The sequence below is a fragment of the Capsicum annuum genome, chromosome 3 (assembly GCF_002878395.1).
Source record: "Capsicum annuum cultivar UCD-10X-F1 chromosome 3, UCD10Xv1.1, whole genome shotgun sequence".
NCBI lineage: Eukaryota > Viridiplantae > Streptophyta > Magnoliopsida > Solanales > Solanaceae > Capsicum > Capsicum annuum.
The window spans coordinates 18,684,891-18,751,703 of NC_061113.1; the positions used below are offsets into that span (position 1 = coordinate 18,684,891).

Below are 66,813 nucleotides of genomic sequence, written 5' to 3' on the forward strand. Positions count from 1 at the left end.
AGAGTGAAGCTAGTACATACCCAGAATAACATCAAAATCTACCATGTCTAACTCTATCAGATCAGCAAATATAACTCTATGAAGAATAGAAACAGGACATTTTTTGTACACTTTTCGGGCAACAATGGACTCACCCACAGGGGTAGAAACTAGGATGGGCTCAGAGACAATATCAGGACTCACTTTAAAATTTATAGCAACCAGAGGTGTCACATATGAAAAACTGGACCCAGGGTCCAACAACGCATAAACATCAAACTGAAACACACAAAGCACACCAGTAACAACATCGGGGGAGTCCTCCTACTCCTAATAGGAAGGCAAAGTATAGAATCTGTTCTGGTGTTGACCGCCAGCAGTGCTGGAAGAAGCACCATGAGTAGGAGTTGGATGAACTACAGAAGTTGGAGCACTAGCAGTCTGAGCCTGGGGGCAAACATCATAGTTCCCCTGTCTGGTATGAGGACAATCTCTAAAATTGTGGCCCTCCTGGACACATCCATAGCATCTCTTCTAACCCCATAAACACTTACCCCGTGATCCCTACCACACCTGGTGCATGGTGGACGGTTAGGTCAGTTACTCACAGTATTTTGAGATTCGGACATAGAAGACCTGTTTCTCTATTCTTGCCTACCTCTAAGTGCTAGAGCACTAGCTGACGATGGTGCTGACATAGATGATCAGTTCTAAAACTACGGGCGATTCCATCCTTATGTCTGTTCTGACCATAAGTAGGTTGCTCGGATCTGGCTCTCTTATTCCCCCTTACTCTATCCCTCTTTTTTATCTTATCTAATTTGATCTGTTGGGTATGGGTCATCAGTTTGGAAATATTCATCTCACTATTAAGCATAGCTGATCTACACTCCTTAACCACATAGCTTGACACCCCAGTCAAGAACTTAGCCATACTGGCTCGGTTGTTAGCTATCAGATTTGGGGCATATTTTGCTAACTGATTGAACTTCAAGTAATACTCCTTAACAGTCATGGAGTCTTTATGTAAGTTCATAAACTCTTCTACTTTTGCCTCTCTCAACTCTAGCGGAAAGTATTTATCCAGGAAAGCATCCTGGAACTTCTGCCAAGTCATAGGAGCAGCACCCTTTACTCTACCCTTTCTCCATGCAACTACCCAGTCATACGCAAGGTCTTTCAATTTGTAGGGTGCTAACTCAACACTCTTCTCCTCAGAAATGTGCATTACCTGTGTGATCTTCCTTATCTCCTCCAGATACAACCGTGGATCCTCACCTACCTTGGACCCATAAAACTCTGGCGGATTCATCCGCATAAAGTCATGGATTCTTTCGAAAGCTAAGTCACCTCCCTATTGTTATGGAGCTGGGGCTTGGTTGGCCTGAACGTTGACGGTAACAGCTTGGGCAAGCGCTTGAAAGGTTGCCCTGAACTCAGCGTGGATACATTCTCATTCAGGGGATCAGCAGGCTGAGGTTGCTGACCCGCACTATTTCTTCTAGCTCGGTGAGGAGGCATATTCTAAAAGAAAAGCACAAATTGATAGCTAAAAGGGAACAAATATAAGCACGATAGACTTCTGAAAGAATGAAATGACCCCCCTTTTGTTTTCTAAAATGTCTCGTAGCCTCTTGCTTATAGATGTGGCATGCTACACACCGATGATCAAGACTCTACTTAACGCGGCTTGTCAGACTCCCTAGGACTCCAATAACCTTAGGCTCTGATACTAAGTTTGTAACGCCCCGAAAATAGGCCCCGAGGCGTCACACGGTGCTTAAGGCTACAAGTAGCCCTAAGCTAACCCTTTAGCTATTTTTCTACCATTCAACACTTATAATCAAAGTCATCATAATCAAAACATCTAAACATCCTTCATAATATCATACTGCAATAAAAATGAAATATGGAAACTAACAAAATACGACATCTCTGACAAATCTGATCAATCTATCCATCTAGTCTGACAAACCTCTACTAAACTGTATATCCATGAGCCATTGGGACAAATCCCAACTGACCGGAACTCGAGAAATAAAATGAACGACTCAAAGTAAATAAGGAAATCTGAATAGCTAGTCCTCGGACCATAAGGACTCACCACTGCATAGGATGTAGATCAACGTGCTGGGATAATCACGGTCAAACCTGTGAATGAGCACCTGAACCTACATTATAGGGAAAATGTAGCCCACATGCGAACATGTGGGTCAGTACCATGGAATATGTACCGAGTACATGGAGGTGCATGAAATAAACATACTTATATGCATATATATATATATATATATATATTTAACTGTCATGTCATAAGTTTTCTTTCCAAATCATGCAGGACATTTGTAAATGGCTCATAAAGCTTGAAAGAAATCTAAAATCTAAAATCATACACAATGAATGGTAAAACATGCCAATTTGGATATCATGAGCAATTACACTTAATCCAAATATCAAGATTCTTTTCTTATTCTCTCCTCAAGCAATCTTAGTGAAATCTGGAATATTGAATACATCATAAATCAGCATTTCAAATCTATTTTAAATCAGTAAAATCAATCTAAGAATAAGGGATGACACTTTGGGAGGTTCTTCTAACCGACATGTACACCATGTGAGCACCCATGATGTCCCACGACTTGCCCCCGTAAGGTTAGGGTTGTCCTACCCTTGCCATCGGTATAGAACAATCTCATCTCAGTGATCACTATCTCAATTTTCCACATATAGTGAAAGTCAATGTCTCAACCTACGGTGGTACATAGTTCTGGGGTATGAAACTGTAGTAACATACCCAACTCGGTGCTAAATACTACTCCCAATACTATGCTCAAAAATCTCAAGAAAAATCTACTTGAAGGGTAATCTCATATTTCTTAAGTTAAATAAATGATAAAATCCGTAACTCATTGCATAAAGTGGATTTTAACTCTGTTGTGACCAAAAGGTCAAATCTTTTCATACTTCATCAAAAATAGTCTAAACATGGGTGCATGTAGCACATAAATTCTCAAAACAACAATCTCAATGTGGGTTAATGACCCTTATAGCGATACTTAATCAAAACATTTCAACATTTATGTTTTATATCACAAGCATGCATAATTTATAAGGAAATCTGAAAATTTTCAGCCTTTAATCATAACAATAATCTCAAACTCATGGAATTTATTTTCTAAACATTCAAAATAATCATAGTATCTTGAACAACAACATAGGATAAGATTTATCACTTCAAATTCATGATAAAACATGTAAAAATCATGTATCTTTGTAAAATAATGCAAACTTTGGACACAAGAACGAAAGGGTGTTCTTGTTCATAACCCCACATACCTTTATGGTAACGGATTCATTGAAAGATTGGACCCTCAATGTTGAGTTGTTTTTCTCCTTTAGTCCTCTTGGATGATGAACTTAGACTGATAATAGGGTTATGATGTGTTTAGAATCTATTAAATTCGTAAGGTTAAGTTTAGGGATGTGTAAGGAGTGCCAAAAGATTTAATTTCCCTCAAAATAACCCAAAAACGGAGTGTTTAAGTTACTTGAAACCATAAGATATGCACCGCATATGATATCGCATATATTTACATAGGCGTCGCATATGATATCGCATATATTTACATAGGTGCCGCATATGATATCGCCTATATTTACATAGGCGCCACATATGCTATCACATATGCTTTCCAGTGGCCATGTGCGATTGGTTAGGCGACGCACTCTACTTCGCAAAGCCATAACTCCTAGCTCGGGTGTCGGATTTTGGTAAAATTGGTATCGTTGAAAAGCTAATTTGATTCTCTATAATTTTGTGGGTAGAAATATGAATAAATACCACATATTTATCAAGTTATACTCATTCAAAGATGACCCTTGCGAATTCAAACACTAAAACTTGATGGATTTCGAAACTCTTAGCTTGTACTACCTTAAGTGACTCATATAACCACACTTAACACATCATAAGCTCTCTTATAACTAGGGTACTCTTGGTAATTTAGGTGCCCAAATATGGCTTACAAAATTGGGGTTTTCACAAATACAAACAACGGTTCATTTTCTAGCTTAGGAAAGTGTGGGGCATTACATCTACGTGGTTATTTCTTGCCAAATATTTTGCATTACTTATCATATACAAAAACTAACACATCTACCTTTGAGTTGTTTTACTTTACAGATAATAGAAACTACTCCGTGTTGATACAGAACATCCCTACTTCACCCAGTCAAAAGCGCATAAAATCTTATCCTCTGACCATTATTTAATAATGACTAGAAATGATGAAGAAAACACATTGACCATCAGGGACAATGTAATAGCGGAACAGAGTGAGATGATTATGGAACTCGCAAGAAAATCAGAAATGCTTAAGGAGAAAATAAATTGCACTCGAGATTTGGCTAACCTAGCCATCACCGTCAATGCCCCCGCTCCAGGAGGACACAGGACTCCACTCCAAATTTCTCCCCTCAGTATACCTATTCTCGGGAATCAGCCAAATAACATATTGTCCATCTCCGCTCCTCAATTTGTCCAAAACACCAATAGGGAAAATAACCCAGATGCCTAGCATCCACAAAATCCATCTCTAACCCTACAAAATCCATCTCCGAATCCATTCCCAAATCCCCAGAACATATTTTCAAATCGAGAAAATTCATTCCCAAATCCACAAGATTCACTCCCAAACCCGCAAAATCCATCAAATATATTCCTGAATCCACCAAATTCGTTTCCAAATTCGCAAAATTCTTCTCCAATTCCATCAAACCACTCTCAAATTCCATAAAATCTTTCTAATTTTCATAACATCTGCCTCACCTACCAACCCATTTCATTTCATCCGCAAAATCAAGCCTCCCTTCCAAATTCTCGCCATGCCATTATATCCCCTGATATCTATAATCCCATTCCTAATCCCGAGATGGACCATTACAAGGAGAAGGAGAAAGAGTGGAGGACCAAGCAAGAAATGAAGTTGCTAGCTATGAATGAAGAGATCATGAGGATCAAAAAATCTCATGGAGTAAGGGACCACGACGGTTTAGGGTATGATAATTTATGTGTTCACCCAGGAATAGATCTACTAGAAGGGTATAAGGTCCCTAAATTTGAAATGTTCGATGGCACCTAAAATCCAATGGCCCATCTGAGAAGGTATTATGATCAAATGGTGGGGGTAGGGAAAAATAAGGCATTATTGATGCGTCTATTCAGTTGAAGTTTAGGTGGTGAAGCCTTAGTGGTTTATGTCTCAGGAACTGAAAAGATGGGCTGGTTGGAAAGCATTGGCCAAGGATTTCCTTGACAGGTTCGCATTTAACATTGAGATAGTTCCTGATCGATGCTCACTAGATTGGATCAAACAGAAGAGTAATGAGTGTTTTTGAGACTACGCCTTTCATTGGAGAAAAGAGGCTGCTAAAGTACAACCTCCCATGTTAGAAAAGAAATGGTATTGGTTTTCTCTCACGCAGGAAGGAGAATTTTATACCAGGATAGTATCCATGGTCCGAGCAACTTTCACAGATTTAGTAAAGATGGGGAATCATTAGAGGAAGGCATCCGAACAGGAAAAATTGCCAAAACCCCAACATTATCTGAATCTTCTGCATTCCTAAAGAAGAAAAGAGAGGATGCGACTACAGTCTCTACTAATTCTGCTGATAAGTTAAAAAGGAAATTCAAGCCTAGGAATATTCTTTCCTCATCATCGTCATCAAGTTTTCAGCCTGTATTCTATGCTCAAACCCAATGTCAAGCCCCAATTCTAAATATTTTACCCCAGTTCCAAGTTCCACAGCCAAATTATCAGCCTCATACTCAACCTACTTTTCCAAATAACCAAATAAACGTCCAAACGTCTCCAAATTATCATCAAGTACCTCCTCCTGTAAATCAAAACCATTGTAACCCTCCACGTCCAAACTTTGAAAAGAAACCTCCCCGAAACTTCATGCCGCTAGCTGAAAGTCGTACCCAGCTCTTTGGAAGATTAATGACAGCTAGTTATTTGCAATCAATCCAGCCAAAGCCTATCAATCCCAACTCTCAGTTTTATCATCCTGATCAAAATTATGTCTATTATTCAGGAGCAGCAGGGCACAGTACCGAAGATTGTATTAACTTGAAATATAAGATCCAAGATTTGATCGATCAGAAGGTCATCACACTTCAGTCGCCGACACAAAATGTTAATAATAATCCATTGCCTAAGCATGGGGGACCTATAGTTAACATGATTGAAATAAAGGGTGAATGGACGTCTAGCAAGGCCATCACTAAGGTAAATTCAAAAGGACTCAAAGGAACAGAAGAGGTGGAGAAGATAGAGAATGTTGTGGCCACCTTAAGTAAGGATTTGGAATGAATTATTGAGTCTGTTATGGTCCCATAAAAAGCATTTAAGCATGGAATAGAGTACCATCCAAGAAAAGAAGATGAGATCGAACATAATTCAAAGGAAAGTCCGTCTAAACCATCGCCACTCCTGCACCAATCATTTCTCATACATGAGATGTCAAATGATGATGGTCTTGGGGATAGGATAGGAAATCTGTTCGAGGAATGCAATATTGTACCAGAAGATTTTTCAAAACCCAGTGGGGTAAAGAAGGTTGTACTAGGAGAGGCTTTCCAAAATTGGACTTCCACTCCGCTCCTAATTCGTCGCCCGTCGTAGTAGATGGAAGGAAAATTACTAATAGTTTTTAAAATTGGTGATGATCCGGAGGAGACCCCGTGATCCACCCTTTTATGTCTCAAATTTTCATTTTGTATTTTACAACTTTCAAAAAGGCATGGGCCAATATTTGTGTGGGTCATAAGCCATAGTTTATATTTATTTTCCAAAAGACCTCCCTTTATTTAAGAAGTTATTTTTTAAAATATGATTATCTACCATGGTTTATTTTGGTTGCAATAATTTAAAAACCTACCAATGTCATGTTATGTTAAGGGTTAGACAAACAATGCAAAGGAAATAATGATGAACAGAAAAGGTGATGAGGAGCGGTTAGTATTAGATATAGAGGAATGTGAAAATCAAAAGAAGCCCAACCTGGAGGAGCCCTAATACTACCTGAGATGGATGGTCAAGAGTGGACCAAACCAATCAATTCTGATGCGGTAAAGATATATCATGCTTTAAAGATGTTATAGTTTTTGTTTCTTGGCTTATTTGTAATCGCCTTTATAATAGTATCAATTTTATGATGTGTAATCGCCTAGAACTCTTTCCCTTTATGTACGAACTACGTTTGACCTGAATTCCTGAGAAAGGGATACGTAGACGGCCTATGTCGGCTTCGGTCAATCCCTTAGGAAAATTTATCCTTTCCCTCTATGTATGAACTATATGATGACCTGAATTCTCAAGAATGAGATACGTAGGTGGCCTATGTTGGCTTCGGTCAACCCATTAGATTTTCTATATATATATCCTTAGCATAGTCTTGAACTATGCTTGACCTGATTCCTGTTTCAACAGGATACGTAGGGGCCCACCAATGGCTCGGTCATATAACCCCAGAAAATGAAAATTGGGGTAGAATTTTTGAAAAGAAATCTCAAAAATTCATAAGAGAAGATCAACATCCAACAAAGAGGATAAAGATCAGCAAAGACTTCAGATCCACTCGAGATGATATCATCTCAGACTACTCTAAATTGGGGCAGAAATTTTGAGGGAGGCCTCAAAATTTCTACCAAATACTGGAATATATTTCAAATTCCCCAGCACTAGAGGTCAAAGGTGAGATTTGAGAATCACCACCTATGATAAAGTCTAGGAAGACTGAATCTCCGTCTTTGATAAGACTTTCAGTAGAGAGCCTCGACAATGCTGAATCCCTAGCTATCCTTCGTCAAACGTTGGACATTATCAAAATCAAGAGAAAGACGATTGTTGAGCTAGCACATGACATGACTGGTAGAGATTTTCCAAAGTTTTACAGGAGTTCTCGAAACTACTTTCTAAAAATTAAAGAGTACTTTTAAAAATCTATATAAATTTTTTACTTAGTGATTGCCTAGACAGCAATTAGGATGGGGAGTCAGGAGTGGAAGTCCCAACATGACGAAGTATTTGAAAGATGGTGAGGGTAAATCAAGGATCGAAGGAGGTCAACATGGAGTAGTTTCATTCAAACTAATCATTTTTGTGGATGCAGGGATCGATACACAAAAATGAGCATTTCTTTTGAAAAATCCCCAAGCAAGTCAAGAGCCATGACAGAGCATATAATGCTTAGTAACGGTACTTTTGGTAGCCCAAAAACGGGCTTAAAACCCATTTATCGATGACCTTTTGAATTGTCCATCTCATTTATTGAGATCATGGAAGACAAAAAAAAGTGTCTTGCCTTCTTTACAAGTATTGTATTTAGAATTTTTCTAAAAAATGGTCGCTAGCAAAAGCGATTTTACATTGACTAATCGTCTACCTTGAGTACAGGTGCATAAAGAAAGCAATACGCTGACAAATGAATCCAGGTAAAACTATTTTTAAGCTACCAGAAGGACCATTTATATCATTGTCGAGAAGGCCATTGCATGTCATTGCTAAGAGGTCCATTGCATATCATTGCCAAGAGGGCCATTGCATATCATTACCGAGAGGGCCATTGCATATCATTGCTGAGAGGGCCACTGCATATAATTTCCAAGAGGGCCATTTCATATCATTACCAAAAGGGCTATTACATGTCATTGCCAAGAGAGTTATTGCATATCATTGCCAAGAGGGCCACTACATGTCATTTCCAAGAGGGTCATTGCATGTCATTGCCGAGAGGGTCATTGCATGTCATTGTCGAGAGGGTCATTGCATATCATTGCCGAGAGGGCCATTGCATATCATTGTCAAGAGGGCCATTGCATATCATTTCCAAGAGAGCCATTGCATATCATTGCTAAGAGGGCCATTGCATAGCATTTCCAAGAAGGTCATTTCATATCACTGCCAAGAGGGCCATTTCATATCACTGCCAAGAGAGTTATTGCATATCATTGCAAAGAGGGCCATTGCATATCATTGCCAAATAAAAATACTGGCATCGATGATATCATCATCATTTAATATTTATTGATGCGCTAGACAGAAATGCTGGCGTCGAGGATATCATCATCATTTAATATCTGTTGACATGCTAGAGAGAAATGCTGGCATCGAGGATATCATCATCATTCAATATCTATTGACACGCTAGATAAAAATGTTGGCATCGAGGATATCATCATCATTCAATATCTGTTGACACGCTAGACAGAAACGCTGGCGTCGAGGATATCATCAGCATTCAATATCTGTTAACGCACTAGATAGAAACGCTGGTGTCGAGGATATCATCAGTATTTAATATCTGTTGACATGCAAGACATAAATGCTAGCATCAAGGATATCATCAGCATTTAATATCTGTTGACACATAAGACATAAATGTTGGCATCGAGGATATCATCAGCATTTAATATCTGTTGACACGTGAGACATAAAGTTGGCATTAAGGATATCTCATCCTTTTATGAATCAACATCTAAATGAATCAAGAGCACACGATTTGAAGGGACGCCTTCAAGCTGGTGTCTAAAGACAGATGATATATGGGATTTCCTAGAAATTGACAATTTGAGGGTTATCTATAAGTCATATTATTTGAAATAGGATAGTGTGCAAGATCACCTATGAGTTGATAGCCTATAGGTCATCCATAAGGCACAACGACATCCTAACCGGATAGTGTGCAAGATCACCCAAAAATTGATAGTCTAAAGGCTATTCATAAGTTGCAACTAAATTCTTATTGGAGAATATGCGAGATTATCAAATTGATACGTCCAAGGGTTCTCTATAAGCTACGTCATATCTAAGATCAATTATTATGTGCAGGATTACCCAAGGACTAACAATTTGAGAGATATCTATAAGTCATATTGTATCCAAGGTCGGATGATGTGCAGGAAAACCTAAAAGCTAGTGATTGAAAGGATATTTGTAAGTCATCTCTGATCCAAGGTCAGATATTGTGCAGGATTACCTAAAATCTAGCAATTCAAAGGATATCTGTAAGTCGCCTTGTATCCAACATCAAATAATGCGCAAGATTATTCAAAGATTGACAATTTAAGGAAAATTTATAAATCGATCATCGGCTATAATCAGAAAGATTATCATTCCACATACAACAAGTTATATAGGTAACCAAAAGGGTTTCCACTCCAGCACAAGATTACACGGTTGTAGGGACCGTTCTACATAAAGTATCGCCGATGTCCAAAAGGGCCACCCCACTTTGAAGACATATTCAACAGACAAATGTCATAATTATACAACAACCAAGAGGGTTGTTGTGTTTTTTGTTGCTAGTTATTTCATTCCAAACAGGTACATAAAGAGATGACTCCGCTTTTCAGGCCACAACTCACATGGAGATATAGTAAAAGGCTATATACCTCTTTCATGAATTATGTTTAGCACTAACAATTTTGTTTGAGATATTGCCGAGAGTATCAAAGAGGATGAAAATCTCAAATCAAACCCACAGGTGCGGACGACTCCAAAAAGGACGCAGCACAACATGAAACTCTTTCTTAGCAGCAAAACGGGACATAGTCTAGAGAGGGACATCAAACTCTTTGGACGCGAGCTAAAAGATGATCGTCACCACCATCCAACCACACCCCCGTTAGAAGGCATATGGGTATTTCAGGATATTCTGGTTTCATCTATACCTTCGGGATATTTCTAAACTCATGCTGAGGGTAACCTTCTCTTTCTTTCAAATTCGGGTGGCAACACACTTAGAGTTTTGAAAATTATGTCCAGGTAAGTTCTTGCCTATGGATGTGAAGGATCCCACATTCATGGTTAAGAGGTTACAAGCCTCTTTTCCGCAACTCGATCAACTTGTCACTTATTCTAATCCAAAGATGGTCTAAAATAAAATACTATCTTGTCTACCAATCGAGTCGAACTACAAGCAGTCTGATTCCCTGAGTCCTGGGGATATGTAGGCTGGGATCTATGTAGAAAACTCGACTGCATTCCAACCTCCCTCAAATCCCTTTATTCCCCAGCTTCTCAGTTTAACCAATAATTCTAAAAAAACTTGATAGTGGGTGAATTTTCTTGAAAATCGTGCTTAAAATCACACTTTATGAACTACAAGTGGCCTGAATTCTCATGTAACCTGAGATATGTAGAAAACCTAATACCGAGGTCCGGCCATGACCCTGTGAAGCTCGTGTAAAAGCCAACCCCTTTCACAATCGAAATTGTGGTCGGACAAAAATTAGGAACGTCAACCTCCCTTCACCCAGGGTTACGTACATCCACCCTACCCAAAGGGAGGGGGCAGTTGTTGACACCTAATTTTTGCCCTCCATGACTAAATGTAATCCTAAGTTTCTTCAATTTTTAATAAAATCAAAATATTTATTCCATCCGAATAACATTTTGAAAAGTATATTTGTATGTGATTTTGTCACTTTAAGTAGCAATTACATATTGTCGTGATCAATTATGCGATATTATATAATTTGATTACTTAAATGTTTATTCTATGGAATATCGGATTTTTAATTAAAGATTATTTTGAAAATAGATTTAATAATTAAAATCTTGATTTGAAAATGATCTACTTCAAAAATAGTTTATTTGGAGAAATATTTATTTGATTTTATTGAATCAAAGAAGCTCGGGGTTAAACTAGTTACTAAATACGTTTCAAATCTTGATTCAATTTATTAAATTAGAGTCAATTGAAGTTGATTTGACTACGATTGCAACACAATTGGCTGATTAATCTTCAATTAGGTCAAAATTTAAACACAATTGACCAAATCCTATCAATAGGCTATTTGATAAATAGTCCAAACCTATTCAACCATAACTTTAATCAGCCCAAAATTTACCCAATTTAAACCATTTCCCCTTTAATTTCAGTTGGCCCAGCAAATAATAACTTATACAGCTCCAGCGACCCAGCATCACTGGCCCAATATAGATTTCATGACTCGGCCCAAACCCCTTGTTGAACCCTTTTCTGCTCCTTTATTAGTAAAACAGCAATAATATCGCGACAATCCCAAAGATAACTCCATCAATTTCACGACTCGACCCATCATCCTTAACCCAAAATCGATTTAGATACCAGTAACATCGTCCATGGAAAATAACCGACTCAAATCCAGCTCCAACCCATCATTTGACGCTAACCCAATTCTATTTGAGTTGACCCTGACCCATATGGACTCGCAAAGAAAATCTGAGAAGCTTCTAGAATAGGTTCGGGTGTCTCATCCAACGTCCAACTCCGTGAATCTTGGGATAATGGTACGAATTGGTACCTATTTGGGTGAATTCCATTAGTTGGAAAGAGCATTCTATTTCTCCAATTTCCATTGGACAACCCACATCAAAGTCGTTGGAGATAATCCAAAATTGGGTACGTTTTATTGATGAAATCTAAGCGGTAGAAGGATTCGAATTTGATTTCAACAAATATCTCATTTTCTAAAGTCCCTAAAATACCCCTACTCATCTTCTATATAAAAGGCCTTTCATTCTTTGTTTTGGGAGAGGAAAATTTTTGGGTATGGAAAAAGGGGAAAAAAGTCTTGGGTTCGAACAATTTGAGAGGAAAGACAAGAAAGAGAGAAGGAAGAAAGAAAAAGAAAGAAAATTCTTGAGAAAATGCAGTCTTGAATAGAAATTTTGTTCTTATTCATCAGCTAAATTAGAGTTTCGGGTGACGGTGAAGAAGTTTTCGGTGGTTAGGATTCTAAACAGAGCTCGTCGTCCTGTTTTGTTGCTCCCAAATAGGTAATATCCCATTCCGTTTAAGTTCGATATGTGTTCTGCTTCATCTCACCATTTTGTAGATATAATGATATTTGCAATAATCTTCTGTGCTGGGAATTAGCTGCTGTAGAGGCCTTATAGGCCATAGGTTCTAGTGAAAGTTGTGTTGTGTAATACCTCGAAAAATCCAAAGCAATATTAGAGCCATGTACAAAGCTCATGCATAGTACATCATGGTTATTTTATAGTTTTATGAGTAGGTTAGATGTATATTAAGGCTTCAAATAACTCCCAGCTATCAGACGAATCAAAACATTCATTACCGATTGAATTCTTGAGAAGGATATTGGTATAGTCAACTTCAAACGAGCATATATCTCATTATACCTAGAATTTTTTAGTTCATAACCTATCAACACATAGATAATTTAATTATCTTTCCAACAATACCAGTTTTGCCTAAATCCGATATCGGAGCAAAAGTTATTCCTATTTTATTCCAGCATGTCAGGCTGGAAACAGTGTGACAACATTCGTGATAGCTTACCATATTTGTGACACCCTATCACGAAGGTCGTCAGCCTTAGGCAGAAACCATCTCCTAAGTGACAACATTTATGATATCTTACCACATTTGTGATACCCTATCATGAAGGTCATCAGCCTTAGGCAGAAACCAGCTCCTAAGTGACGACATTCGTGGTAGCTTACCACATTTGTGATGCCCTATCATGAAGGTCGCCAGCCTTAGGCAGAAACCAGCTCCTAAGTGATGACATTCATGGTAGTTTACCACATTTGTGATGCCCTGTCACAAAGGTCATCAGCCTTAGGCAGAAATCAGCTCCTAAGTGACGACATTCGTGACAGCTTACCACATTTGTGACGCCCTATCACGAAGGTCGCCAGCTATGATTTTTCAGCAACTAGAAATTTATTTCATAAGGGTATTTTGGTCATTTCCTTCACCTTCCACGACTTATAACCCTAAAGAGGCGTAATTTTTCTCATTTTTTCGTCAGTTAAGCATCTCAAAAACCCTTTCTTACGCTCTTAACCACAATATTAGGGTTTTCATCAAACTCATCTCTCAAAAGAAAGATTCAAGCCTTTTTCCAAGATAATTGAGAATTAAGTTTCCCAAATCCAAGAACTCTCCAGCAAATCATCAAGATTTCCTTTCTAAGGTATGCGTAGTGTTCATCTATGAATCCAATCCGTTCATAGAGCTCAAGAACCATGTTTTAAATATTATTTTGTAAACTTTTTGTGGTGATATGAGTATGTACATGTTGACGATTGTTGTTTAAGTTTCAATGTGATATCTAAAGGTGTTTTCATGGAATATATATGTTTGTTAATTAAAAACCATGAACTTTAGGTGGTTTAATATGGTACAAGTATGAAATTCACCTATGCCTTAAAGAATGCATGCAAGGTGTTTGAAAAAATGCTTAGGATGCTAGAAATTCATATTTGTATGGTTCTATGATGTCTAAATCTCAAGTCCATGTTAGCTATATACTTCAATATGAATCCTATGCTTTTCATATGTTGCTATTGTGGTGGTATGAATCATGTAAGATAATGGAGATATATAATATGTACACGAAATATATCCATGCATTCCCTAAAATGTTTAAGATATTGAATAACTATATGAAATATAATATCCCCTACTTCTGATATTATGAATTGTGGACTCAAATTTTGTGATCAAGTCATATCATGTGTGTCAGTTTCCTTCTATCGAGTCCTGGGGGTATTCGTACCCGAAAAACATAGCTTTGTGCCTAGAGCCATGTCATGTTTTCATGATAATCTCAATCAAGCTATAATCTATAGAACTCAGTCAGTCATGTGACTCAGGAAACCTCAAAAATCTCATGATCTCAGTTAACTCTCAGATAATAGTACTACTCTATCAGTCAACGGAAGTTAGTTAATCTGTCCATGTACAGTTAGTTGAATCATGTTTAGTCTCTTCAGATAGGAGTAGAAGTTAGCTCCAAGTGAACCCAAGTATGGGGGCTCACCTACCAGTTTAGGGTGTGATTCTTAGCAGTCATCCTTGTGTTCCAGAACTACGTAGCCAGCGTAGGTTGAGACATCCTAGCCTATCAGATTAGGATTGATGAGGTGGCTTAACCTATCAGGTTAGGGTTCCTACCATTCTCCTTTCGAATACCTGCCAGCTAAAGGTCACCAACAACTATCCTTACCAGTGGCGCGGTATTGACACTCCTCCAATCGGGGCAGAGATTGGACCCCAACTTAGCTATATGTGTTATTGAGGCATGTCAGTTAAACAACTACCTCCCACAGTTTCAGAATCAGTCTCAGTAAAAGAACTCAGATAGGTCTTTAGATTTTAGTATATCAGGGTTGTCAGATGAGTTAGACTCAGTTACAGTACGAAACTCAGATAGTTCCATCAAATTCAGAATTGTCAAATATAGTCGCTCATGTTATCAGAATTTCAGTATCAGTCATATTAGCCATCAGTAAACCATGTATTAGCATACAGGACTAGCTATCATGCATCCATAATTTCAGTTACTATGTATGCATGTTTGTACTCTTACGTTCATGTCAATCAGACAGTTAGCATTGTTCATGCATGTAAACCCTGTTTATATTTAGCCTACCTCACTCGTATACTCAGTACATTCCCTCGTACTGATGCAATTATGCTATGGTGCTTTCTTTTCATGTTACACCATAGGTTCAGAGACACGAGCTCTAGATCAGCAGTAGCAGTAGCATTTCCTGTCGCAGAGATTCAGTGAGTTCTCTTCATTCAAGAATAATACGATTTGATTTATTCATTATTATTTTAGCCAGTTATCAGTTTACGGAGTTAGTTGGAGACATGTTCCTTCAACTCTTTATTCAGACAGCACTTAAAGGCTTTCAGATTTAGTATTCCCACTTATGTCCAGATTTGATTCAGTTTTCAATTGTTTTGGGTATTTTTTACCCATATGGATGTTATGTTTTGATAGATTCTTTATTCAGTTGAACCTTATGACCTACATATTCATATTTTTTTCATTATTATGTTATATATTGCAGTGTATAGGTATAGATATCAGTCATGGGTTAGCTTGTGATCCTTTAGGGTCATAAGCACCGTGTAGCATTCTGGTTCAAAAAAATTGGGGCATTACAAACTTGGTATCAGAGCCTAAGGTTCAATAGAGTCTTAGGAAGTCTGAAAGCTGCATCTAGTAGAGTCTTGTACATGGGTGTATTGTGCGCCACATTTATGTACAGGAGGCTATGAGAAGTTTTAGGAACAGTCCCTTTCTTCAGTATTCATGTCATGCTAGTAAGCATAATTTCAAGTCAATCTCTCAGTCTAATCCACGTTAGCAGATTTAGTCAAGTTAGAGATAATTGATTTTGATGTCATTCTCAGCATGGATTGGCTTCATTCCTGCTATGCCACAGTCGACTATAGAAATAGGATAGTTTAGTTTTAGTTCTCGAATGATCCTGTCCTAGAGTGGAAGGGTAGCACTTCGGCTTTCAGGGGTCAGCTTGTTTCCTATCTTTGTGCAAGGAAAATAATTTCTAAGGGGTGTGTGTATTATCTCGTGCATGTTAAGGATTTCAGTTTTGAATCTCTCAGTCTCGAATCAGTCCCAGTGGTTAATGAATATTCAGACGTCTTTCCTGAAGATCTTCCAGGCATTTCTCCCAAAAGAGAAATAGACTTCGGCATAGACCTTCTCCCGGATACTCAGCCTATTTCTATTCCGCCATACAGTATGGCACCATCAGAACTCAAGGAACTGAAAGATTAGTTGAAGGATCTCTTAGATAAGGGATTCATCAGGCCCAGTGTATCCTCATGGGGTGCGCCAGTCTTATTCATGCGCAAGAAAGACAGTTCTCTCAGAATGTGTATTGATTACCGTCAGCTAAACAAAGTCGCGGTCAAGAACAGGTATCCGTTGCCTAGAATAGACGAATTGTTTGACCAACTTTAGGGTGCCAGTTATTTCTCCAAGATAGACCTCAGATCAGGCTATCATCAACTCAGAGTTAGAGAATATGACATTTCGAAGACAGTTTTTCATACTCGGTATGGTCACTTTGAATTTCTAGTTATGTCCTTTGGTCTTACCGATGCCCCTACAGCTTTCATGGACTTGATGAACCGGGTGTTCAGGAATTACTTGGATACATTCGTCATAGTCTTCATAGATGATATTCTGGTCTATTCTCGCACAGAGCGTGATCATTCAGACCATCTCATAATTGTTCTTCAGACTCTCAGGGATCACCAGTTGTTCTCCAAGTTCAGTAAGTGAAAATTTTGGCTAAGATCAGTAGCATTCCTTGGCCACATTGTTTTTAGTGATGGTATTAGAGTAGATCCTCAGAAAACCAAAGCGGTAAGAAACTGGCCTCGCCCTGTCTCTCCATCAGATATCAGGAGTTTCTTGGGTTTGGCTAGCTATTACCAATGGTTTGTCGAGGAATTTTATTCTATTGCATCTCCTATGTCCAGATTAACTCAGAAGAAGGTCAAGTTTCAGTGGTCAGAACCTTGTGAGAAGAGTTTTCAGGAGTTGAAGACTCGACTCACCTCAGCTCCAGTTTTAGCACTTCCCGACGGTTTCGATGGATTCGTAGTATATTGTGATGCATCTAGAGTAGGTTTAGGTTGTGTCCTCATAAAGCATGGCAGAGTCATAGCCTACGCCTCCAGACAGTTAAAGCCCCATGAGAAGAATTATCCTAATTATGACGTTGAGTTAGCAACAGTTGTCTTTGCCTTAAAGATTTGGAGGCATTATCTATACAGTGTTCATGTAGATGTCTTCACAGATCATAAGAGCCTTCAGTATGTCTTTTCCCAGAAAGATCTCAATCGTCGTCAAACAAGGTGGTTAGAGATCTTGAAGGATTATGACATGAGTGTCCTTTATCATCCTGGCAAGGCCAATGTATTCGCTAATCGACTTTTAATTATTAAAAATCCATGCCATAATATGTCCTCAATCGGTTAGGTATTGGGTTCCCCGTATCCTTTTCCTTCGTTATATTGATCCCATGTTAGTTACTTTAATTCTTCTACCTTGATTGCACCTATTATGTGAGATGATATGTGTATCCTATCATTCCCAATTATTTTTCGATTATTTGTTAGGACCCCTGTTTCTTTACTTATGTAGTGAATATGTACAAATTTCCTTCATGTTTTCTTGCCTCTTTAGTTGATCATGTATTGATATGTTCTTTATTTTCTTTCTTTGCATGAATCTACCTTGGTGTCCTAAATGGACTCTTTCCCTTTGCATTCCTTAATGGGCCCAAGAGGCCCACCTCGTTGAACTATGCCCAAGAGAAGTTCCAAAAGTCCATCGTTTGGCATATGGATATGAGAAGACGGGAGGAAAGGAAACGGATTAAAGTCCTACATTGGGAGCGGCTAAGAAATTCAAAGTCTCATTTTTTAAGCATTGTCGTCTTTGTTTATTTTGTTTATTTATTTATTCATTCATTTGGGCCTCGAAGTCAAAGTTGTAAATTTAATACAAGTGGAGCGAGATTCGAGCCAAACGCTCGAAAACTAGATTAGGACAGGTGAAAATGGGTCAAAAACCCAACTAGATTAGGACAGGGTCGACGGTTTGGGTTTAGAAGCCTAAATCACTACTTCTTCCCTTTCCTCTTTCCCTTTTGCTTACTTGTTTTACGTACTTTGCGAACCCAGTTAAATCCTTAGTCAAGTCGCTAAAAAACTAGTTTTGCATAAACACCAAAATATTTCCAAAATCGATTTTCTTTTCAAAAAATTAATCACTTTTCGACAAAATTAATCTTTTTCGAAGTTAATCAAAAGACGATTTTCAAACAGTCCGGATAACCGCAAGTTAGTAGATGTTTTAGGTGCCTAACACCTTCCTAAAACGTTAATAGGAACCACTTACTTGGAATCTTCAAAACTTAAATGATTTTTCTTTTTTGAATCGTTTGAAGTAACTTTCTAAAGGCTTCTTAATTCCTTTTCAAAATTAAGTGGCGACTCTTTCAAAAGCCAAAATTTCTCCACAAAACAATCATGTGTAGGCATGCAATCCGATCCCACGTGAAATGTAAGATAGGATGTGCAGGCGTGCAACTCGATCCCAAATCAACAATAAAATTAAACAAAGCATTTCATATCATAAGCCAGATCAGATATCAATTTTACAATAAACTCAACTTATCAAGTGGAAGTACTCTCATTAACTAGTACTCCCAGCAATTCATTTACCATAGAAAATCAGCCCATCGTACTAGCAAATAGGAAAAAATTATTCAAAACACACAATTGACTTATTTTAACCCTTCAAATAACATCGGTACCCGCATAGATGCTCGTCACTTCACCTATACGGAATCCCATTCTCTACTACTTCCATTATACATAACTAACACATAAGCACTTTGAAAAGGAGTTTAAGAAAATCTCAACTTGCCTCAAACTGAGTCCAAGCGTTAATTAATAAACTTTTCCTTATGTAAAGCTTCCGAATTGTTAGAATCTATTCAAATACAATCTCCATAAGATTACAAACTAGCCCGTTGAATTTCAGCTAAATCGGGTCATTATTCAATCCTTAAATCAAGAATTTTTGCTTTGAAAACCCTAAATTAAAACTTAGATTTATCACAACCAAAACTGACCAGAATCAGGTAATCTAAAGCTAAGGAAGCAATGAAAAACAACAATTGCAATACTACCTTTTACATGTACAGGAAGCCATACTATCTATTAAAATTGTATGAAAAATTACGAGAATCCAAGTCTAAACATGCAACATAACAGTGCGTACCAAAAAACAATTTCTTAGAAACTTGATGTGCTAGCTTTGTGTTAGCACATTTAAGGCTTTTAACTCGAAATAATTGTAAGGTCTTAAGTAACTATTATTGTTTTTTATTATATTTCATGTGATATTGCAGGAAAGTCGAGATATATGAAAACTTATGATTATTACGTCAAGAAGGACAATTTTTTATTAAAGTAGATATGAAGATTTAAGTTGACAACTTGTCCGATAAGTCGTCAACTAGTTGATAGGTCGTCAACTGATGTCGTCACATGTAGGCAGAATGTAGATGCTGTAGAAGAGTTGTTGATGACTTGTCTAATAAGTCGCTAACTAGCTGATAGGTCGTCACTGGAAGTCGTCAGCTGTAGGCAGTGAGAAAGGATTGGACAAAGCAGTTGACGACTTTCCTGATAAGCCGTCACAGGAGGTCGTCAGCTATGAGGCGGAAAGCCTGGAGTTTGAAATTCAAATCCGAAAAGTTATTGAGTATTTATGGAAAAATCTAAGGTTTTCATAGGTATCTTGAACTAATTCACAAGCCACAGTTTTTATATTTTGGTCTCTTAAGTTTGGTTTTCAATTTGTTTTCGAATTATTGTTGTGGTGTTGGGGTCCTTGTTTTAACTTGAAGGAGAACAATCTTCAACTTCATTTTCTGTAAGTTAATTGCTTGAGTTATGGAATTAATATATGCTATCTCTTTCTATTTCATGAGGAACTAATTCCCACAACTGGAGTTGTGGGATCTATGGGTGATGCTTTATTAATTCAATAGTTGGCTAAGATTTGATTAACTGTGGGATTCATCTTGATAATTCTATTGTATTACATGTTTTCTATTGGTTGCAAACAATAGAACCTACTTTGTGTTGCTTTGCTCGAACTGAGAAATCAACTAAAAGTAGTGAATTATCAACGAGGATTTGAGAAGGTTAATTTCTATCTAATGATTAATGTTGTAATAAGATTAGTCAACTCAAGATGAAATCAGCTTGAATATAAGGTTTTCCTAAGTTTGAAAGAATTGAGAAATCTAGATTCTAAGTAGGTTGAAAGACACTTGAATGAATCATCGATAATGATAATCTGTTGTTTTCCCGCATGTCATAAGAATCTAGCGTTTCAACTATCGTTTAATAAGTGCCAATACTTATAGTAAACACAACTCTAGTTTTATTACTTCATTGATTTAAAATATTGAAACACTGACTTTGAGTTGCTGAAACAAAATGAACAGTATTGATCGTTTGATTAAAAAAAAAAAATTAACGGAAACTCCTAGCTATTAGTCGACTAAAACACAAATAGTCTTGATTAACACTATATTCCTTGTGGGATTCGACCCCAACCTAGTTGGGTTATATATTTGACGACGACCGCTTACTCTCTCATAAGAGAGGTGTAATTTGGGCGTATCAAAACTATGTGAAAAATTAGCCTAACTCCATTCTATCATTGGTTCCTAATTATCATCACTATACAATAATTGTCAATCATTACTTCACAATCATTACTTTAGTACAACACACTAAAGTGTCCACGTAGGCACACGTGTGTGCCACGTATGTGCCACATAGGTACTAAGGGGGTGAAAATTTCACTTTTAATTAATTCAGGGGTAATAGGACCCCCTTGAAGTTAAGGTGTGTCACAGCTCTTTCGAGTATAGTTCTGGGAGGTAATTGGGTATTTTCTCTTATATATATAAAATTTTGGTTTTGAACCATTAATTTTATTGAGACACCCCGTGATAGTAGAGGCGGACCCAGATTCAAATGGGTTCATATGAACCCACTTCGTCAGAAAAATACATTATATATATATATATATAATCAGCTTTTGTTAAAAGATACAAATGTATTACAAATTTGAAAGCAGCGTTTAGCCTAGTGACAATGTGGTTCTATTTGTTAATCCTAGCGTTTTTCTTTTTGGACGTTTAGTCCTTTGTCCACGACTAAATTTTAATGGATAGCAATCCTCAATTCTTTTTTTCCAAATCAAAGGGTCAATAAGCCAATTTTGTTTTGTTATAATTAAAAAAACTATACAAGTAATCCACAACCCCATTATTCCCCTCAAATTCGAGAACTTGATGCCTTATGTGGAAAAAAAAAATTTAATATTATCTTGTATATAAGTATTATGAATAAGTTTCGAGAATAAAAACTCGTATATATAATTATAATAATATGTTTTAGTTAATTAAACTTTGTTTTGTTTTCTTCTTAGTGATTTTACTTTTTATATATTGAATTCACTTGTTAAAAATTTTAGGTCCGCCATTACTGCTGATAAATACTTACTAATCATCACTTTATCGCATTACCAAATATTACCTAAATTCACATCTAATTCTAAAAACGTCAGAAAGATTGCACAAGTTATCATTATCTCATTACCCTTAATCACTCTCACGTTACTAGTAGAAGTAATTAATTAGACGATGAAGTAGGAATTCAATCCTCATAATTTAACTCTTACCTGAAGCTTAACCAGAGATATCTTTAAGACCTCAATGAATGGTATCGGTAATTGTTGTGCCCTCTTTCTCCAAACTTTCTGATGTTAAATTAATAAATGTGATAATCCTTCCCACTTAAATTTACCTAATTTTGAATAGATCCTCGAAATTTGTTCAAAACCTCGAGAAAACAAATCAAATATTTATATTGACTGAAAAGGACGACATTTCGGACATACTGAAAATATTAAGACACTAATCCGAGGTCATCTCGATCAAAGGTTGATCATGTTCGGACTTAACTTTAGTAAAACTCAAGAACAGAATTAATGACTTAAATCACCTTCGAACACCACAACAATCGACACTACCCGTCCCATAAGTCATAAATCACGTTTAAATACTACGGGAAGGGTTAAAATAAGACAAATTTATAAAATAATTTGCAGGATCGTTTCACCATCATACTACTTCAATTCCTTCTTCGTCGCTATCCACTACCATTATCATTATCGATTTTTTTCTTCTTCACCACCTCTAATTTCTTCTTGTTCGTCATCCACCACTAACAAACCATCATCAAATATCTACACAGTTACTTGTCCTTCAAATCTTTCCCTTCTCTTTTGGTTCTATTGGTGGGTTTTTTCTTCTTACTAGAGTTTTATAGAGTAGGAGAAATTAGATTAATTTATCACCACTAAGTTGTTGAAAGTTGTAAATTTATCCCTAATATGATAGTTATTTTTAATTTTAATGCTAAATTATGAGATTTTAATAGAAAAAGAAGAAGAAAGTAGGGGTGGGCACGGTATATACCGAATTACCATACCGAATAGAAAATTTTGATATCATGGTTTTGATATTATGGTATTGGTATGGTATATGACATACGTTTTAAATTTTTTTGGTATATGATATGGTATTCGCTATTTATAAATGACATACCAAATACCATACTGAAGAGAGAGAGAGAGAGAATGTGTGTGTGTATATTATACAACTTAGTATTAGTATAAAAATGTTAACACATTGAAACTTTGATTACTCTATCTTCATTGCAATGTCTTTTTTTGTGTAATTGACTATCAAAAGGAGTTGTTTGTACTTCTTTTTAAATATTTCTATATGTGTAATATGTAATTACGATATAATTGAGATGCGCTTTTGAAAAGTCAAAGTAATAATACTCAATTATATGAGTATATACTGTTGAAGTTGAACAAACTATGATTACCGATTACCATACAGCAAAATACCGAAATTGACCATCAAATACCGAACCATATTGAAGTAATATGGTATGGTAATTGTAGAGTATTTTTAAAAATCGAATACCAAAATTACTGTACCGAAATTTCAAATATTGTATTATACCATACCATGCACACCCCTAGAAGAAAGGGACTAAAAAGACAGAGAAATGAAATACTATATTGAGTTTGCCAAAAAAAAAATCTCGATAAAGAACAACCGAATTGTATTTTTCTGAGGAAATATCGGTTCCTCATCAAAAAAGTAATGTTTTGTTAATTTGCAATTTGTTGATTATATTTAACTTGTATCGATTTCTTTTAATAAAGTGGGTATAATTTTTTTCAAGATATGATATGAGGGTTTGTAATGATATATATAAGGAAAAACAGTTCAAACTAAACCCAAATTTTATTGAAATTTGATGTAACACGTCTGAACTTTACAAGTAGTGTATTATAGTGACATTTATAAACTAATAAATAAATAAAATATGATAATAAATAAATAAATAAGTTTAGTACAAATAAATATTAATAAAATACGCTAATAACTAGTCTAGGAGGTCATAGAAATTCCACAAAGTTCTGAAGGAAACCTACAAAGTTCAGCGGTGTTACAACAAATTCATCAAATATTAAATATATTTCAGATTATTTTTTCGATTTGTAATGATATTGAGAGATAGGGACTGAGAGACAAATTAAGTTTTCTCTAAAGATATGTTGAATTCGTAATTTATGGTGGAAACGATGTTATTGGGTATTATTAGAAAAAGGGAAAGGGAAGTGATGAAGACGGAGATAGAAAAGAATTTTAAAAAAAACATGTGAAAATAATAAAATAAAAGAAATAAATTACAATAAATGCGCCTATTTTATTTATTATTATTTTCTATGACATGCCAGCTTGTAGGGTGAAAATAAATTCACTCTTAATCAATATTTAAGTTTGTCTTCGACTTTTCGACTATAATTTAAGATAATTTTGTTTTAAAACATGTGTAAGAGGAACATCATGGACATTAAAAAAGAGAACTTTGGGTACCATTTTTGTAATTAGAATTCGAAGATGATCATCATCAATGAAATCACTTTGCAAGTCCTATTCTATTTCATTACGAAATAAAGTTTTGTTTCATGAAGTGACTATTTATTTTAAAAAAAAATTCTTGTGTTATTCACATCACAAGAAAAAAGAGTGGTTTCTTCTTGCAAATCTCCTAATAATTTCAGATAAGCACCCATTGGAAGTTTAACTTAAAATCTTAATTTCTTTCTATTCGGGTTATACAACTTAATTCGATTTAGCCACAGATCTTTGTGATATGTTAGTAGTAATATTTATGGCAAGATATATTTTATTTATCAATTTAAAATCCGTCACAATTTATAATCAAAGCCAAATAGTTATGAAGTCCTTAAAACTTTATGATAAAATAATTTGATTCCCCTTTAAAGTTTAAACGATGATATTTGAAATATGCTATCCCATGGCAAACCTCACACTATTTAACATCTATGATACGTGTGTTTACTTATTCAATTTTATGATAGTCACACTCAAAATTGAAAGGCGTAAATACGAACTTATCCTAAATTAAAGTAATTTCCATGGATAGTCATCCATATTTTTACAATTGCCTACAAATATCACTTTTGTTTCTTTTAGGGCAAGAATATCATCTAACTATCCCCATTTTCCTCAAAAAAATACTTGACACTTCAACAACATTTCTTCTCCTCTAGTTTGCATGACATGCCATTAAAATTTCTTTTTTATATATAAGATATAAGAAATAGATCTATTTAACTTATCAAATTTATTTAACTAAAATTTGGTCTTATTTATTTTTAAAAAATAAAAATTACACATGATATATTTATTATTGAAGAACAATTTAATTATATACTTTAAATTTTATATTTATTTTATCTTTCTTACAAAAATAAAATATATAAATTGTATTTAGTCTTGATTCGATATGAGAAAAATTATATCACATAATAAAAATATTAAATAATGACACAAATTAAAGGAAAATAGTTTCTCTGGTAATTCAATGCACATTACTCATCAATGAAGTAGTTGATGTGTCTAAGTGTATACATAAAATTAAAGGATTGAATTATTTTATTTGGTACTTTTCAAAAAATTTTAAATTTATTTATTTCATCACTTAATAATATTTTTAAAACTCAAGGTATTTATATGAATTGACACTAATTTAATATTTTTTTAATTTATTTCATATACTAAAGATTCTTAAAATGTAAAAGAAATGAAAATGATGGCTCTCAGATTTTCGAATACGTATTAAATGTACTATTTTGAAGAAATGAAAAATTATTTAGTCATGAAACAAATTAATTTTTTTAAAACATGATCTAATATTACAAATGAATCTTTAAAATAGTACCCACCAAATATCGCTTGCTTTTTGTGGGTTTAGTACGGGGAAAGAATATAAATTGGTATTTATTTATATAATAAGATAAAATATAGTATAATAAAAACAAAAAATAAAATGAAAAAATGAAATAAAAATAAAAAATTTCTATTTTGTAAAGTGTTTGCCTTTGTTAATTTTGCGGATTTACTTGATTTGTTTATGAAATTTACTTGGGGAAAATCTGCAAGAAAAATTTATTTTTTATTATCTTTTTATGAAAAAGGTCTTGCTTAAAATTTTGCAAGTGATCTACATACGAATTAAATTTTTCAGGTGATAATTACCTTTAAGATTTTTCTATTAAATTTTGCTTGACAAAAAAAAAAATTAAGATTTTCTCCTTCAAATTTTGTTTTATAGAAAAATTTGTAGGTTTTCCATAAAATTAGTTTGGTTGAAAAACTTGTAGAGCATTAGATTACCAGTAAATTCTTTTACAAATTCTTCAAAAAAAAAAAATATTACGTCATTTAGATTTTTCTTGTAGTTTATAAGAAGTGGGTTTGAATAAATGGACTTGAAGAATTAAATAGGTTTATAATTAAGAAAATAAAAGATTTTAACAACATATCATGTCAAGTAGGAGAGAATAAGGTTTTTAAGGTGTCGAGTAATTTTTTGAGGAAAATAGAAATAGTTAGATGATATTCTTATCATAAAAAAAAATAAAACTGATATTTATAGACAATTGTCAAAATATGGATGGAAATTACTCCCTAAATTAATGGGCACATCTATATATTGTGGATTGTAAAAATCATTGATGTGGAATTGGACTTGTTTATCACTTGACAAAAGGCCATGTGGAATATTATCTTCCTCTTATCTTTAACAAACGTCTTATTCAAATTGAAATAGAAAGAATCTGTGGACCATCATGTATACATTACACCACTTTACAGCAAGGGCAGATTTAAGCTTAAATTATGCAAAAATTTAATATTTTTATATATTTTCTAGAATTGATTTGATATTATTATCTGTTGTCATTCGTGCTCTTAAAAGACTAGAATGCATAAGTGGTGCATCATGTTCTAAAAATCCTAAATACCGTCTGCAGTTAATTTTACAGCACAAAGATTCATCACTGCAGCTGCTACTGATTACAGTGAAGAACATTCATGAATGTGCAGAGAGGAATTGGGGAAAGTAGAGAGAGAATTTTTGGAGAAGATATTTTCTCATTGTAAGCACATTCCTTCAACTTAATTGACTCCTTCTACCAGCTCAGCACATCTAGCTAAGCATTACTAACAACTAACTAATTTCTAACTGCTTCCTTATTCCATTACTCCCCCTCAAGCTAGAGTTTGCGTACACATCCAACACTCCTAGCTTGTCCATTAGGAGATGATGTTGTGCTATCCCTAAGCCTTTTGTAAGTAAGTCTGCCAACTGCTCCCTTGTGTTGATATACTCTGCATGAATCAAACCACTTTTTATTTTCTCTTTTACAAAATGACAATCTATTTCAATGTGGTTAGTCCTCTCAGGAAATATAGGATTAGCACTGATTTGAATTGCTGCCTTGCTATCACAATACAATTTGATAGGCGTGTCAATGCAAACATTTAATTCCTTTAACAATCCGGTCAACCATACAAGCTCAGATACTTCAGCTGCCATGCTTCTATATTCAGATATAAGTGATTTCTCCAGCTTTACCACATATCCAATTACTGATCTTCTAGTATTTGGGCAGGAAGCCCAATCCGAGTCACAAAAGGCTTGAAGTTGTGTACTAGGTTCACTGCTCAGCAATAAACCCTGTCCTGGACCTCTTTTGATGTATCTTACTACTCTCAATGCTGCTTCCCAGTGTGAAAGTTTTGGTTTTTGCATAAATTGTGATAGTAGTTGGACTGCAATGCTTATGTCAGGCCTTGTGGTTGTTAAGTACAACAATCTTCCAATTAACCTCTGATAAGCACCAATGTCCTTGAACATAGCATCCTCAGTGTTACCGATGTATTCAGTATATTCAGCTGTAGTAAGTTTTATGTTCGCTTCTAAAGGTGTGGCAACTGCCTTGGCACCACTTAGGCCTATATCTGATATAAGCTCAAGTGCATATTTCCTCTGAGTAAGTAGTATTCCTGATCTTGATCTCAATACTTCAATCCCTAGAAAATATTTAAGATCACCAAGATCCTTCATGTTGAAGTTGTTATGCAGTGCACCTTTGACTTCTTCAACCAATTTGTTGCTATTTCCTGTAATAAGTAGGTCATCTACATATATCAGAACTATTGCAATCTCAACTCCATGCCTTTTGATGAATAAAGAGTGATCATGAGCACTCTGTGTATAATAACCTGTCTTCAATAAAGCCTCAATCAATTTGAGGTTCCATTGTCTCGAGACTTGCTTGAGTCCATATAAGACTTGAGTAACTTGCATACCTTGTTCTTGCCCTGTCTCTGAAAACCTTGAGGCAACTCCATATAGACTTCTTCTGATAGGTCTCCTTGCAAGAAGGCGTTATGAACATCCATTTGAAATAAAGGCCAATTATGAGAAGCTGCAACTCCAATTACTGCTCTGATAGTTATCATTTTTGCCACAGGAGAAAAAGTCTCATGATAATCTAACCCCTCCTGTTCATTGTATCCTTTTGCTACCAGTCGAGCCTTATATCTTTCAACCTCACCAGTTGATTTATATTTCACTTTATAGACCCATTTAGAACCAATAGCTTGCTTCCCAACTGGCAAATCTACTATAGCTCAAGTCTTGTTTTCTTCCAAAGCCTGAACCTCAGCCTTCATGGAATCTATCCATTCAGGACACGAAGAAGCTTCTTTAAAGGTGGTAGGTTCTACAATAGATGAGACAGCAGAAACATAAGCTTAGCAGGAACTACTAACGTTGGAATAGGACAGGTAATATTCAATAGGATAGAAACATGCAGCAGTTGTTCTTCTAGTCAACATGTAGTCTTTATGCCACAAAGGTGGTTTGGAAACTCTGCTAGTTCTTCTAGAGTTAGACAGAGTAGCAGCAGTCAGCTCCTGCACCTCAGCATCAGGTGGAGTTTCAGTTGTTTCACCACTAGTGTCGGGCAAATTTGCACCATCTGTGGGGCCATTGAGCTGTGCAGCAGGTGGTGTTGCACTTTTTGAATCTTTCTCTGTATCTAAAGATAGGTGTATATCAGTTGACCCAACTGGATTATCAGTAGGGTATATATGATTTTCAACCCCTACATCCTTAGCCGAGAAGTCCTGAACCTGATCAGAATTCTCTACTGATAAACAACAGATTATTAGCCAAGTTCAATAACCTGTAACCCTTTTGAATATCAGAATATCCCATCAGAACTGCTTTCTTTGCTCTAGGTGCAAATTTGTCAAGTCTAGGCAACACTGAGGCAAAATACAAGCAACCAAAAACTCTTAAGTGAGACAGATTTGTTTCCTTACCATAGAGCATTTCATGTGGTGATTTCCCTTGCAACACCACACTAGGTACTTTATTTATCAAGTAGGTCGCAGTCTTCACACATAGACCCTAGTACTTGATAGGTACTCCACTTTGAAATCTGAAAGATCTAGCTGTATTCATTATATGTCTGTGCTTTCGTTCTACCACCCCATTTTGCTGAGGGGTGTAGGCACAAGAAATCTGATGAACAATGCCAAGAGAAGAAAATAAAGTGTTGCATTTCAAATTAAAAAATTCACTACCATTATCTGATCTCAAAACTTGCACCTTCACACCAAACTGAGTGTTGACCTTAGTGAGAAAATCTTTTAGGATGAGATATACCTTAGTCTTACATTTAATGAGACAAGTCCAAGTAAATCGACTATAGTCATCTACCAATGTAACAAAATATTGCTTTTTGTCACAGGTAGGTGTCCTATATGGACCCCAGACATCTACATGCATAAGCTAAAAACAATGTTTAGATTTGCTAGTGCTATCAAGAAAAACAAGCCTACTCTGTTTAGCCACATGACAGGTCTGACAATAGTTGTGTTCTTTTGGATTTATCAGATCTCTTAGTGTTGCAATGTGTTCCATGACCTTCAGTGGTGGATATCCTATCAGTGGTGGATGTCCTGTTATGCCATAAGCAGAGACGGATCCAGGATTTAAAGTTTGTGGGTTCCCTATGATAGACAAAAATAAAATCAAATAGTAACTAGAGGGATTTGAACTCACAACCTAGAGGTTAACAAAACTTTTACAAGTCCCCCTACTCCACTAAGCCAACAATACACTTTGTTTATAAGTTCCCAACTTATACTAGATCCGCACAAAAGTTACTAGGTTCCTGGGAACCCCCACCCGGGACCCTAGATCTGCCCCTATCCATAAGTCTGTTTTATTAGCACCTCTTATTGCTGCACCAACCACTGCATTTATTGCGTCTTTCAGAAAGTATAAACCACAGCTTTCTCTACCAATCCCAATCACCTTGCCACTGTAAAGACCCTGCAGCACACAGAAATTAGGAAAAAAGCTGACACTGCATGACAAATCCTTAGTAAGTCTTGCAACTGATAGAAGATTGAATTTGAATTTCGGTACATGTAACGCATTTTTTACTGTCAAGCTCCCTAATATAACTGCATCACCAATGGTTTTCACTTCAGCTTTCTTTCCTGTTGGCATTGTACTGTGTTGGACCCCTTCAATTGTTTAAAGACATCTAACTAGTCTTTACAGGAAGTGATATGGTGAGTTGCTCCAAAATCGATGATCCATTCTTGTGGACAAGGTACATTCATAAGGGAAACATTACCTGTCATGTTAGCCTTACACTCAGCTAATCCCTTGTCGTGCCACAAATTCTGTATTTGATTTATCTCATCGTTACTGAGCTCAAAATCATCTTGTACCTTCTTGTTCATAGTTGCATTGTTGGCATATGGTCGAAAATTTCCTGTTCCTGCATGATTATGATTACCTGATCTAGAATTACCAGCTCCATTATGAGAATATCCGGAATTATAGGACCCTGATTATGCAGGCTTCTTTTTGCTCTTAAAATCAATTGGGTATCCTACCAACCTATAGCAATCAACTGTGAGATGATTTTTGTATCCGCAGATTTCATAAGGTGCTCCAGTTAGTGATTTCTTTCCTCCTTTGAAATTATGTCCTTTTCCTGTCAACATTGTAATTAGTTCCTTACTGGCTTCTGAAGCGCCTAACATCCGTTAACTCTCTTCTTGTACAACAATGGCATAAGCTCGGCTCACAGTTGGTGCCTCTGCTTTAAGAAGTATATCGCTCCTCACATGACTAAAGGTTTGGTTTAATCCCATTAAGAACATCAATAACCTTTGTTGATGTAGATGATCAGTATAGGACTTAGCCTCAACACAGTCACATGCAGGAAAAGGAACTAAAACATCAAATTTATCCCATAGGTTTCTCATTTTTTAGTAATACTCAGTCACAGAATTTGTACCTTGCTTCAACCCTGCTACTTCTGTCCATAACTGATAAACTCGAGTGAGATTTGGTTTGTCAAACCTCTCTTTGAAATCCTCCCATACTCGCTTTGCATTTGAGGCATAGACAATTGTGGTCAGCAAATTGGATGCTACTGTGCTGCTTATCCACGACAACACCACTGCGTTACATCTTTCCTATTGTGCGGCCAATTCACCTTTGTACGAGCTCTTCAAGCAGGTCCCATCAACAAAACCTAGTTTGTTCTTCACTAGTAGTGCTAGCGTCATTGATCTACTCCAGAGTCCATAATTTTCTGGACCTGTAAGTTTAATCACAATTAAAGCCACACCAGGTGACAGAAACTTGTAGATACAAAGGATGATTGTGGCCAAGAGTTGCAACTGTTAATTCTGGTGTTGATTCTACCATTGATGAGCCTTTCAATCAAACAAACTTCGAGAATTTAGCTGTGCGGAAGACGATCTAATGTAGAGATCGCTGCTCTGATACCATGATAATCTTTGTATTATGACTGAATCATTGATTCACTGATTAGAGTGATGAACATTCATGAATGTGCAGAGAGGAATTGGGGAAAGTAGAGAGAGAATTTTTGGAGAAGATATTTTCTTATTGTATGCATATAGCAGTAGTACATTCCTTTATATAGAGGAACAACTTAACTGACTCCTTCTACAGCTGTATGACAGCTCAGCACATCTAGCTAAGCACTACTAACAACTAACTAATTTCCAACTGCTTCCTCATTCCATTAATTATCATCAGACACTAGTGAATATTGATCTTAGAGTAACTGAGAAAGTTGTTGTGATGTGACCAGGAGATCAGGGGTCCAAGCCGTAGAAATAATCCATTGAAGAAATGTATGGTGAGGCTGCGTATAATAGACCATTGTGGTCTGGCTCTCCCTTGGATCCTGCGCATAGCGAGAGCTTTAGTGCACCGGCTTGCCTTTTTTAGTACTATGGAAGAAAAAAGAGAAAATTTTCATTTGTTTTAGGGTGTCTCCAATGTATCCTAAGTTGTTTTACATGATCGTAAGCTAAAATATGTCTTGGCAACTATCAGTATTTCTATATTAATTGGTCTTTTGTTGTGTTCCAGTTTCGCAATTTTTCAGTTTGCTCAGCAATGGAACATGCTGAAGCCAGCCCTTTCAAAAGATCCCCTCTTGGTTTGGATGAAACCTCCGAGGAAGAATACTCGTCTCTGTCTACTCTACTCCAACAATTTGCCAGCATCCCTACCATTGACAAGGCATGGACTTTCAAATCTACCAGTGGTATGATTGTTACTATCCAATCTCCGTTATGTATACAATGATGAAAAATGGTAATACGTGACTCTGACGAGGAAAAGTTTCATTTTTTATTATAGTGAAAGATTGTTTTTCCACTCTGACTTAAGAAGAATCTTGGTTCTTTCAAACCTGCTGAATGTCCCTCTTTTGCTTTTTGCTGCACAAAGGTTCGCAGTGTATGTTCTCAATCAGCCAGCCAAATCTATTTGCCAACAAGAACAGGAGATACATATTATCTAGTTATATATCGAAGGGAAGTACAAATGGTGTAAGTTTTCAATGGGCTGCTTTCCCTATTGAGATGCCTGGTGGATCTATAATGGTTCCATCATCTTCAGGTTCAAAGCTTCTTGTTGTTAGAAATCCTGAAAAAGATTCTCCAACCAAATTCGAGATTTGGGGTCCATCTCAAGTCGAAAAGGAATTCCATGTCTCGCCTTCTGTCCATGGCTCTGTATATTCAGATGGATGGTACCATATCTTATCTACTAACAGTGTGTTTGGTATGACGGAAAGTGTTTTTATAAATGACAAGTGGTTTTCTTACCTCTTTTATTTGGTAGTTGAGTAGAAAATAATGTCCCAAAAGCATTTGTATCTAATCCAAGCAAACACTATGGGAGTTGTGGTTAGGAGGTAGGTGTGAGGGTGGTGGGGTGGGGTTGGAAGTGAGAGCGAGAGTGGAGTGTTTTGGAGGGTGGGGAGGATCTAAGGCAAATCCAGAATTTTAATTCTATGGGTTCATGGCTCGCATTCCTTTCAACAACTGAATCCATCACCTTATTTAGGTTCATAGTTCAATACTTTTAACAATCTCAATGTGTATTATACAGATAAATCCAGTTCTAGACGAAAAGTTATGAGTTCAAATGAAGCCACTCCGAAAGGGCTAGATCCTCCCCTAGGGAAGGAGATAATTAACGTGTAATGCCATTTATAGAACTTGTTTTCCCTACTTTCATAAGGAAAGTCATTTTCCAAAAATCTTGATCAACCTAACATGTGAAAAATATTTTCTTCCATACCAAACACACCTTAAAGGTTTCTGATTTTTCACTTCACCAACATATGATGTTCGTTAGCATTTGACAATGCAGGTTTGAGGGAATTTCATGGAATGATGATGAAACCTTTATTGCATACGTTGCTGAGGAGCCGGCTCCCTCTAAACCTGTGTTTACGAATTCTGGCTACAAGAAAGGGAACTCTTCAGATAAGGAATGTGGTAGCTGGAAAGGTCAAGGGGATTGGGAAGAGGACTGGGGCGAAACCTATCCTGGAAAAAGAGAACCTGCAATTTTCGTTATCAATGTTAACAGGTAAGATAACGTGTATTGTTTGCTTTTATCAGTCGAAAGGGTAATAATTTGATTTCTTGTGCAGTGGAGAAGTACATCCTGTTGAAGGAATAAAGAGGCTTAGTGTTGGACAAGTTGTGTGGGCTCCAACTTCTAAAGGCCTGCAGCAATATCTGGTTTTTGTGGGGTGGCCATCAGATACTAGAAAGTTCGGCATTAAGTATTGCTATAACCGTCCGTGTGCTTTGTATGCTGTTAGAGCTCCGTTTTCAAAATCAGAAGATCATCAATCTGAGTATGTAACTTGATAGCTTCTCCAAAGGGGACTATGCTAGGGGAGAATTTCTATATTTTTTGTTTATTCCCTGTCATTGTTTTAATGGAATTTTTTCAATTTCAGAACTAATGCAATTGAAGAAGCATCTCCAGTTAAGCTGACACAAAGAATAAGTAGTGCATTCTTTCCTCGTTTCAGGTATATCTAATTATATGGATGCTAGAAAGATGGGACATGTATACGAATAACAACAAGAACAAACAATTAAAAAAAAAAAACAACGTAATCCCACAAGTGGGGGATCTGGGGAGGGTAAGCTGTACACAGCCTTCCCCGTACCTTTATGGGATAGAGAGGCTGTTGCAGATTGATCCTTGGCTACTCCCCTCCGTTACCCGGGCTTGAGACCAGCAATGTAGATGAATAAGGCATTCTTTAATTTGTGGAAGCATGTTGCTATTTATTTTCATATCGCTCTTAGTTGATAATTATTGGGAATCAACTATAGCATTATAAGAATCTGTCATTATCTTATTTAATTTTTTAAGTTAGTTTGTTGGGAAAAGTTAAAACTAGTTGTTACGTTTACTGAATTTTCCAGCCCAGATGGGAAGGCCCTGGTGTTTCTGTCTGCAAAAAGTTCTGTAGACTCTTGGGTGCATTCTGCAACTCAATCACTTCATAGAATTGATTGGTCCATAGATAGAAAACCAAGTCCAGATGCTGACATTGTTGATGTGGTTCGCTCTATTTCTCTGTTCTTCTCACTTGTATCAGTACTTTGAAGCTAGTGAATAATCATTTGTTGTAACTATTTTTCATTCACGTGTTCTCACACTTACGTGACAGGTTCCTGTTGTGATGTGTCCAGAAGATGGATGCTTCCCTGGCCTTTATAGTGTCAATTTTCTTAGTAAACCTTGGCTTTCGGATGGATATACCATGATTGTATCTTCTGTCTGGGGCAGCACTGAAGTAATACTTTCAGTGAACGTGTTGAGGTAACTAAGTATAAGGTGACCCAAATTTTGACCGACATTATGGTGTCATGACATTCCTTAAATTTTCTTTTGACTAATGATTGCGTGTTAATTGATAGTGGAAAGGTGTCACGCATTAGCCCTGGAAACTCGAGCTTCTCTTGGAGCTTGCTTGCGCTAGATGGTGATAACATCATTGCTTGTAAGACTTTAAACTTTTTGTAGACGGGTACCTATGTTGCAGAAATTGTCTATTTTTGTGTCCTTCATTTACTTGCTTATTCGGATCAATACACGTTTAATAAATCTGGTATTTCTCTCTGGTAAAGTCTGTAGCAGTCCCTCTGATATTCCAGAAATCAAGTACAGCAGCATTGTTGGAACGTCATCTGCAGAGGTGTTAGCAAGTTGGCAAGATATCACGAGCCCCATATATAGATGCTCTGAAAAGGTTCATCTCATTGTTCACTCATTTACAAAATGTTTTATTTAGAATGTTCTGCTCAACGCATACTTACGAGAATGACATTTCTATTATTCATATACATCTGCAATGATCCCAGGTGACTTCTCTACTGTCATCCCGCCAATCTAGTAGTATCAAAATTCCGATCAAGGATATCTCTGAGAACCTTACCGCAGGTACTAATTTATCAGTCGGACTAGAGACTTGCTTCTACCTCTGAATATTGGTGTTTCAACTGTTGAGGAGGTAGGAAATGAAATGAAAAAACCTGTGTGATTCGCTAATCGTACTATATGCTATAGGTTTACAATCTCAATTCTTTTTAGGTGCCAGCAAACCTTATGAGGCTATCTTCGTGTCTTCCAAGTGTAAGAGCCATGATCTGTGTGATCCGCTAATTGTAGTCCTTCATGGGGGTCCTCACTTCATTACATTGTCAAGCTTCTCGAAATCCTTAGCTTTCCTTTGTTCAATTGGTTATAGCTTGTTGATTGTTAATTATAGGTGAGAAAATTTCATGCCTCTGTACTTGTAAAGCATGTTCAAATTTATATACGTACAGCTAATGAAATACTAGTAATGCATGTGAGATAGCTATATGAATACTATAAGTTGCATACATCCATTGCAAGTTTGTCTTTGGTCATACATCTTCTTTTCTTCAATATAAGATGGCATCCATAAAATAGGTAAACATCCCCTCTCTCCAAACAACTTGTCAAATGCAGATTCTGATGAAATGTCTAATATTCCTCAAGGCATTGAAGAAAATTGATGTTTAATATAATTTTTAGATCAAAATGTTACGCTCAACCGGTTTTCTTGGTTTTAATATCAAGGAAATGTAATAGAGATAGTTGGTAATCTCAGAATTTACCTGTTTAATCCAATGTCAAAGTTCACATTTTTGCGATTTATTCAGTAGAAAACTATCTCTAAAGAATCTAATTTTAGATGTTTTTAAAGCTGTTGATTTTAAGAAAACTGAAGTTAGCAACATCAAGATTTTAGTTACACGTTTGAAAACAAGTAAAAGGAAACAAATTATACTAATTAAAAATCAAATGCTTAGGAACAACATCACTGGAATGTGTCTTCTTATTTGCCTCGACCTGTAAGAATGAGACTTCTACATTATTGGCAATCCAAGCCGGAAAAATGCATATATGAATTTGTTACTGTTCTCGAAATATTTCCTTTTCTATCCTTTGTTTTTGGCTAAGCAGCAGTTAATAACTTGATTAAGTGCCTTCTTTATCTTACCTTATCTTAGAGGCTCCTTGGGTTTCGGTGAGGAAGCACTGCAATCTCTTCCGGGCAAAATTGGATCACAGGTACTGCTCCATAGTACTCTTCCTTTTGTTCGCGTGAAAGATTGCTGATCAAGGATTTGAAATCTCAAATGTTCTTACGTGTTTGTAACTTATCATATGTCTTTCATGTGTAGGATGTTAATGATGTGCTAGCTGCTATAGATCATGTCATAGATATGGGTCTTGCAGATCCATCTAAAATAAATGTGCTTGGTGGTTCCCATGGTGGATTCCTGACAACACACTTGATTGGCCAGGTCTGCTAGTTTTACAAATCTTTATGTTTCTACTACTGATCCATTTACATTTGTGAAACTTCTGGTCCTTACCAGCCGTAAGATATGACACTTGAGCCTAACTCAATCCCAAAAGTTAGGTCAAGAGGGGAAGAATGCCCAAATCCATATAAACAGACCCTCAGTCCGTTCCCTAACCAATGTGGAACACCCCTTCACCGCCAGGCGCAATTTGAGCATGGACCAGAAGCCCAAACAGGGATGTACTTGACTCTGATACCATGTAATATATAACACTAGGGTCTAACTTTACCTCAAAAGCTATCCCACGAGGGAAAAATTGCCCAAATCTATATAAACAGACCCTCGGTCCATTACCAACCAATATAGAACTTTAGCCCACTCTAACATCAGCATTGTTCTATGTACATTTGTTGCTTTATATAGGGAATCTGGACAAGCTTGTGTGTCTGAACGACTACAGATTGACAGTTCTGCTACTATTACTTCAGGCACCCGATAAGTTTGCTGCTGCAGCTACTAGGAACCCTGTCTGCAGCCTTCCGTTGATGGTTGGAACAACTGATATCCCTGATTGGTGCTATGCAGAGATGTTTGGACATCTGGGAAAATCAATGTTTACTGAAGCTCCTTCATCTGAACACCTTGCCGTCTTTCACAGCAAATCACCTATATCACACATTTCCAAGGTCTGGTGTAATCAACAAAATCTGGATTTGACAAAAGCTTTCTATTTTACGCAATTATATATCAAATCGTAAAGAAAAGTTGAAGTATTAAGTTTTTCTAGATTTCAACAATCATTGGTAACAGTCGTCCAAGAAGTAAATCATCTCCCTATGGATGTATTTTCTGGATCCTATTTTTCTGAGTGCATTTGCTACATCCGTTTCATCTAATATCGCAGGTCAAAACTCCTATACTCTTCTTGCTAGGTGCCAAGGACCTCCGTGCACCAATATGTACAGGCTTGCAAGTAAGATTTAATATAAATCTTCTGCTTGTTTCTTTTACCCATCACACGGGTCTATATTCGTAATTATGTTACATGGATCATTCATTCGCCTTATACGTATTCGCGTTGAATGGGTGTGTCATGGGCATGGGTTCTATGCAGAAACATAAATAACTGAATTTTGTATAATATATGAGTTAGAAGCTGACCATTTAAGTTGTTTGTAAATGTTGTTTCTTTTGATGCACGCAGTATGCTCGTGCATTGAAGGAGAAAGGAACTGAGGTCAAGGTGCTGCTGTTTCCGGAGGACAATCATGCAATTGACAGGTCCTGGACCAATTTATGTGCATCGTTGGTGGTCTCGAGTTTCAGCATGTTTGTTTGTTCTCACTTCCAAATGAAAACTTGGTCTTTTTTGCCTTTGCAGGCCACAGTCTGATTTCGAAAGCTTTCTTAATATTGGAGTGTGGTTCAAGAAGCACTTCAAATAGACATATATGATTCATTCCTTTGCAAGAAGATGAAGAACAACGATTATACTCCTTCGATTCATGTTCAAGCTCTCATCTCAGTTGAAGATATGAACATTTTACATATGTCACCTAAGGAAATTGGTTATACGTACATACTTGACCTTTGCAATGACAGGCCTATGTCAAACTAAAATGTATGTAAAATAAACAGTTCCTCTGTTGTGCAGTTCAATAAATCATCAAAAGGAGTCCATCTTTAAATTTTCTTGTTCATTTATGGGAGAATTTTTTGTATAGCAACTTCTTCCAAAAGTATTTGTCATATGCAAGGACAAATGTGGTAAATTTCCTATGTGCAATGAGCAGCTAATAGACAAGAATTGAAAGTTTTCAGTATACTAATATGTTTCAAGGTAATATCTCCATTTTCTATTTGGCTTATTTACAAAGGTAAATTTACTTTTTTTTCTCCAGAAAAGATATGATTTGTCATTTAAAAGGCGAGTCTTGGAGCAACGGTAAAGTTGTCTCCGTGTGACTTATAGGTCACGAGTCCAAGCTATAGAATCAACCCCTGATGCTTGTATCGGGGTAAGTTGTTTTGCATCATACCCCTTAAGTATTGATAGTGTTAACTCTTGCCACTAGATTTTTTATTTTTTGTTTTTTTGGTTGATTCACAAGAATATTCAACAACTAATGGTAAATAACGTATGTAAGTTGGAATTATTAGAAAATAAATAATACTCCTTTCTAAAAGATTAATTAGTAGTGCCTTTTTCTTTATAATTTGTTCCTAAAACGAATAACTATTACTACTAAAATTTTCTCAATTTTTCTTCTTTTTACACTACAACGAGGTGAAAGTTTATCGTCCATGTTAATGAAGAATGATAATTTACTTAATTTTAGGATTTGACAGATACTCCTCCATCTATCCCAAATAATAAATTGTTACTTTCTTTGCTTTCCTATCTAAAAGCTATGCAGTATTAACTAAAATTTTTAGAATTTATTTTTTCCCATTTTCATTACGGAAAATTTTAACTCAAAAAGTGCAAGTTGTATAGTTTCATAACATGTGAATGTTTGTTTTTCAAGGAATAATTAATCTAAGATGGGTACCGAAGAGATTACGATAGAGGAAGTAGTTTAATGTCAAGATACTATTTTTATTAATAATTTATTGAATTGAGATTTACTATTTCCATAATTTAGCTAAAAAATTATCCTAAGTTCTGACACATGAAGCACCATAAAAATTGTGTGGAGTGGTACGAGCTCCTCAATTCTTAATTACAAATTTCAAATTTGAGTCGTTGATATGAAGTTGTTTTTGTTATAAAAAGTTTTATCACCTAAGGAACTTTTTAGTGTGAATTCAAAGTAAGTCGAGCCCAATATAAATACTAGAGACTCAAAGAAATTTTTTATATATATATACATACATATATGTATATATAAAAGAAGGAATCATGAGGCACTCTGAGAGGAAAATGAATAAAGAAAATTTAGTTACAGATGTTCTTGGCAAGTGGAACATGAACTGGCAAAAGTGATCATTTTTGCTGTTCATCCTTTTTTTTTTTTTTCTCCATTTCATTACAATTCTCCTCAAGCTATTATCAGATAGACCCTTTTGCCCTCTCTATGTAAGCTTTCTTGATTTATCTTTAGCTACATGTGTGAATGTGAATATCATATATAGTGAATTGTATTTTATATGTCTTTATCATTGAATTTTCTTTACCATATTTGAATGCTCTTTCTTTAAGTTATGTTAGCCAAGATTTAATTTTTATGTTCAGAATGAAGTGAGTAATCCTAAAATATTACAGTTATAATGATATTAAAGGAGGAAGGTTGAAGAAATTTGATTATTTTTCTTTGTTTAGAGTAGGAATCAAGATTGATGAGAGGAGTGATGGAATTGGGATGCTACATATAAGGTGTAGGATCTCTTAATGGTGTGAATCCTTTTGGAGAAATCGTGGGGCCGCAGTTCAAAACGGACAATATCACACCATGTAATAGTGTCTTTGGGCTGGTTGAGCCCAATCTCCCCCTCGAACTAAGATCCACGTGGCTTATCATCATGATCCACGGGTCAATTTACGAGATTCACTGTACTGTGTGCTACCCATATCGTCTAAGTATTTATGGCAATCGAAGCCCGTAACTATTTCTTGTGTGTATCTCCAAGCTCGTAGGGGTAAACGAACCGAGCAGCACACGCATCACTCCATATCCCCATACTCATCTCACCGAACCTAGGGCTTTGATACTAGTTGTTGGACACTCGTACTGATATTGTCCGCTTTGGGCTAATCCTGCACGGTTTTTTCCAAAAGGCCTCATACCATTAAGAGATGCTACAGCTTATATGTAGTTTCCTAGTTTCTTCAGCTATCAATGTGAGACTTTGATTCTCACACCCAAATCAAATTGTTCTTAATTTTTTATTTTTTCCCCAAGATTAAGTTTAAGTCTGTTCAATTGTTACTCCCGTATCAATATGTTGTCTGGTTTTGACTTGACACGGAGTTTAAGAAAGTAAAGAAACTTTTGAATCTTCTAGTCTTAAATTAGAACTACGTAGAATGTACCAAAATGTTCTTTGATCGCGTGGTCTTAAACATGTTACTTGGAAGTTGAAATTAAAGAATTGTCACAATAAGAAAGAGACATTCTTTTTTGAAATGTAAATAAAAAGGACGACAAAAAAAAATTGAAACAGAGGGCGTATATATTAGGCACATCAATTTGAGAATCTAAACTCATAAGGTCAACCTAATTCTAACTGCAACTTGCCAGGAATTCAGGTTTTATACAACTTCATTTTTTCCCAGCTTCTTTGTTTGTTCGTCTATGAGGTTATGCTTATCTCGAGTTATATTTGTTTTTATTCAAAAGGCTGTCTTTCAAGCTTAGACATGTTTCAGAAATCTTGTAAGTACAATCTACTAGGAATTGAAATGCTCTTAGTTGTCTCAAATTTTTGGTGGTACAACAATCAAAATGTTACTTATATCACCCATTCATGTTCCATTTACCGAACATGATACAACAACCAACAACAACAAACCCAGTATATTCCTACAAAGTGCGGTCTAGGAAGGGTAAAATGTACGCAGTCCATACCGCTACCTCTAAAGAAATAGAGAGGCTATTTTCGATAGACTCCCGGCTTAAGATAAAGAATAGTAAACAAGAGCGTAATGAGACATGAAGCAGGATGGATGGCATAACATACGTAAGGAATAAGAAATAATGAAATAGAAATCAGAGCAATACGAAATAAGAGAAATAAGCGCAATATGAAATAAGAAATAAGACGTATGAAATAGGACACCCACCTAGTAATAATATACACTCACAGACCAAACACACCCACCACACTCAAACTCTCCTGACTACTCCTACCTATGGACACAGTCCTAGGATTACCAATATAGCTATACAAGAGCTCTTCTAACTACTTGCTACAACCCACACACTCATCCTAGCCTTCTACCCTTATCCGTGACCTCCATACCTTCCTATCTAGGGTCATGTCCTCTGGAAGGCTGAAGCTGCTCCTGTGCTCCATGTCATGTCTAATCACTTCCCTCCAGTATTTCTTTGGCCTACCTCTCCTCCTCCTGAAGCCATCTAAAGCTAGCCTCTCACACCTACAAACTGGGGCATCCGTACCCCTCCTCATCACATGCCCAAACCATCTCAGTCTTCCTTCCCACATCTTGTCCTCCACCGAAGCCACTCCCACTTTCTCCCGAATAATCTCATTCTTAACTCTATCCCCTCTAGTAAGTGCACACATCCAACCCAACATTCTCATTTCCGCCACCTTTACTTTTTGAATGTGCGAGTTCTTGACTGGCCAACACTTAGCTCCATACAACATGGCTGGATGGACTGCCACTCTGTAGAATTTGTCTTTAAGCTTAAGGGGCATCTTCTTATCACACAACATTTCCGAGGCGAGCCTCCACTTCATTCATCCGACCTGCTCCAATATGATTAGAGACATTCTCCTCAATCTCGCTATTCCCCTGAATCATAGACCCAAGATACTTAAAACTATCCCTCTTACAAACATCCTAGGAATCCAACCTCACTACCATATCGTTCTCCTGCCTCAAGTCACTAAACGTGTATTCCATATACTCTGTCTTGGACCTACTCAACTTGAATCCCTTAAATTCAAGGATTTGCCTCCAAACCTCTAATTTTTCATTCATCCCCCCTCCTCCCCCCCCCTTCCGCCCGCCCCGCGTCTCATCAATCAGCACTACATTATCTGCAAACAACATACACCAAGGCACCTCCCCTTGAATATTCCGCGTCAACACATCCATCACCAACGCAAACAGGAACGGACTAAGATTAAACCCTGATGCAACCCTGTCTCGATCAAAAAATGCTCTGAGTCCCCTCCCGTTATTCTCACCCGAGTTTTCCCTCCATCGTACATGTTCTTAATAGCTCTGATGTACACTACCAGGACCCCTCTCACCTCTAAGCATCTCCAAAGAATCTCCCTAGGGACTTTGTCATTCGCCTTCTCCAAATCGATGAACACCATGTGCAAATCTCTTTTTCTTTCCCTACACTGCTTCACCAATCTCCTCACCAGGTGGTTTACCTCTGTCGTCGAGCGACCAGACATAAAACCAAACTAATTCTCCGAAATGGACACGACCCTCCTTAATCTCCGCTCAACCACCCTCTCCCAAATCCTCATAGTATGACTCAACAGCTTAATACCCCTATAGTTGGTCCAACTCTGAATATCACCCTTGTTTTTATATAACGGAATCATCGTACTCCACCTCCAACCCTCAGGCATTCTCGCCGTCTTAAAAATGTCGTAAAATAAATCAGTCAACCACCTTAAACCTGCCCCACCTATAAACTTCCAAAAATCCATCGGAATCTCATCAGGCCCCGTCGCCCTACCCATCCGCATCCTATGAATAGCCTCTCTGACCTCCTTAACCTTAAAACGTCTACAATAACTGAAATCACGACTCTCCTTTGAGTGCTCCAGCTCTTCTAAATCAATGCCTCTGTCCCCCTCCTCATTCAAAAGCTTATGAAAATACTCTTGTCATCTCTTCTTAATGTGAACGTCCTTCACCAAAAATCTACCATCCTCCCCCTTAATGAACTTCACTTGATTGAGGTCGCGACCCTTCTGCTCCCTAGCCTTAGCAATCCTATACAACCTCTTTTCCCCGCTTTTCTCCTCTAACCCCGCATACAAGCTCTCAAACGTTGTTGTCTTAGCAACCGTAACTGCTAGCTTAGCCTCTTTCCTTGCTACTTTGTAAACTTTTCTATTCACCCGTTTCTCCTCTGTATCTTTACTCTCAATCAACTTAATATACGTCCCCTTCTTTATCTCCACTTTCTTCTTAAATTCTTCATTCATCACCATTCCTCCTTATGTCGTCTTGCCCGACCCCTCGAAACACCCAACACTTCTCTGGCATTCTCCGTGATGCAACTGGCAGCCCTATCCCACATAACATCCACGTCCCCCCTACACTTCCACACCCCTAAACCCGTCACTTTCTCCTCTATCTCCAGTGCACTACTTGGCGTTAAGCCACCCCATTTAATTCTAGGCCAACCCTCCCCGCCCTTCTCTTTTTGCTCTTCTTGATAATTAAGTCCTTCACCGGAAGCCTGTTCTAGGTCAAAAGATGCTCACTCGGAATCACTTTACAGTCCTTACATAAAACCCTATCCCCTTCCTAATCAGCAGAAAGTCAATCTGACTCTTGGCTTTCGCGCTTTGGAAGGTAATCAGGTGATCCTCCTTCTTCGAAAAGCTTGAATTCACCACCACCAACCCAAAGGCCCTCGCAAAATCCAATAGAGCAGCTTCCTCATCATTTCTATCACCGAAACCGAAACCTCCATGCACATCGTCAAATCCTCCCGGCAAAACCCCAATGTTCCCATTGAAGTCCCCTGCTATGACAATCTTCTCAAAATTAGACACGCTTCTCACCACCTCGTCCAAAGTATCTCAAAACCTCGCTTTAACCTCCTCTTCCAAGCCCACCTGCGGCACATAAACACTACACACAAGCAATGTAAACCCCCCAATGACCAACTTAATCGTCATCAGCCTATCACTGACCCTCTTAACCTCCACCACCTGCCCTCTAAGCTCCTCATCCATTAAGATTCCCACTCCATTTCGATGCCTATCACTCATTGAGTACCACAGCTTATACCCATCCACATCCCTAGCCTTAGACCCTACCCACTTAGTCTCCTGAACACACGCAATATTAATCCTCCTCTTCTTAAGAATCTTCACCAGCTCTACGGACTTACCCTGAAGGGTCCCTATGTTCCAAGACCCTATCCTCAACCTATCTTCTCTCACCTCTTACCTCTCGTCTCTCGCCTCTCGCCTACCTCTACCACCCCTCACCGCCCAGCCCTAACACCCAACCTAGACTCCACACCCACCCCTTCCCTTCCCTCTTCACCCCCACCCAAAATAGCCCCCAACCTCAACCCCCTTAGACATGACCCTATTCCACCATCAACCCCTACAGCCACCACTTAAAAACCGAAATAAAGCCCCAAACCGACAAACAAACAAACAAACAAAGCAACAATAGGAAAACAGTAAAACAGAAAAGCAGTAGGGAAACAGCCGGCACGCACATTTACCGAACATGATATTGATAAAAAATAGAAGCAATAATTTTGCATGAAATTTATGTCAGAATTTCATGTCATCAAACGTGCTTGTCACTATCTCTTTTTAAGGGCAAGATAAGTTAGTGAACAATACACAGATACAACTGATAATGGATGACTATATCTTGTTGTTATATCGAGAAAATTACTAGTAGTACTTTATTATAGTTCTTGCTATTTTAATTCTGCTTAATCGCAATTGAAAACTTTGTCAGTTTGCTAGTAAATGGAAAATTATGGAGCAAGCCCTTCCAAAGATACTCCTGTTGGTTTAGATGTAATTTCAGAGAAAGAATACTTTTCTCAATCTGCATTACTCAAAGAGTTCACTGAAATCCCCGTAATTGAGAAGGCATGGACTTTTAAATCTGACAGTGGTATTGCTACTTTGATTCTCTGTAGATCTTTTAACGAATAAATATGCATATTTATCATAGCACTTCTTTTCTATCAAGTTTTTATTTCTTACATACATCATAATTTGTGGTGTTGTTTTGGTTGCTTTGCATCGTTAGGAGGTTCACAGGTCTTGTTCTCAATTAGTCAACCTAATCTCCTAGAGAACAAGAAGAGGAGATATGCATTATTTAGTCACATTTCTAAAGAAAGAGGTGATTCTGTACAATTTTATTGGGTTGCTTTCCCTATTGAGATGGGGACAACATCTTTGATGGTTCCCTCTCCGTCGGGTTCAAAGCTCCTTGTTGTTCGGAATGCTGAAAATGATTGCCCTACTTGTTTTGAGATTTGGAATTCATCTCAGGTGGAAAGGGAATTTCATATTCCTTCATCTATCCACGGATCTGTATATTCCGATGGATGGTAACTTAATTTACTACTCAAAAAGCACTACTTTTATTTTCTTATGATGTTCTCTTTTCATTGTGGATACTTGCTACAACCTGCTATATCCTGTAACCACTAACCAGTTTAATGCTACAAGTTAGTAACATTTTTAGGAGTTAATAGTTGTCATTTATATCAGTTGTTTGGTCTCAGGTTTGAGGGGATCTCCTGGAATTCTGATGAAACTTTGATTGCTTATATTGCTGAGGAGCCTATTTCTGCAAAACCAACATTTACATATTTTGGCTACAAGAAAGGGAATTGTCCAGACAAAGACTTTAATAGCTGGAAAGGTGAAAAGGATTGGGAAGAGGGTTGGGGTGAAGCATATGCTGGGAAAAGGCTACCTAAGCCTTTTGTCATCAACATTAACAGGTTAATGTCTCTGATGTCTTCTTAAGTAGTTCTGAAAAACTTTATCATGTAAATTTGACATGGTAGCCGTTTCATGCAAATTTGTGCAGTGGAGAGATCTGTGCTGTAAATGGCATAGAAAAGTCACTAAGTGTTGGGCAAGTTATTTGGACTCCATCAACGAAGGACTCGTTACAATATCTAGTTTTTGCTGGGTGGCCATCAGGGATGAGGAAGTTTGGTATCAAATATTGCACTAATAGGCCTTGTTCTTTGTATGCTGTTAGAGCTCCTTGTTTTAGGTACGAATCACATCAATCTGAGTAAGTTGCTTGCTTTAAAGAAGCCTTTCCTTTTCCAAATATTTTGACAGCATGCTCACATTATACTATTCACTTCTATTGCCGCTAACCAGCTAAGTGTTAATTGATATATTGTCTTTGATATTCTTGCTATTTGATTCTTTTCTTATCAACAAGGATGCAGACCTATCGACGGTTATGCTGACAGAAAGCATAAGTAGTGCATTTTTCCCTCGTTTTAGGTGTGTTTGCTTGTTAGAATTACTGGCTCTCAACAACCGTTTTAACATTTACATTATTCTAAAAATTAGCAGCAAACATCTTGTATGGTCGGATCAAATTTCTCTCATATTTCAATATTCGGTGGTATAAATAACTTTATCAAAGTATAAAATAAAATTTAACAATCCATTCTTATTTTTCTTAATATTTAGCTCAGATGGAAAATTCCTGGTGTTTTTATCTTCAAAAAGTGTTGTAGATTTGGAGCACATAATGCAACAAATTCACTTCATAGAATTAATTGGTCTGTTGAAGTAGAACCACATTCGCATAACGAAATTGTTGATGTGGTATTATTCTCTACTTTTCTCACTAACTTATATGACTGTTTGAGCCTTGTAAAAGACTTAGTCACTTACAACTCTTATTTTGCTATAATCAGTACTCTTGAGTAAAGTAATAAAGTTTCTCGAGGAGTTAACTTGTTTTGGTGATTACTATCCCTGTTAAATTTCTAGGATGCATAACACCTGGCTTTGTTGTTCTTGTACTATAAAGTTGCATTACCATGGTTGATGTCTTCTGTACTTAACCTTTTTTGGTTATGAAGGTTGATGCCGTTTTCCTCTTAGTCGCCGTTAGATAGAGGTTTAACTTAATTCCCGTGGTCAAAGTGTGTTCTTTGTCTTAAATTGAACGCATTGATCGCATAATGATTTCACCATTTCTGTTTTTGGAGTTATCCTTAAATTTATCGTCTCATTTGATCATGCTGATTTAATTAGTAGGTTCAATGACCTCTGTAGGTTCCCTTTGTGATGTGGGCTGAAGATGGAAACTTCCCTGGGTTATACTGTTCAAATATTCTTTGTAACCCGTGGCTTTCTGATGGGCGCACCATGATTTTATCATCTGCCTGGGGTAGCACCTTAGTTATACTAACCGTGGATGTCTTGAGGTAAAGCATGGAAGCCATTCTATCTCCATTGTATTCAAATGTTATGCATCTTCTTCTGCAATCAACCACATGCTCATTTACTTTTAGTGGAGATGTATTACGAATTAGCCCAAGCACATCAGAGTTTTCATGGGATGTCCTTACTCTGGACGGTGACAATATAATTGCAGGTTAGAGTCAATGTTGACATTTTTCTTACAAAAACAACTATGCCTCAATCCCTAAAAAAGTTCTGGTCTACTCTTATTGACCATGTTGCTCCATTTACGCTGGAACTTTTACTTGTAAAAAAAAAAAGAGTCGGAGTTGACACCTAAAATCTTCTGTTTGATATGTTTGAAAATGTATTGCCTAATCAAAAACCAAGAAGAGTCCTCTGATGCTGTATTTCATTAAAGTATGTAGCAGTCCAGTTGATGTTCCTGAAATCAAGTATGGTTATCTTGTCAATGCCTCCGATAACACTAAATGGAATTGGCTAGATATCTCAAGCCCCATAACCAAGTGCTCTGAAAAGGTAAATATAAAGACTTTTAGGATGGACACAATGAATAAAAACTAGCCCCTTCCTAATATTTTTCTGCGATTCTTCAAAGGTGAGGTCTTTGCTGTCATCCAAGGAGTTTTGTATAATGTCGATCCCTGTTAAAGATGTCTCTGATAATCTCACAAAAGGTATGGCTTAGAGTAGTCAATGCGTAAATGCATAATATTTAGCAGAAAGAAAATGGCATCACGACACTTTCTTTCTTTTTGATTATGTATTCTAATTAATAAACTGAGAAACTAAAGATGAGTCAACAGATGTAACATTTATTTTCCGTTCACCTTTATATTTCTCTATGCGTCTAACTTAGTGCATAAATTCATGGTAGGTGCAAAAAAACCTTATGAAGCTATTTTTGCATCCTCCAAATCCAAGAAGCACGATGCATGTGACCCGCTGATTGTAGTTCTTCATGGGGGTCCTCACTGTGTGTCATTGTCAAGCTTCTCAAAGTCTTTATCTTTTCTTTGCTCCCTCGGATTTAGCTTGCTTATTGTAAGTTATAGGTATGTCAAGAGTCCATAAGCACCTTTTGGCATCGGTTTATCTTGCCAGAAAATGGCATCATTGAGTAGTCAACAATTAATATTTACTTTTGGAGTGTACTAAAACTTGTGCTGAACTAGCAGACAGTGTTGCAAATAATCAACCAGACTGAAAATCTCATTAATATGAACTTATAAGTAAAGCACTATCTTGATTATATTACAACATCAGTATCTTATTGACGTCTTTCCAGAGGTTCCTTGGGATTTGGTAAGGAAGCAGTGCAATCTCTTCCAGGGAGGGCGGGTTCACAGGTGCTCTTTGTCCAACCTTTTATGACCGTCGATTTCTATTCATATTTTATCCGTAATGAGAAGATTTCTTTTAAATTCCCTTCCATTGTTTCACATCCACAGGACGTTAATGATGTACTTGCTGCCGTAGACTATGTCATCGGTAAGGGACTCGCAGATCCGTCCAAAATTGTTGTTGTTGGCCTTTCCCATGGTGGATTTTTGACGATACACTTGATAGGCCAGGTTGGTAGTTCCACAAAAGAACTGTTTTTTTCTACACCTAAATCCACATTTAGTAAACATTTGTGCACGTCGATTAGACCATCCACTCTGATACTTCATCTATAAGATTAAGGGGAAGTTAAAATTGTTCTATTCTTACTAATGTACCTGTGTAGGCACCAGACAAGTTTGCTACTGCAGCTGCTAGGAACGCAGTCTGCAACCTTGCTCTAATGGTTGGTACAACTGATATACCTGATTGGTGTTATTTTGAGGCATTTGGAAGTGAAGCAAAATCAAACTTTACAGAAGCACCTTCAGCTGAACACCTTGCTCTATTCTACGACAAGTCACCAATTTCACATGCATCAAAGGTTTGCTTCTTCAGCTGCATAGATGTTATCGTTGAATAGGTCTAGGTTTTATTCCACACGAGCGTAGAACTTGGCAACCAAAAAATGCAAACTTTATAGTAATCATATTTCATCTGATTCCTTCTACTTCTCAATGACCATACGATTTGCCGGCTATTGGAATTTACATGGTACTGTATTGTTTTATTGATGGTCCTATACTCACTTAGAGGTAATCCTATAGGTCAAAACTCCCACACTCATGCTTTTAGGTGCTAAGGACCTTCGCGTGCCCATTACTGATGGATTACAAGTATGTGCTTTCCTCTTTTCTTGTGTGAAGCGTAAAATTAGACTACAATAACAACAAACCCAGTGTATTCCCACATAGTGGGGTCTGGGGGGGTAAGATGTACGCAGTCCATACCACTACTTCAAGAGAAGTAGAAAGGCTGTTTCCGATAGACCCCCGGCTCAAGACAAGAAATAGTAGACAAATACTTAATAAAGCATGGAACAAGAAGTCAAGACAAAAATATGCCTCCCACAAGCGATAATAAACAAAGAATAGTAAACACATTCGTAATAAAGCATACAAAAAAGTGTCCTAGCAAGAATAATACATCTACCAAGTAATGTCTTATCCCAACGATTCAAACTGGCACTAGCCTTCTATCCTAATCCGCGCCCTCCAGATCTTCCTATCTAGGGTCATGTCCTCAGTGAGCTGTAACTGCTCCATGTCCCGCCTGATCACCTCTCTCCAGTATTTCTTCAGCCTACCCCTACCCCACCTGAAACCATCCAAACCAAGTTTCTCACACCTCCGAACTGGGGCATCCGTGCCCCTCCTCATCACATGCTCGAACCATCTCAATCGGACTTCCCGCATTTTGTCCTCCACCGAAGCCACTCTAACCTTTTCCCGAATAGTCTCATTTCGAACTCTATCACCCCTATTAAGCCCACACATCCAATGCAACATCCGCATTTTCGCCACCTTCAATTTTTGAATGTGAGAGTTCTTGACTGGCCAACATTCCGCTCCATACAGCATGGTCAGCCGAACTGCCACCCTGTAGAATTTGCCTTTAAGCTTGGGCGGCACCTTCCTATCACACAACACCCCCAAGGCGAGCTTTCACTTCATCCATCCCGCTCCAATACGATGGGAGACATCCTCGTCAATCTCACCATTCCCTTGAATCATGGACCCCAGATACTTGAAACTATCCCTCTTACACACCGTCTGGGAATTCAACCTTACTACCACCTCGTCTTCCTGTCTCACATCATTAAACTTGCATTCTAAATATTCTGTCTTGCTCCTGCTCAACCTGAACCCTTTAGACTCAAGGGTCCGTCTCCACACCTCTAATTTATCATTCACACACCCCCGCATCTCATCAATCAAAATTTAAAACTACATCATCTGCAAAAAGCATACACCAAGACACCTCTCCTTGAATACGCCGCGTCAACATGAAAAATTAGACTAACGATGGAAAATTAGCGTAAAATTAGACTAACGATGGAAAATTGAGTATACACCACAAAGTCAATTGCTTCCGTAGCTGCACTTAAACATGTCACTGCTCATTAATCCGAGCAGCTATTCTCTACTTTTCCGGGTCTAACAAATGATGCATTCTCGTATTAATTAATTTTCTCATGGAACTATCATTCAGCTCATTTGATCATCTTGTCATGATGAAATTAAGTATTTCATACAATCATGAAACCTTACTATGTTTCCCTGGTTCGATTTTTGATATAAACATTTCATCTCGTAAACATTCTTTATTCTTCTATATCTTCACAGTATGCACGAGCATTGAAGGAGAAAGGAATAGAAGTTAATGTGATGATGTTTCCTGATGGCATACATGAACTCGACAGGTAAATGTGTTCCTTCCCCTAATTCGACGCCTCCCAACCCGAGTGGATCATCAACAGTTCTCTACTTACCTTGAAGCGCGACTAAAATTTCGCGGTCTGACCACGTAGTGACATCTAATACCATGCTTGTACTTATTTGGCAGACCACAAACGGACTTCGAAAGCTTTCTTAACATTGGAGTGTGGTTTAAGAAGTACTGCTCATAAGATTGCTAGATAAATCAGTGTTTCTGCCACAAGAATGTTAAGAGATTCATGATTATGTTGAAAACTGGTCTTCCAAGGAAAAGGTCATATATAGTTGACTCTAACTGATCAATGATCATACTACTAAACTGAAATGCTTGTAATAATCTATATAGCATTTGAAAACTATATGTTTATATCGCTCCGACTCTTCAAAAATATTGCATAGTGTATCTAAGTCGAGTGCTTATAAGCCAAAACTCACGAGTCCGGGTATCAACTTTGGACTTTTGGCTTATAAGCGATTCACTTAGAGTTCGTTTGGTTGGAAAACAAGTTATCCACGATTATTAGTTATCCCACCCTCAAGGTGGAATAAAAATAACACTACAATTTCGGAATGAGTTATCTCCTGCATTTTGTCCCAACCAAACATTGAATAAACTCATTTCAAAATTAATCTCGGAATTAGTTATCTCTTATCCTTTGTACCGAACGAGCCCTTAAAAATCTTTAACATATGATTTTTGGCTTATTTTTATTATTTTTACTTGAAACCAATTACTTAAAAGGCATTTTTTATTGATTCAAAAACTGCAAAAATCTTTAAAGCTATTTTGGCTTAAAAATAACTAAAATAGATCAATCCAAATAAGTTTGCATAAAGACCCACTTAGATAAGCTGAAAAGTGCTTATAACCCGCTTATAAGCTCAGCCAAATACACTCGTAGTTTATTAGAGCTTGGCCACCCAAACAAAAAAGCCATCTATCAAGATCGAACTCACAACCTCCCGATTAAAAGTCAACTAAAACGGCTTTAATCGAGGTGTGCCCAACTTGACTTGAATATTATGAAGACAACGATAGCATACCCAATGTATTTCCACACAGTGGGATCTGAGGAGAGTATAATGTACACAACTTCTATTACTGCCTAAGAGGTGAGATAGAGAATTTGTTTTTGGTAGATTGTCGGCTAAAGACAAAATATAAGCCAAAAAAAAGGTTAAAAAGACAATAAGGAGTAATACAACAACAGATAATAACAACAAAAATCTACAAGAATAGCACTACGACTACTAATAATGACAACACTCATGTCTACTAATTTGGACACTACTATTATTAAAAAAAAAAAAAAAAACATAATAGCCAACACACTCTTCAATTTATTGGAGCTTGGCCACCAAATATCAAAACAATACTCCCTCCATTTAAAAAAAAAATGATCTACTTTGACTTGGCACAAAATTTAATAAAATAAAGAAGACTTTTGAATTTTGTGGCCTTAAATTAAAATTGTGTCAAATGTACCAAAATGTTCTTTAATCATGTGGTCCTAACATGCCATGTGGAAAGTTGAAATTAAAGTATTGCAAAAAAAAAGGGTCATTCTTTTTAAATGGACTAAAAAGAAAAGTAGTTCATTCTTTTTTAAACGTAGGGAGTAATTTATTGGAGCTTGGCATGGAAAGGGTAAGTGTCGGCAGTTTATATCACTATCTCGATCAAAAGGTTGTTGCTAATACCCCCGATGCTTGTGATTAGGAGTGTACAGACCAAACCGTCAAGTCAAACCGAACCGACGAACCAAACCAAATCGAGAAAAAAAATCGACTTATGGTTTGGTTTGATTGGTTTGGCGTTAGAAAAAAAAATCCGATCATTCTTAGTTTGGTTGGTGTTAACAAAAAAAAAGTCAAACCGAACCCGAATCAAACCGACATAATATATATATATATATATATATATATATATATTTTACAAATATATTTAATTATAATAACATTGCTTGCTTACAAATCTTATGCCAAAAAAAGACTAAAATTGGACACAACAGTAAAATTAAAACCTTATCAATTACATGCACAAAAGATGATAAAAGAAATATTCCTAGAGAAAAAATGCAATATTGTCGAAGGCAAAAATAATTGAGAAAATAGTACCTTAAAAATTTGTGATGAAGAATGTTGAATGACGGTCTTTTATATGTAAGAGTTCGGATCCTCCTCCTTACATAAATATCAGTTGAATTTTCGTGTTCATATCTCAAATCTATATAGTCAAATTTTTTAAGTAGATATTTGAATTATATTTAGTCGAATTCCTACATCTACATTTGTATGTGGCTCCATATCATCTAATCTTTAAATTTAGATTATGAAGATCAAATATCCACATGTAATTACAAGCAACCAAGACATTCACATATAAACTAAAACCAACTCAATCAAACTCAACCTTCAATAGAGGAGGGTACTATGCATAATGTGATATTGGTGAAAATGACTGTACTACAAACAACTTTTTTACTTTGATTTTGTTTTGTTCTCATAAATTAGTATTACGATTTTCTTTAACATAAATAACAATTAATATGTCTCACTTACAAATAATATGGATTTCTATAGTGGTTGAATTGTACATAAAAGTTACGATATTACGAAAAATATGACTCATAAATAAAAAAGAATTTAACTTCTTATCCTAATTCGTGACCTTGATATATTTTTTTTTAAAAAAAGAAAAATGGGATTGGAATCTTTTTTATGCCACGATAATCAAAATTATGTCACGATTACACAAAGAAAGTAAAAAACAAAAAAAGAGCAATAAACCTTTGATTTTTTACAACTTCATTCGGCGGCAACATACTTATCCAATTTTTTTATCAGAAACTTTCAACTAAAAGAGAAACACAAGAAATTATCAAAAGAGAGAATCAATGTCAACTGTTGATTATTATTCTTCATATATAATCTTTAAAGGTATGATTTAAAAGAAATAAATAAAGGCAAAAGGGATGATGATAATGATAGTAAGAAAATACGTGAATCAAAACTAAAATAAAAAGCAAAAGTACAATATAAGAATTTGTTTCGTATAAATTTTATCCAAAATATTACTTAAATAGAATTATAAAGAATATTTTTTTATATAAGGCAAAATTCTATTTTTAGAAGTACTAAATATTATCTAGATTAAATAATCAAAATCAACAAATATATGTTATTAAATCCTAAAACTCATGTGTAGGAATAATAAATTAAATTTATTCTATTTATAAAGTTTTCCTTTTATTAATCATATAATTAAATATAAATTTTTTCGCCTCATTTTTTTTACGTGCACAACGATTTCTTCCTTTTTTAACTTTGACTTGTCCTACAATTTTATTCATAATATTCTACTTATTCTTCTTTATAATTTTAAATTATGAAGTACTAGAAGTTTTTAGTTTATCAGGATTCTTTCTATATATTTTAGGAGTTATTAAATTCTTTTCATATATTTTAGGAGTTTTTAATCTAATTAAATAATAAATTGAGAAAAATAGTAAAAAGACGTTTTTATCTATTGCAGTGGCTTCTAATGAAGGGAAAAAAGTTCAAATGTCATTTTTAAGGCCCTTCACACTTTTAATAAAGTATAGATATAATATTCAAACTTTTTTATACATAAAATATTAATTATAATCTACTTTTTAAATATTTTTTCAACTAGTTTTAGTAATTTTCAATAATTTGAAAGTAGATGTAGATATATATTTAAATTTGAGTCTTTAAGTTGTAATATTTGTCCATTAATTGCTAATTAAATGATCAAAAACCCAATATAAACTTAAAACCTAAACTTTTCACCCTTCATCTCACTTTTTAATTTTAAGAGAGTTTTTCGCTCCTCATTTTTTTCATAATTATGATTTTTCATTAGCACATGAGTGAAAATATATTTGATCTAGTCTTCGATCACAATATAATTGTAAAAACTAAATATTATTAGAAAAACCCAGGAAAAATCAAAAAACCCGAAAGACCAACTAAAACCTAAATTAAAAAAATCAATTTTATGTTGGTTTGATTTGGTTTATAGTTTTAATAAACCGACATGATTGGTTTGGTTATTTTTTTTAATAAAAATCGAATCAACCCGACCTATGTACATCCTACTTGTGATAATAAACATAATATATTTCTCTCCATTTCTTTTTATATAATTTCTATTTTTCTTCAAACAGTATAAATTTTAATCAATATTTTAACATAAATACAATATTTTTCACAGGATTTCTGAATATTAATTTTAAAAAATTAAATTAATTAAACTTTGAAACTTAGTCGAATCACGGTTTAACCAAAAAAAAAAAAGGCACAATTCCCCAGTTGATTTTTCCCTCCTTAGCCATTCATCTTGTTTACAGTCTTCCTTTCCGCCATTTTCTCCTGCACTTCCTAATGCTCAAAATTCACATTCAATGAACTGAAAAAATGTATGTAAAGTTTCAGTGTATTGACAGCAGCAATTGTTTCCACATACTAAACTCAACTAAACCCACTACTCCCAGCATTGGAATTTCAGTTTCACACACCAAGAAATACAAGGACAACAACAAATTCCATGACCAAGATGCTAGAATTGAGAAAAGCAAGAATCTTGGGGTTAAATTTAGGCCTGGTTTTGGTTATGATAATGATGTGAAGGACAAGTTGGATTGTCAAATTGGCGAAAACTCCCGTACCCGTGTTTGGAAAAATGGTGTTTTGAAGACCCAAAATGGGTTCTTGAGAAAATCAGTTGGTGAAACTGAGAAAGAGGGGAAAATTGACGGGAAATTGGGTGTGCACACCAACTGTTCGAAGAAATGGCGCAATGACAAGGAGACCCAAACTGGTTTCTCGAGAAAACTAGCTCATAAAAATGAGATTGAGGGTAAAATTGGTGGTGTGCAGATTAAGAGTTCGGCAAAATGGTGCAATGACTTGAAGGACACCCAAAATGGATTTTTTAGGAAACCAGTTGATAGAACTGGGAGTAAGAAAAAAGCTGGTGGTCAATTGAGCTCGGGGAATGTGGAGGAGAAAGTTGAGACTAATGATAGAATTGAGAATAAGAAAAGAGTTGGTGGTCAGTTGAGCTTGGGAAATGTGATGGAGAAAGTAGAGACTAAGTGTTCAAAAAAATGGGCAAGATATGGAGGATGCATTCCTGTTATGCTGGAAGCTTTGGAGACGGTTAGTAATTTGGATGAGGCATTAAAGCCATGGGAAAAGAGTTTGACTAAAAAAGAAAGGACTATTATATTGAAGGAGCAGGTGGAGTGGCAACGAGCAATGGAGATTTTTGAGTGGTTTAAGAGAAGAGGATGCCATGAATTGAATGTTATACATTATAATATTATGCTTAGGATTCTCGGAAAATCACGGAGGTGGGGTGCGATTGAGAGGTTGTGGGACGAAATGAGGGAAAGGAGAGTTGAGCCTATAAATTCAACGTACGGGACTCTGATTGATGTCTACAGCAAGGGTGGGCGTAGGGAGCAGGCAATGGAATGGTTGAAATTGATGAATGATCGAGGTATGGTGCCGGATGAGGTGACAATGGGAATTGTTGTTCAGATGTATAAAATGGCGGGGGAGTTTAAGAAAGCAGAAGAGTTTTTGAAAAAGTGGTCTTTATGCAAATGTCAAGTGGAGGAATGTGTAAATGGTGCACCAAGAAGTGGTATTAGGGTCAATGGTTCTTCTGGTTCAAGTGTTTGTTTGAGCTCACAAACCTATAACAATTTAATTGACACTTATGGGAAAGCAGGGCAAGTGAAAGAAGCATATGAGACTTTTCACCAGATGCTGAGGGAAGGGATCCCGCCTACAACAGTTACTTTCAATACAATGATTCACATGTGTGGTAATAATGGCCGAATGGAAGAAGTTGCGTCCTTGATGAGGAAGATGGAGGGGCTTCAGTGTCATCCTGATACAAGAACATACAATATTCTTATTTCCCTTCATGCCAAGCATGACAACATAAAAATGGCTGCCACCTACTTTAAACTTATGAAAAATGCTTCGCTAGAGCCAGATACAGTGACCTATCGCACTCTTTTGTATGCATTTTCTATAAGAAATATGGTCAATGAAGCAGAGAAGCTCATTTTGGAGATGGATAAGAAAAATCTACATATTGATGAATTCACTCAGTCATCTTTGACTAGGATGTATCTTGAAGCGGGGATGGTAGAAAGGTCCTGGTCCTGGTTCCAGAGGTTTCATCTCGCAGGACAAATGTCTTCCGAATGCTATTCTGCCAACATTGATGCCTTCGGCGAACGTGGCCATATTTTGGAAGCTGAGAGAGCTTTTAATTGCTGCATGGAGGGAAAAAGACTTACTGTTCTTGAGTTCAATGTAATGATCAAAGCATATGGAATTAGCAAGAAATACAACGAGGCGTGCTACTTGTTTGATAGCATGGAGAAACATGGCTTATCTCCTGATAGATGCAGTTATAATTCACTCATCCAAATGTTAGCTGGTGCAGATCTGCCACTTAAAGCAGCATCTTATGCGAGGAAAATGCAGGAGGCGGGATTAGTTGATGATTGTATCCCTTATTGTGCTGTGATATCTAGTTTTGTTAAAGTAGGTCAGCTGGAAATGGCAGTAAGACTATTCGATGAAATGATCACAGTTGACGTCAAGCCTGATGTTGTTGTTTATGGTGTACTGATAAATGCCTTTGCTGACATAGGAAGTGTTAAAGACGCTACAAAATACCTGGTTGAAATGAAAAAATCTGGTTTAGAGGCAAACGCTGTTATATACACTTCCTTAATTAAGTTATACACCAAGGTTGGGTATTTGAGAGAAGCACAAGAAACGTATAAAATGCTTCAGTCTTTCGAGGCAGGGGCTGATGTATATTCTTCAAATTGCATGATTGACTTGTTCAGCGAGCGCTCTATGGTTAGACAAGCAGAAGAGATTTTTGAGCACCTGAAGCAAAAGGGAAATGCAAATGAATTTTCTTATGCAATGATGTTGTGTATGTACAAGAGAAATGGAATGTTTAAGGAAGCCATTCAAAATGTCCGGAAAATGAGAGAACTGGGACTTATGACTGACTTGTTGAGTTACAACAATGTGCTTGGATTGTATGCAACTGATGGGAGGTTTAAAGAAGCTTTGGCGACTTACAAAGAAATGCTTTCTTCTGCCATCCAACCTGATGATTCAACGTTCAAGTCACTTGGAATTGTTCTTCTTAAATGCGGTGTTCCAAAGGAGGCTGTCAGTAAGCTGGAATCTACGAGGAAAAAGGATCCTCAGATTGGCATGCAAAAGTGGGCTTCTGCCCTATCTTCCGTTATCAATGTGCTTGATACTGACTGTCCTGATAGAGAAGATGCCTAGCTCTTTTTAAAATCTTTATTGTTTTAAGTTAGGAGATGATCTTATTTACCATTCTAAAAAAAACAGATAGGAGATTGCACCATGGGGTTGGGTCTACAGAGATTAAACTTTACACCATCACTCTCATGTATTTTTCAAAATTTGTAGTTGTAAATAGAAATGTATTCAACCTTTGCCAGATCTAGGCATCATTTATTAAGTACTTCTCTAGTAGTATCCTTCAGTCTCAAACTGTGTTATTGAGTAGAAACCATTCCATTATAAAGGCTCTCTGAAATAGCACCTTCCTGTACTCCAGAAGCCGCTTACAGCTACCTGGAATCATAAAAACCTTAGCTTTATTTTGTCTTCTATTTTATATCCTTGATTAAGAATGTTGAGTTAAAGGTTTGTCACTCGTCAGTAGGGGATGCCTAGGGAGTTCTCCGGTATTCAACAGCAAGCTTACACATATTACAGCTTTAGTATATGGTATACGCTGGCCTACTATTTTTATGTGCTGTATGACTGATTCCAATTTGTCCATGAATCTTTTTCTGCAGTTGATTTATCTTTGTTTGCAGCGGATGATTACTTGGTTGAATCTTTAGCCGAAAGAAATTATATTATATGACCCAATCACTGTATTCAGTTGTTGATCCCATTGCATCTACCCTGTTGAAACTGCGGATGATCAATGATTTTTCACCGTTACTTTCCTTTATAAGGTAAATAGGCTTATTAAATATCAATAATGGGAAAATATTCTGTATGCTAATTAGTATTCATTATTCATTGTTACTTTCGTTCATTTGATGTGTATCCAAGTGTTGGTGCAGCACTTATGTGACAAAGCAATAGCAGGTTCCTGTTGTGACGTGCCCTGAAGATGGATTCTTCCCTGACCTTTACTGTCTTAATCTTCTAAATAAACTTTGGATTTCTGATGGATATACCATGATTTTATCTTTTGTCTGGGGAAGCACTGAAGTAATACTTTTAGTGAATGCGTTGAGGTAGCTATGGATAATGTGACTAAAATGTTGACTGGCATTATGGTGTCACGGATTTCTTCGAATTTTCTCTGGACTAATGATTGCTTATTAATTTAATAGTGGAAAGGTGTCACACATTTGTGCTGGAAACTCTAGCTTTTCTTAGAACTTGCTTACACTAGATGGCAATAACTTTGTTGCTGGGAAGACTTAATTTTTCTGTAGACTCGTATTTATTTTGAATTATTCATTTTCTTGCTTATTCTGATCAATCCAATTTTAATATTTCTGGTATTGATCTGTTTCAAAGTCTGTAGCAGTCCCGCTGGTGTTCCTGAAATCAAGTATGGTGGCGCCTTGGTAGGCACTCATCTGCAGAAGCCTCATGGTGTTTGGCTTGATATTTCAAGTCCCATATGTGATGTTCTGATTTCTGACTCTCCGCCTTGCCGGAGCAATTACGCAATGGTCTCCTTCATACCGCCTGTGATACGCCACAAGCGTATACTGTTCCGAAGGTGGTATACAGAAAAGGATATGATGGACCTAAGGCGGATGCTTGGTTATGTGGTGTAATTATCTCTGTATTTCTTGTAGGAAGTTAGCCATTCGATGACAGCAATTTGCCCAACATGTACAAAGCTATTCATCGTGGTGAATTTGTGTTTCCAGATTGGGTTTCAAAGCCAGCTCGGAGGATAATAAACCGGCTGCTTAATCCTAATCCAGAAACGAGATATGGAATTGAGGAGCTGATGAATACTCTATCGTTTAAGAAATCATCATAAATGAAACAAGAACAGATTATGAAGCAGTTTGGTGAAGGAAAGTAAACACGTGGAGAGAATGAACGCATTTGATATAATTTCGATGGCTTCTGGGTTGGATTTATCGGGTTTATTTGAAGCATGATCGAGTAAGAAGGAGTTCAGATTTACGACGAATGTTGAAGTAATGGAAGTTGAAGAGAAGGTGATGAATATGGGTAAAGGTGAAGGATATATAGAGTAGAAAGAAGGATGAATGAAGGAATTGGGCTGATAAAAGGTAGATTCGTCTTCTTTTCTTTTAAATATTTCAATTCAATCTACAATTTCTTTGGAAGATTACATTTGAGCCTAATATCTAGATCCATAGAATGTGGAATATAGCCTCCATAGTTTTTCAAAGGTTGAGATCAAATTTAGTTTTTAACATGAAATGTTTTTTTTACTGTTTTGTCTTGAGTTGTGGGTCTACCAACCTTAAGGAAACATAGTCTCCAACCCAAGAGGTAAGGTATGTGTAACTCTACCTCTCTAGACCTTACTTTGTGAGATTACACTCGGTATGTTGTTGTTGTTGAAATGTGTTGGTTATGAACTAAACTCCCTCGCAAGTGCCATGTCATGGAACTTGGGTTCGATAGTCCTTTTTTTCAGAAGACTGAAAATGACAAATTAGATGATGTTTCCATTCTCAACGGATGCGGATGCTAATAAGCTGTGCGAATCTAAATTAGTCGGTCTTAGGAAGCAGCAAATCGAAAAGGTTGGCCAAATGAGAGCACTCTCTTTTTGAGCCATTGCTTTCGTGGACTAGATGAATAGCTAATAGTTGCGAGCTAAATAAGAAACTAACACGAGAGGCGCAAAAATGAGACAAGTCAGCACAAAATGGCATTTAATAGACAGAAAACTCATGGCTGCCATAACAACAGTAAAAATATAATCAAATATGTGATTGGCTGCTTATATATACTTATAGTTTTAAAAAAATTTATCAACTGAAAAGGATTCAACCAAGTAAATAAAGATAAAGAAGTTGCAAAAAGAGGCTTTTTCTACCACTTGATGATCAATACTTGTAACAGCACAGAAAAAACATAGATCAACAGCTCATGGCCACAGAACAACTACTATAGCTAGTTGATGGTGTTATTTCAATGACATTATGTTGCTGCAAAAATTCTGACATTAACCAGACAACACTCCAAGAAGTTGCACTGATACATCTGGCAGAGAGTCTCGTTTCAAAATAAGTGTCATTTTAGCTCATTCCAAGCTCGTTAAAAAAAAAAGATATAATTTATTAAGTTACCTTTATTTGTTATTTTCTTTATCCCATTTTTTGTGATATCCTTTCCTTTTTAGTTTGTCTCAAGAGAATGTTATCTTACTATTATAATTAGAAATAATTTAATTTTAAAATTCTTTTTTTACTCTTAATGAAATGATTTACGGCTACACAAATAATTAAGTTTCACAAGTGATCTTTCTGATTCCACATTGATTGTATCCTCTCGACCCTCCGACACGCCTCCCTCCATCCCCACGATCCAACACTCATACCCCCAGTTCCACCTCCCCATATTACTTGGCCAACTTATATACAAAGATTTTTATGATATTATATTTTTTTCTCTTACATACCAAAAATAAAAAAATAAATAAAACATTTCCATCATACCGAACACACTAGGAACACAGAAAAAAAAAGGTGAAAAGATAGTGAAGTTCAGATAAAATGAATAAAATGTATAGAAATTAATTAAAATAAAGTAGTGTGTTCCAATCAAGAAGCCGTCTTAGCTCAGTGGTAGAGCGCGTGGCTTTTAACCACGTGGTCGTGGGTTCGATCCCCACAGACGGCGTTTTTCTTTTCTCTTTATTTTTATTTTTTTTGGTTTTGATGATGTTTTCCTTTAATTTAAATCGAAATGGAAAAAGAATATTCAAAACACTAAATTTTGTATAACTGCAAAAAAATAATTAATCTTTTTTTTATCAACTAAAAAACAAATAATTTAAGACAGTTAAATTTAAAAATCATGACAAGTAATTTGATACTGGAGAGAATACTATATGCTATATATAAGTATGTTTTTTCTTTTTATACTCTATGCTTTTTTTGGGTTTGATGTTATTTTGTTATTGTTCTACTTCCTAGTTGGTATATATTTAATTAATTGAATTGTTTGCTTCTGTTACATGCCAAATTTTATAGTTCAAAAATAATTCCTAAATATTTGTTCATAAATCATATTGCTTCATTTCTATACACAATAAAAACTATTAAATATTAATGAGTGATATTTTTTCCTAGCTCCTTCAAGGGACTGAGCTACGTGGTACTATGGGTTCATCTGAACCCTCTTGGGCAAAATTTACCCTATACATTAAAAGTTAAAATTACTTTTTATATATACAAATAAATGTTGAATCCCTTAATGTTTTTCTTTATATTTTAAACTTAACTAATATTCTGAATCCGCCACTAACTCCTTCATTTGCGAAAAGATCCGTTTTTCCTTCCTTTGGTATAGGTGTTTTGAGGTTTCTATGAAATTACACCTGATGTTAAACACCTGGGATATATGCTAAAATAATTATTAACAACTCATCATAGAATTTAAAATAAAAATAATTAAAAAAAAGTATAATAAATTGATTAACCTTATAAGGGTAGCTATTAAATGTCTTGATATTTAAACAAAAGTTTGGTAATTTTTTTGAATTTTAACTATATACACTATTAATATTAAAAAAACACTATTCTAGTTGATTTTTTGGTCTCCAAATTTTAGCATTAGTTTGTTCATCGAAGGCAAATTGGTCGTATGGAGCCAACACAAAAACTATATACTAAGTGGAAATACGCCTTCTTATTGCACGTATGGCTCCATTATATAAAATAAATAATCAATCGTGGTCTCCTTATTTTAATTCGTTTGTCCATTTTTGAGTTAACGTAAAATTTTAAAAAGTAATAAATAAGTAAACCGAATCTTGTAATCTTCTGTTAAAATATATAGAATGTATAGAAACATCTTTTTAATTCTGTGAGTTTAAACTTGTCACGCGAGATATTAAAATTAAAGAGTTATAAGCATTCTTCACTTGTGCTATCCAATTACAACCAGCGAATAACTTGTTGGTGGTTTTTAGTAACCAAATCATGTAAATTTTACATATATACCGACATGTTTACCATTAATTACTAAAACTCTCAACATCTTTCAAAATTTCCTAAAATCCCAACATTTGACCTCTAGTGATACAAGTTAATTATATTAGATACATACTGCTGATACATGTATTAATTAATTAAGTCAGACAATCTTCCATAAAATCAGCATAAAGCTAACTAATTAAGGTAAAAAGTAAAATCAAATCCCACAATTAGTGGGAATTCGTTTATTACTCCACTTTGTTAAAACATAAAGTCTCTTTTAAAAAAAAATTTAAATTTAAAAATTCTTCATTCTTCTTGTTCAGACAAAACATAATTTTTTTTTGTTGATTTGCTAATTTCATTTCTTTGATATGAATATTTTGGTGTTTTTACGTCATTTCGGTGTTAAGGTTAACGAAATCGATTATGTTGGTTATAAGAGTGATGAAATTGTGGTCAGTGAACATGTTAGTTACGAAAAACTGATTTTAACAATTGAGGCAGAGTTTGAAATCGACGAAGCAAGGAAAAAAAATAGAAGCTCGTTACATTGTAGAAGGTAATGCTTGTCCATTTTTGTAGATACATGTTGTAAATTTACTAGATACATGTTGAGCAAGTTTCATTCCGAGATACATTTTGTTATGAAAATGATAAATTCTGGTGTATCTCGTATCTCAGTTTAGGAAGTTATGTTTAATTTTGTTTCTTGTTGGGTTTTGTGTTCGCAGATATATCAAAAAAAATTAATAGATACATATAAATGTCCTAGATACATGTTGTAAAATTTATAGATACATGTTATACAAGTATTCAATGCTGTTAATGAATATAGAAATCATTTTTTTTCATATTTATTAAGAAAAACAATTTAAACGTTTGTTTTGATTGATTCAGCTTTGTCCTACAATGCCGTTTGGAGGAGTGTGTTTGAATCTTTAAAGCATCATGTCGTCGGGGTACAGAAATTTAAAGCATCATGTATTGGAGATTGAAATTGTCGTGAAACATCATTTAGAAATTAAGAAATATTGAACTGATGATGTTATTATAGATGTTATACTCTAGCAAAAGATTGTAAAGATTTATACTTTAAAATGATGAATCATTTATACTTTCAACAAGTGTACTCTCATAACCTTTATGGCGCAATTTGCAATTGAGCATTCTTTCAATTAATATGCCAAAAGATCGGATAAGAGAAGGCATGTTAAGTTCTTTTTTTTTGTTGCAGGTGTTGTTAATTTTGTGTACGTTAATTTAAATTTGTATTCAATGTTATGTTGATGATTATTTTACCGATTGATTTTTGTGTTTTTATGTTATTAACTCTGAGATACATTTTGTTATGAAAATGATACATTTTCTCAGTTTATGAAGTCTTTGTTAATTATGTTTGTTGTTGTGTGTTAGTTTCACATATATATCAAAATTGTCCTAGATACATATAAATGTTGTAGATACATGTTGTAAATTTACTCGATATATGTTGAGCAAGTTTCATTCCGAGATATATTTTGTTATGAAAATGATAAATTCTAGTCATCTCGTATCTGAGTTTAGGAAGTTATGTTTAATTTTGTTTGTTGTTGTGTTTTATTTTCGCATATATATCAGAAATTATACTAGATACATATAAATGTCCTACATAGATGTTGTAAAATTTATAGATACATGCTATACAAGTATTCGATGTTGTTAATGAATATAGAAATCAGTTATTTTCATATTTATTAAGAAAAATAATTTAAACTTTTATTTTGATTGATTCAGCTATGTCCTACAATGTCGTTCGGAGGACTGTGTTTGGATCTTTAAAGCATCATACGTCGGGGTACAGAAATTTAAAGCATCATGCGTTTGGAGATTGAAATTGTCGTGAAACATCATTTAGAAATTAAGAAATATTGAACTAATGATGTTATTGTAGTTGTTATGCGGTAGTAAAAGACTATAAAGATTTATACTTTTATATGATGTATATTTCCTAAATTTGTAGATACAAGTTTGCACAATTTGTAATAATTGTAAAATATAATTATATATTGTAGGGCTATAAGTTTTGATATAATGTGTTAGTCAGGTTGAAGGTAAACATGCATCCTGAATAAATAAAAACGGTTAATGATACATAATAATGTAATATTATGTTATTTATAATTATAGTAAAATATGTATTTTTTTAACTAGATACATTTAATTTAATAAAATCTTTCTCAATTATTTTGTATAGATACAAGTTTAAATATTCATTTCTATAATATAATATGTCATTAATTTTTTGATATAGTACCATTAAGTTGTGCTATAATGTGTTATGCATTTAAGATACAATAGGTATTCATTGGTACAAAAAACTGTTGTAGATTCTTAATAATGTAATATTGTGAAGGTTAATGCCATTATATTCTAATTTATGTTTCATTATATTAGATACATATGATTGTAAATTATTATAAAATATGTATCTAATACTATGTCTTTATAAAGTGGAAGAACAAAGTATTTCGATACATAAATATATCTGAAATGCTTTAGCATTGTATTATAATGGGTAACAAAATAAAATTATTTTATCATTAAAAAAACATAATGTATGAGTACCTAATATTACCAACCTCATCAAAAATCTTAAACTTTCTATCAACTTCCTAGTTTTTATAATATCAAACAAGCAAACAAATAAACAACTACTTAATATGCAAAACAAGGTCTGTTTCTTTTGGTACGAACTTGCTCCTTGGCCTTGGTGGATCGTCATTCTCACTAATCAGT

At 35.8% G+C, this 66,813-nt stretch overlaps 2 protein-coding genes, 1 non-coding gene and 1 pseudogene across 9 annotated transcripts; all 4 read left to right on the forward strand.

Moving 5' to 3' along the window:
• Window positions 1-26,620: 26,620 nt before the first annotated feature.
• On the forward strand, window positions 26,621-38,940 carry LOC107864650 (acylamino-acid-releasing enzyme). 7 transcript variants are annotated; one of them, XM_016711077.2, is made up of 18 exons: window positions 26,621-26,977; window positions 32,326-32,503; window positions 32,689-32,992; window positions 33,619-33,840; window positions 33,905-34,114; window positions 34,220-34,294; window positions 34,698-34,836; window positions 34,946-35,097; window positions 35,196-35,278; window positions 35,406-35,527; window positions 35,640-35,718; window positions 35,869-36,046; window positions 36,816-36,876; window positions 36,990-37,112; window positions 37,604-37,801; window positions 38,020-38,088; window positions 38,320-38,396; window positions 38,497-38,940. In XM_016711077.2, exons 2-18 carry the CDS (start codon window positions 32,353-32,355, stop codon window positions 38,558-38,560), a joined length of 2,307 nt encoding a protein of 768 aa, XP_016566563.1. In that variant the 5' UTR covers window positions 26,621-26,977; window positions 32,326-32,352; the 3' UTR covers window positions 38,561-38,940. The 7 variants fall into 7 exon arrangements, with proteins under 7 accessions (XP_016566563.1, XP_016566568.1, XP_016566565.1 ...); XM_016711079.2 differs by lacking the exon at window positions 26,621-26,977 and adding an exon at window positions 27,029-27,173; XM_016711081.2 differs by lacking the exon at window positions 26,621-26,977 and adding an exon at window positions 27,036-27,169.
• A 138-nt stretch (window positions 38,941-39,078) lies between these two features.
• LOC107866642 lies at window positions 39,079-52,270 on the forward strand (annotated as a pseudogene).
• A 3,783-nt stretch (window positions 52,271-56,053) lies between these two features.
• LOC107864651 (pentatricopeptide repeat-containing protein At3g23020) lies at window positions 56,054-59,333 on the forward strand. Its single transcript, XM_016711084.2, has one exon. It carries the CDS (start codon window positions 56,210-56,212, stop codon window positions 59,129-59,131), a length of 2,922 nt encoding a protein of 973 aa, XP_016566570.1. The 5' UTR covers window positions 56,054-56,209; the 3' UTR covers window positions 59,132-59,333.
• Window positions 59,334-62,665: 3,332 nt separating this feature from the next.
• Window positions 62,666-62,737, forward strand: TRNAK-UUU. The gene has a single exon. It is a non-coding gene; the product is annotated as a tRNA-Lys (tRNA).
• The last annotated feature ends 4,076 nt before the right edge of the window (window positions 62,738-66,813 follow it).

What these genes read in the sequence shown, in the direction of transcription:
- LOC107864650 (XM_016711077.2), top strand. Translation starts at nt 32,353, where the DNA reads ATGGAACATGCTGAAGCCAGCCCTTTCAAAAGATCCCCTCTTGGTTTG. An exon ending in GCATTCTTTCCTCGTTTCAG is followed by an intron (nt 34,295 to 34,697) that starts GTATATCTAATT and finishes TGAATTTTCCAG; the next exon opens with CCCAGATGGGAAGGCCCTGG. An exon ending in GACAATCATGCAATTGACAG is followed by an intron (nt 38,397 to 38,496) that starts GTCCTGGACCAA and finishes TTGCCTTTGCAG; the next exon opens with GCCACAGTCTGATTTCGAAA.
- LOC107864651 (XM_016711084.2), top strand. Translation starts at nt 56,210, where the DNA reads ATGTATGTAAAGTTTCAGTGTATTGACAGCAGCAATTGTTTCCACATA.